The sequence below is a fragment of the Mirounga leonina genome, unplaced genomic scaffold (assembly GCF_011800145.1).
Source record: "Mirounga leonina isolate KUSES-001 unplaced genomic scaffold, KU_Mleo_1.0 Mir_115, whole genome shotgun sequence".
Classification (NCBI taxonomy): Eukaryota; Metazoa; Chordata; class Mammalia; order Carnivora; family Phocidae; genus Mirounga; species Mirounga leonina.
Window position 1 is genome coordinate 102562604 of NW_023270268.1, and position 69479 is coordinate 102632082.

At 38.3% G+C, this 69479-nt stretch overlaps 1 protein-coding gene across 1 annotated transcript; it reads right to left on the bottom strand.

Moving 5' to 3' along the window:
• Positions 1-35056: 35056 nt before the first annotated feature.
• On the bottom strand, positions 35057-40091 carry LOC118001025. The gene is made up of 2 exons (XM_034990964.1): positions 39212-40091; positions 35057-35140 (listed from the first exon to the last, which is right to left on the bottom strand). Exons 1-2 carry the CDS (start codon positions 39785-39787, stop codon positions 35057-35059), a joined length of 660 nt encoding a protein of 219 aa, XP_034846855.1. The 5' UTR covers positions 39788-40091.
• Positions 40092-69479: the final 29388 nt, after the last annotated feature.

Consider the following 69479-nt stretch of genomic DNA (forward strand, 5'->3'; position numbering starts at 1 on the left):
TTTTTCAATGAAAATTTTAACAAATTTGAATTTTGTCAGTCATAAAATATAACTTTAAGAACATTAGAGGCAGGCACCTGGGTGGCTCAGTTGGTTAAGCGACTGCCTTCGGCTCAGGTTATGATCCTGGAGTCACAGGATCGAGTCCCGCATAGGGCTCTCTGCTCGGCAGGGAGTCTGCTTCTCCCTCTGACCCTCCTCCCTCTCATGCTCTCTGTCTCTCATTCTCTCTCTCTCAAATAAATAAATAAAATCTTTAAAAAAAAAAAAAAAGAACATTAGAGGCAATTTTAAATTTAAAAAAATATTACATTGAAAAAAATGCATTATTTGGAAAAGTACCTGTGATGTGATATTGGAAAGCAAAGAAACTGATTAAAGCACTTGATTTGTGAGGGGAAAAGAAACTGCCTTGGACTGGGTGAGCCATAGTACTTCTCCTATTCCATTGGAGAGAAGGTCACACGAACCACCAGGATGCATGGCTGCTGGGAAATGTAGTTTCACTGTTGGCCCAGAAATAGGAAATGGGTTTGAGAAACATTTAATCTGTGTCTGTCACACTATCTTAGAACGAATGAAGAGAAGACATGTAAGATATATGCAGTACAAAAACAAGAAAGGTGTTATTTACACTTACAGATAAAGACATGAGGCTCAGAGTAACTAAGAAAATTATTTATGGCTACACAGTCAAAAAGGGGCAGAATTAAGCATTGAATCTGAGTCCATTTGACTTCAAGTTCTGACATGTGGTATTATATCCCAAAGCTTTCTCTGTAGTTCCCAGAAATCACACTTTATAGCACCATTTGTATTTTTATGGTTAACAGAAGTTAGGATTTAAGTGATTTAGGTTATTATTTCTAATTTTACTTGAATTATATTACTTGCATACATTTTTTGGAAGCCATGACTAAATATAAATATCAAAATGATTTAGGGGCACCTGGGTGGCTCAGTCAGTTTCAGCTTGATTGAAACCACCTGGGTGGCTCTGATTTCAGCTCAGGTCATGATCTCTGAGTTGTGAGATTGAGCCCTGCATCAGGCTCCACACTGGGTGTGGAGCCTGCTTAAGAGTCTCTCCCTCTTCCCCCTGCTGTTCCCCCACACCCCCCCCAAAAAAACAACAACAAAAAAGATTTATATATTCTTGTCCATCAATAATTTAGATTTGATTTAAACTTTCTTGTGAAAGTCCTTTTAATACCTTAATTATGCACAGACAGAAGATAGCTTTTCCTTTTTTCTATGTATTTATCTATTTTATTTTTTTCTGACTTGAGATCATGAAGTTAGAAACAAAATCTCATAAGAGATTTTATCATTTTTTCTAGGTTGAGCTTAAACACATAACCTAGTTCTTGCTCAGAGCTTTTCATTAGTTTTGGGGGTGAGTATAATATAAACCTGGAAGGTGTCTCTCTTTATATGTATCTTTCTCTCTTACATAAATAGTCTTGAGACTCATAAAAGCAAACTAAGATTCTGCAATTCAATTCCCCATTGCTTTCGTTGGTTCATTTTATCAGCTGTTTGTTGACTGGTTGGTTTACTAGAATAACTCCCTAAAAACATATAACAAGTTGAACAATCCACTTTGCTATTTTTCCACATTTTTTCGGAAGTCAGGACATATAACACTTTTTTTTTTCGTAAACAGATGCTGAACATAATTATGTGAATCTTGGACTTAAAAAAAATACAATAAGGGCGCCTGGGTGGCTCAGTTGTTAAGTGTCTGCCTTCGGCTCAGGTCATGATCCCAGGGTCTTGGGATTGAGCCCCACGTCGGGCTCCTTGCTCTGCGGGAAGCCTGCTTCTCCCTCTCCCACTCCCCCTGCTTGTGTTCCCTCTCTCACTGTCAAATAAATAAATAAAATCTTAAAAAAAAATACCATAAGACACATACTATATAGCGTGAGTTGTAGTGGTCTTTCCTACATTTAGAGTTAGTTTCTGCCAAGGAAGATCTTACCTGACACCAGTTAACAAGCAAAAAACAAAACAAAACAAAACAAAATTTAAAGATTGTTGGTGACCTTTAACTGCTCCCCTTACATTTCTGTCTGCATCCTTTGCAATTCAGAGTCCACATTTGGGCTGTCTGTGTGTTTAGAGCAAACTAGATGGGAAAAGGCGAAGAGAGAGGACACAACCATTCCGTCCTATAATGCTAACTCTATCTTCCTTTGATTTTGCTATTCTCTACTCTCTACTCAGAAAACAAAGCCTCATTTTTTTTTTTTTTTTTTTTTTTTGCTTGATTCTGGGCCTGCAGACTTTCTTGCAAAAACAACATTGTTTCTCTACCTATCCTTTGTAGAAATGTGTTTGGCTAATTGTTACTTTGCCCTTACCCTTTCCAAGCACAAAAACCCTGTGGCTTGTCCTTTGAGGAGGCACATGAACTAGGGAAGCATAAATCTCTGTTTATCTCAAACTACAAATCATACATTTAGCCACTCAGCAAGAAACATACCTTCTGTTCCACAGCAGCTCCGTGTGCTGGGTGGTCTGACTCACTGAAAGCTCAGAGATCCCATATCAATAGTGGGTAAATGTAGCAAAAAACAGACTGTAGACTCAACTAGGATTCAGACATGTCTAGACAAGCCTGGTATATTGTAAGGCCATCTCCAAAAGATTTGTTTTTCCCGGTGGGCCAAGATTTCTGAGAAAGTGTTTGTCTTAAGAGAGTATGACCCTGTAACGAAATCTGTTGTCTGGGAAGATGGGAGATTTTGAACACAGTGCCAAATGTTCACTTTCATTTTGACTTATAGCCAAGACCCTACTGGATTCAGGTTTAAATCTTGTGGAGAGCATTAGGTCTGTACTTAAATCCCCAAAGACCCGATTTTCTAAAAACTCTCAACTATAGATGCACAAACAATGCTTTTTTTGGAGCTCTCTAAAGCAGATGCAGAGGTGGGAGCTCTTCCCCACAAGGTAACTGGGGATTCTAAAGATGCTTTCCCTTCACCCTCACTAAGATTTTTATCTCATGGTTACTCATTCAATCAGTAATCCAGGCACATCTTTGAAGAGATTCTGTAGATTGAAGTCCCAAGTTAGATGACCTTAAAGAATGGAGATTATCCTGGTAGGCCTGATCCTATCAGATGAGCCCTTTTAAGGAGGTTTTCTGTAGGTCAGAGCAGAAAAGGAAGTTAGAAATTCAAAGCACAAGGTGGGATTTGAGGTACTGTTGCTGGATTGAATATGAAGGGGGCCTCGTGCCACGGAATACAGGTGGGCTTCCGTAGTTTAAGAGTCGCCCCTTTTTGACAGCTAGCAAAGAAACATGGACCTCATTCCATATTTGGTCAAAAACCTGAATGAGATTCTTTCCTACAGCCTCCAGCTATAAGCCCAGCCCAGAGACACCTTGATTTCAGCCTTGTAAGACCCTAAGCAGAGAACCCACTTAAGCCTTGGTGGACTTCTGACCTAGGGAAGTGTGAGATAATTCCTTTGTGTTAGGTCACTGTGTTTATGGTAATTTGCTAGGCAGCAATAGAAGACCAACGCAGTGACTGAATATCTTGAGACTTTGTATCTTGTGGGACCCAGGCCTCAGCTGGTGGTAGACAGTGGATGCTGGTGGGTAGATGGTGAAGCATGGGGAGAAAAGACTTGGTGAGGGCTTATAAAACCTGCCCTGGGAACTCCTGGAAATTCTCCTGGATGGAAGAAACAACCAGTAAAATTGGAATTGTTACAGTTAATATGAGCCACTAGAAGTACAGGCTGATGAAGTCTGGGAAATTAATTATACACATTTCCATAAAGTCCAGGTTATTTCAACCTCCTAACATGCACTTCATTCAACAAAAGGGACACAGTTTTTGTTGTTGTTGTTTTGGTTTTATTTGTTTGTTTCTGATTTACTTCTCCCCACTCCTAAATTCCCTTGCCTTTTTCTTGGGCCCTGATGTCTTTTGGTAGCTGCCCAGAGACCTGTTTAGCAAGTTTATCGTTGAATAATGAAAACAGATAAATAAATATATATTTTTATATATTATTAAATCTTTGTGACTGAGATAAAATCAAGAGACAGATCATCGTTTTCAGTATACTTAGATGACTTTATCACAAACTTCCTACTAAAAAAAATAGTGAGCAAACATTTTGTATTGGGTTCTTTTAAGTTTTTATTTTAATTCCAGTTAGTTAACATATAGTGTTATATTAGTTTCAAATGTACAATATAATTTAACACTTCCATACATCACCCAGTGTTTATGACAAGTGCCCTCCTTAATCCTCATCACCTATCTCACCCATCCTCTCACCCCCTCCCCTCTGGTAACCATCAGTTTGTTCTCTATAGTTCAGAGTCTGTTTCTTGGTTTGCCTCTCCCTCTCTCTTTTTCCCCCTATGCTCATTTGTTTTGTTTTTTAAATTCCACATATGAATGAAATCATATGGCATTTGTCTTTCTCTGACTTATTTCACTTAGCATAATACACTCCTAGTTCCATCCACATCATTGCAAATGGCAAGATTTCATTCTTTTTGATAACTGAGTAATATTTCATTGTGTGTGTGTGTATATATAGATATATATATGTACATATATATATGTGTGTATATATATATGCCACATCTCCTTTATCCATTCATCCATTGATGGACACTTGGGTCATTTCCATAGTTTGGCTATTGTGGACATTGCTGCTATAAACCTCGGGGTGCATGTATCCCTTTGAATTAGTATTTTTGTATTCTTTGGGTAGATAACCTAGTAGTGCAATGCTGAAGTATAGGATAGTTCTATTTTTAACTTTTTTAAGGAACCTTCATACTGTTTTCCAGAGTGGCTGCACCAGTTTGCATTCCTACCAACAGTGTAAGAGGGTTCCCCTTTCTCCACATCCTCACCAGCACTTGTTTCTTGTGTTGTTGATTTTAGCCATTCTGACAGGTGTGAGGTGATACCTCGTTGTAGTTTTGATTTGTATTTCCCCGATGATGAGTGATGTTGAGCATCTTTTCATGTGTCTGTAGGCCATCTGGATGTCTTCTTTGGAAAAATGTCTATTCATGTCTCTTCCCATATTTTAATGGGATTATTTGTTTTTTGTGTGTTGATTTTTATAAGTTCTTTATATATTTTGGATACTAACCCTTTATCAGATAAGTCATTTGCAAATATGTTTTCCCCCTTCTGCAGATTGCCTTTTAGTTTTATTGACAGTTTCCTTCACTGTGCAGAAGCTTTTTATTTTGGTGAAGTCCCAATAGTTTATTTTTGTTTTTGTTTCCCTTGCCTCAGTAGACATATCTAGAAGGAAGTTGCTATGGCCAATGTCAAAGAGGTTCCTGCCTGTGTTCTCCTCTGGGACTTTAATGTCTTCTTGTCTCACATTTAGGTCTTTCATCCATTTTGAATTTATTTTTGTGTATGGTGTAAGAAAGTGGTCCAGTTTCATTCTTCTGCATGTTGCCATCTGATTTTCCCAACACCATTTGTTGGAGAGACTATCTTTTTTCCATTGGATATTCTTTCCTGCTTTGTCAAAGATTAATTGATCAGATAGTTGTAGTTTGTACTGAGTTCTTAAAAAAGGAAATTTGATCAAAATATGGGAGACTTTTCATTTTCACAGCCAAGATACAGATTAGTACACAGATTATAGTATAACTGTACTGTAATTTTATAAGAATTTTACTGGGAGACAATCCCCCATGGATCTTTTGCATTTCTGTGTGTCTCTTAAGCAGATACATTGACAGTTCTGGTTCTGGAATATCTTTTCAAGTATGTTTGTATGGCAAACAGCTTTGGAAGATAAAGATAGTGTCTCTCTCTGAGGCAAAGGGCAGATTTGTTTGCTGTCCAGGATAATAAAGATAATGTCTTTTTCTAGAGCAAAGGTTGGACAAATTTGTCGGCAGTCTTCTTTAAAAGTGTGGTGTTTCCTAAGCTCAGGGCATCACAGCTGTGATACAAAATCCTATGTGACCAATACAGGTGACCAATTTGTCTTAGTTTGCCTGAGATTTTTCTGATTATTGCAGAGAGTCCTGAATACCAGAAACCCTTCAGTTTTGGGCCCACCAGTGAATTGGTCACTCTTGTGAGCTGTATGCACCTGAGATGCTCCACATCACCCCCATGGGATTTGGGAAACAGGGAACCAGTATAAACTTGAAGTGCTATAAGTAATAAAGTCTTTTGGCTCTGGTCCAGGAGTCTGGTGTCTTGGTCTAGCACCCGAAAAACTGTAGTAGTCTAGCTTATTAGGTAGTAAGTACAGTAAAATATCAGACCCTTAGCAGCTATTTACAAATATAAGTCTGGCAATTGCTGGAACTACAGTTGGAAAAAAAAAGTTTATTTTATATTAGAGGAATGGAATAAACCCATAAGCTTCCTCTAAGGTTTTCAAAAGTTTTTTATGAAATGAGTAATTCAAAAGCAAATCAACCTATGAAAGTGGCTTTGTAAGAACTTATTTCTATTTCCTTTGCAATTTTTTCTCTTCCTCGTAGGTATTTAGAAGTGTATTGTTTAATTTCCAAACATCTAGGAATTTTTCTAGTTACCTTTTTGTAATTATCTATTAGTTTAATTTCACTTTGGTCAGAGAACATACTCTATGATTTCAGTTCTTTGAAATTTGTTAAGATTTGCTTTGGTCTATTTTGGCAAATGTATAAGTGCACTGTAAAAAATTTTGTTTTTTGCATGTATTGGCTGCAGTGTCGTCTGGAGGTCAATTAGGTTAAGGTGGTTTATTGTGTTGTTCAAATCTTCTCTATTCTTACCGATTTTCCTCTGTTTATTCTATCAATTATTGTAACGTTTCTAAGAATGATGGTAGATTTATCTCTTTTGCTTTATACATTAGATGACACAAATTTAGGAATATTTTATTTTCTTATGTAATGGACTATTTTTATCATTTTTAAATATCACTCTATTTCCAGTAATACTTGAAGTCTACCTTAGTTGGTATTAATAAAGCTATACTAGCTTTCTTTTGCTTAATTTTTGCATGGTATATATTTTTGCATTCTGTTTTATTTTTAAGTTTTCTGTGTCCCTATATTTCACATACCTTATAAACAGCATTTTCTTTCTTCTTTCTTTCTTTCTTTTTTTTTTTTTTTTACACTCTGACAGTGTTTGTCTTTTAATTGAAGTCTTTTGCTCCATTCACATCTCATATAACTACTAGTTGGTGCAATGGACTGAATGTTCTGGTAATTAGGATTAGATGAGGTCATAATAGTGGATCCCTCATGAATGGGATTAGTAGTCTAGGAAGGAGAGCTTGCTTCACTCTCTGCCCTCTGCCCTATGAGGATACAATCAGAAATCAGCAGTCTGCAACTTGGAAGAGGACTCTCACCAGAGTTCAATTGTGCTGCCACCCTGATCTTGAACTTCCAGCCTCCAGAACTGTAAGAAATAAATTCCTGTTTATAAGCTATCCAGCCTTTGATATTTTGTTGTAGCCCTTCCCCCAAATTGACTAAAACAATTGGGTTTATGTCTACCAATGTATTATTTGTTTTCTATATATCCCATCTGTTCTTTGATCCTTTATTTTTCCCTTCTTGAATTATTTTGGATTAATTGGGTGGTGTTTATTATACCATTTTCCTTCTACAGGATTTTTATACATTTTAAAGATTATTCTTTTGGTGTTTTCCATAGAATTACAATATACACCCATATCTTACGGTGGTCTGCCTTAAATTAGTAGCTTTACTAGTTGCTGACCAATGTAAGAATTCGGCAGTTTAATTTCATTTACCCACCTGCCACCATTTGGGCTAGTGGTGCCATGTACATTAACACCATGAGGCTTTAACATGAGTCGAGGGGAATTGGAAGGCAGATTTTTGGATCCTTCTCTCAATTCCTTTCCTGTCTGGGTTTTTGAAGCTCAATTCCAAGCCGCTTTGGCAGTCCTGAATTCAGACCTCTTTTTCCTCAGTCCAGTAAGACTGTCACTTTCTGTTTGAGCTATATTCCCTGTATCACGATTTGAAAAATGCCCTCATAAAAAAGCCATAGCATGAATGTAGAGCTCAGCATATGTGCTTCCCTTCTCTCAGGGACTGAGGGAGTCCTGCCTGTCCTGGTTTCTTGCCAATGCCTTCAAACAGTTGATTTATGTATGTCATCCAGTTTTTATAGTTGTTTTTGGCAGAAGAGTTAGTTTAATACCAGCTACTTTATCATGCATGGCTGAGACTGGAAATCCCTTAGAACATTTTTTATGAACAGAAATTTCTCCTCATCTAACATTTGGTACACCAGTGGTATAGTTCATGTAAATGCGTGATCATTTTCCTTTTATCCGTTTTCAAAATAATGAGCTAATTCTCTAGTATCTTTTAATGTTGACCAATTATTATTATGTTTAGTATAATTTATGAACTCATGGATTTAAGCATATTTATTCTTCTTTTTTTTTTTTTAAAGATTTTATTTATTTATTTGACAGAGAGAGAGAGAGAATGAGCACAAGCAGGGGGAGTGGCAGGCAGAGGCAGAGAGAGAAGCAGGCTCCCCACAGAGAAGGGGGAGCCCGATGTGGGGCTGGATCCCAGGACTCCGGTATCATGACCTGAGCCGAAGGCAGTCGCTTAACCAACTGAGCCACCCAGGCACCCGCATATTTATTATTCTTTAATCTATGGTAGGTATTATTCTTAGTGATGCCCAAATTTCCCCTTCTTTGATCATTGGAAGCCTCTTTAAGTTAGCTCTGAGTCCATTTGACAGGATCCTGGTGGTCGTTGATACATTCCTTGTTATAGGTTTGACAAGATAGTCCAGGATCATCTTGTGTATGCAACCCCCGGGCCTAGAATTACCCATTTATCTAAAGAATCCAAGATAGAGTATGAGAGGAAGATCAAGGGTAAGTTGTGTTCCTAGGGCACTGCCAACTTTCAGTTAAAGCAAGAAGGTAAAGAAACTAACCAGAGGAAAAGCTGAATATATAAGTGATTTTGCTGATGATGTCAGCAAGCCTCTTGCTCAACTATAGACCCCAACAGTTATTTCTTATCACACTTTCTTACGGCATCGATGAAGATGTTTTGCAAAGCCTGGAACATTCCAACCGCCAGACCAGAAAAGCCCTGATAGCAATGGAATGCCTAGAAGACTACACCCTGCACGTCCCATTCCCTGCCCATGATCGGGGCTGAACACATCCCAGCAGCCAGCTATGATAACTGCTTTCTTGCACAGACCTCACCGAATCTCTCCTGTAAAACTCTAGGTGCCCAGCTTGCTGGGGGAGAGGTCAGCGGTTGAGGTTTGAGCCTGCCATTTCCCCCGGATGCTGGCACCCAAAATAAATTTCTCCCTTTTCCAAACCCTCGTCCCTTGAATTACTGGCTTCTCTTGTGATGAGTTTGTTGGGCAACAGTGTTGGCAAACCCAGCCAGGGGCTATGCTCTTGATTTGTCCAGCCCCCTCAGGATTCCCTGGGAGGGAACAGTTGGTGGCAGCACCAGGGCTCACCCCTTCATTTCCTGAGTTAGTGGCTGTGATTGATAGTTTGGTAACAATGACAATTCATGATATCTAGAGGGCAGAGAGAAAGGTTCTTGGAGTTAGAAAAAGGATGAAACATTGGGTCAAACTAATGAGTAGAAGGAGAAAAGGAGGTGGGGAATGAAAGCCTGGTGAATACTAACATATGTTATATGTTAAACCACTTAGTATATGTGTGCTTATTTTTTGCCCTAAAAATTTTCAGATACTAAAAAACACCATCACAATTCTCATGTCACTGATAGTTGCACAGACTCAAGTATTTGTTGGCCCTGCCTTTGTTCTGATCAAAGATTTATCTGGAAAGTATTTCTGTGCCGAGCTCAGAAAATATGAATATTTCCTTCTTTTCAATATGCTAGTAAAGTCAGAGGAATTGCCAGACACTGCAGAGAAATAATTAGTAGAATGGACTGTAATTAATTTGTATATTTTATTTGGTAATAATTCTTCTCCATTCACTATTTTATTACTATTATTATAATTGCAATACATTTAAAGATATTTATTTCATCTACATTTAAGAATTTTTTTTTTACTTTAGATTTATTTATTTATTTGAGAGAGAGAGCGCAAGCAGGGAGAGGGGCCGAGAGAGGGAGAGAGAATCTGAAGCACAGAGTTGGACGTGGGGCTCGATCCCACAACCACAAGATCCTGACCTGAGCCAAAACTAAGAGCCGGACACTTAACTGACTGAGCCACCCAGGTGCCCCTATTAAAGACTTAATGTGTGACCTGTTGTTTGATATTTTCTGCTGACTTGATGGATTTTAGAGAAATTCCTGGGATGGACAGTATAATTATTTGCAATGTTATCTTCCTGGGAAAGAGTCTCCTAGAATAGTAAAGTTTTGCTAACGAAGACAGTTGAGTAGTAAAATTCTTAATGTTGACGGTGACTGTGTTTGTGCGCACAAGGCACGTGGTTTTGATTCTCACTGTGATGGATGACACAACATCTCTGATTTCAAGAATTTCATTAAGTCTAGTGGTGGAGACAGGTAAATTATAGAAAATGTTGAGGATAAGTAACAGTGTTTTAAGAAAGCATGCCTGGGCAGTAGGGAACACCATCAGCGTCACCAAGGAAGTGATCTTTGAGCCTTCTTGTTGGAGTTCATCCACAGTGGAAGGAACCATTCCAAGCAGAGAGAACAGCAGGTGCAAGTGTGCAAAAGGGAGAATAGGAGAAAAGACTATAATATGGCTAAACCTAACGGGTCTTTATGCCACAGTGAGTTTGAGCTTTATCCTGTGCCAGAAGAGGGGAGAAACCACATTGGTTGAAGTAGGGTCATGAGGAACTTAGTAGACTATAATCTGAACATTTTAAATAATTAAGTGTAGGAGATTAGGGGAAAGGACAGGTTAAGTGAACTTCCCAGGTCTCTAATCTTATAACTAGATGAATAGTAGAGCAGAGTAGGGTGAGGAGAGGTGAAAATAAGCAGACACTGAGGGGATGTGAATATGGCGAATTTGATTTTTATATCTCTGTATTCATATGTTTATCTATAGTTATGTGTGAACATATTTCTCACGGCATTTTTTAACCTTGTATATCTCTTCAGATAACCTCTCTACTTTTCCCAGATAACAAAATGTATTCCCATGTTTTTATTAGGAAACATGTATCTTGTCTTGCTGCTCTTTCAGCTGCTTGCTTGTTCTGCAAGCTTTCATGTTTTCTTGAATAATGTTATGTACCCAGTGGATATTTTTATAATGAAAAGTCACACATAGGGCTTTTTCTCATAGAGATAATATGGATATGCCTTGCTGGTTGCAGCCACGAAAGGGGCTCAGTATTGTCAACCGATTTCGACTTTAAGGGAGGAGTTGACTGAACATCTTTGAGGAAGACACAAGTTAAGATGGAGGCAGACAGACGGGGCAATGTCGGAATGAAAAATAATAGGTAGTTTGGGAAGCTGCTGTCTTATATAGTATGGGCTTGCATTAGAGTCTGCCACATTAGCTGAGTTTTCAATCACCTGCTATTTATTTCATGTGTAATTTTAAAATGGAAATGTTTACATCCCTGTAAGTACAAATGTTGAGAGAGACATGGACTTGAGTTTTTTTTGTTTGTTTGTTTTTTAATTTAACCAATTTCCTTGTCTTGGGAGGAGGGAAAATGGAGTTATGAAGAAGCATGAAGCACCATAATGGTGTCTCATTTGTCTCTTTCGGCTAACCTAAACGACTCCGTTTAGGTCCTCATTACTTCATTCCTGACCTACTGAAATTGCCTCCTATCCATTGTGTTCCTATCTCCAGACTTCCTTCCTTCTGATACATTTCAAACACTGCTAGAAAGAACTTTAGACACCGTTCCCATTTCCCCCAATCTTAATATGCATGTTGTTAAATTAATTAAACAAGGAGGTCATTAGCTTGACGTAGCTCTAATGCTGCGGTAGCCCAGTAAGCAAACCAGGATCTAAGCCTGTTAATGCCTCAAGGTTACAAAACCAAAATACTAAAGGGAACCAATCACAAACTGTCAACTAGGCTTTAAGCTACAGCCAATCAATAACTTCCTGTCTTTGCTTCTGCATTCTTTCTGTGTAAGCCTTTCCTCTGGCTCCTGTAGGCAGAGAGCTCCTGACCACTTCCTATTTGGGCCTGCCCGATTCAAATAGATTTTTGCTCACATGAACTCTTACAATTTTTAATATGCCTCAGTTTATCTTTTAGCAATGTTCTCTGAGTCTGTTTGTCCTTTCAGCCAGACTTCTAACTTTTGTTTTTAACTTCAATAGGGGGTTGATGTTTTTGAAATTTCTTTCCAAAAGGCTTGAATAAAGTCTAAATATTTCACCTCAATATTTAATACCTTCCATGATCTGGTTGCAAATTTATTATCGGCCACTCTTCCCTTTGGCCGTCATAAACCACTCCATGTTTCTTGCTCATGTCTCTTCAATTTCTTGTGGCCTTGCTCTTCATCACCAGAGTGTAGGCACCATGAGGCCTGATCTCCAGAGAGTAGAGCCATGGGAAGATTTTGGAATGAATGAATCATTCATGAATCGTCCATTCATTTATCTCCTTCCTCCTCAATCTCTGCATATCTAAATTCTGTGCTTACTTTTAGGTGCTGATCAAATACCACCTCTTCCATGATTTTTTCCCAGATTCCTTCATGCAGAAGAACCATGTACTCTGAATGCTCATAGTATTTTGTTTATGCCTCTCTTGTGATGCTTATTTTCTTCCTGAAATTACTCTTTACATATTTGCTTAGAATGGGGTCTGTAGTGTATTTATTTTTGTGTCTACTCTAGATCCTAGACTCCTGGTACTTAGTACATAGTTGGCATTTAGTGTTCCTCGTGTCTATTAATAAATAAAATTGAAAGAGAACTGGGGCATGATTGTCACATAAATGCCTAAATCTTTAGAATAGGTGCTATGTAAACACACTTAAGGATTTCTTTTTTTATACAAACAAAAAACAACAACAACAAAAAACCCCAAACGTGGTGAAAATAAAGTTATAGCCAATTTTGGGATCACCATTCCAATGACTAACAACTTTGATAGTAATCACAGCCATGCTTTATTGAAAACTGACTTTGCCAGGCAATCTGACCCCTTAAAGTATATTATCATAGGTCTTTAAAACTACCTTGTGAAGGGCTGTATCTACTTAAATGAGCATAGTGAGGCTGAAGTTGACTCTTCTATTTGCTAAGTATGTGAACTGATATTCAGATATTGATCTAACAGACTCCAAAGCTCTACCCACAAGGCCATACCTTTGTGCTTTTTGGGTTAAGAAATACTTTTGGTTAACTAAGTGAAGTGTCTTGTGTGATGTCCACAGTGGAGACACAAACATGACCAAAAAATCTGGGTATCTGCAGTGACAGGCCTTAGTCTCCCTAAGGGGGATCTGATGACTACTAACAAAGGAAAGAAAGTACCCTTAGTAAACTTTTAAGTGAAATCCCAGAATTTAAGTTGAACCTGGTCACCATTTTCTATAATAATTGAATACTACAACCTGGAATCTAGTGGTGAAAAAGAAATTTTGGGCGTATTCCTAACTGTGCTACCTGATTACAGTTTAAAGACCTGTATATTCTGAGGACCAGGAGGTCACTGAATTGCCTTCCTCTATGGTGCCTCATTACCCTAATTTCCCCTGCTTACTCTATCTCCAGTCATCCCTGGGATATGCTAATGGTAATGTCTCTGGAGTCAATGGAAGGTAAAATCACCCAGGTACAAAACAAATTAACTGCAGAATTACCAGGTTTTCTTTCACAGCATTGGCAGACTTTTGTCCTTATGATTGTCTTTTCTTTTTCTTTTTGAATGTAGTATGACTAAGTCAATGATCTTTTCATTCTTTTAATTGTGTAATGAGTGTTCATTATCTTTTACATGGGAACGAGAGAACATTAGTTCTCTTTTCTTCTATTTGCCTAACTGACAGGTAAGCGAGGGATGTTCTAACTCTTTCTTGATTGTCTTCTTGTTCCTCCACTCTGTCCCTGTCAGTAGGGAGATTTTTCTGCCTGTCCACTTCTTTTAGTACCTCTTAGTATTAATAATTAATGAATGGAAATTATCCATGTTTTTTGTATAGCAACTTATATTTTGCATATTTATTATTTTACCCTAAAAATAACAATCTATGAAAGATCGACTAATAGTATTTTCATCTTCATTTTACAAATAAGGAAACAGGTCATTTTCTTTTTTAAAAAAGAATTTATTTATTTACTTTAGAGAGAGAGCAAGTGAGCAGGGGGTGGGGGGAGGAGCAGAGTGGGAATGAGAATCCCAACATGGGGCTCGATCCCACCACTGCAAGATCATGCAAGTCACTTTCCTTTTGAATGTGAGAAAAAGAGCATTTGTAGTCCTACTATCATCAGAACCATCAACTTCAAAACTGTATCCTTGTAGCAAGGGACCAGGAGATATGTAAGCTGAACTAGGGTTCCTATTCCTCATTTTCTCCTGTACTCATCAATAAGTACAGCAGTGAATTAAGACCACGGCCTTTGGACCATGACAGCGATAGTACAAGTCTCAGCTCTGACACAGATTCTGCATGTTATTGGGCAGCTTGACCTATTGAAACTTCAATTTCCTGTTCTAAAAAGATGAGGATTATGATCTTTATACCTACCTCAATGAAATCATGTTAGGAACTATTTAATTTCCAGGTCACCATCATCATGCTTACACTCATTTATTCAAACTAGGTATGTTGTTCCAGTATTCATGCATTTCTTTAACAAATATTTGAATGTCCACTATGTACTAGACATTGTGCAGTAAACCAGACACACACAGCCCTTGCCCTGATTAGAGTGTACATAGCAAAATGTCTGAGTTCATTCAGATATGAGAAAGTACACAGCAGAATATCTAAGAATATTCAGGTGTCCAAAAAGGTCAGGATTTTGATGAGGAGCTAAACAGGAAATGGACAGTGAATTGCAGTAAGGGAAGAGGAAAACCAGGCAAGTGCACTGCTATCCTAGAAACCAAGCCAAGAAAGTGTTCAAGATGGTGGTAGTGATCAGTTGCATTAAATGCCCCTGACAGTCAAAGTAAGCAAGAGCCACAGAATGAAACTTTGATTTTGGTAAGAAGATATCATAGATGTCTTTGATAAAGGCCATTTTAGTAAAAGGTGGGAGAAGAGAAAACAATCATTTGGTACATACAAATTTTCAGGAATGAATTTCTAGCATTCCTAGTCATTCTCATGACTGCTAGAATTCTTCTCTTCTAAAGGAGAATATTCATCTTTTGGTAATGTGGCCAATTTACTTGAATTGAGGATCCGTAATATTGCTATCAGTATTTCTATTCACCTTCAAGTTTTTAATCATTGTATCCAGATACCTAGACATATGTCCTTTGAACTAACCTATTCACTGCTGGCTTTCTTTTATACCTACCATTGTGTAGGATCTAATATCCAGAGACAAACATTCATCATTCGATCTTATTTTCCTAATATATAGCATTTTATAATGCTTGATTAAAAACATAACTTTCATTGTCTAATGAGTTGTTGAATATTTTAAGAATTCTAGCCATTTTAAGGAACTCATGTGCCACCATTTTTAGACATCTTTTAACACATGATACTTATTTTCTCATGGCACTTGTTTTCCCAGACAAGATACAGACATCTTATCTTCTAACACTGATATAAATTATTTCTCATAAAGTAACAAAGAGACAAGCAAATCTAAGTAAACCTTTCATTGATTTGCACTTTTTGGCTTCAAATATTAAAGTCTAGGGGCACCTGTGTGCCTTGGTTGGTTAAGTGGCTGCCTTCAGCTCAGGTCATGATCCCAGGGTCCTGGGATCAAGCCCCACATTGGACTCCCCGCTCAGCGTCTGCTTCTCTCTCTGGCCCCTTCACCCCTGTTCATGCTCACTCTCACTCTCTCTCTCTCAAATAAATAAATAAAATCTTTAAAAAATGTATTAAAGTACATAATGATTTCTGGCATTTGATTTCTTGTTTGGAGATAATTATTGCAAGATTTGAGAGATGTGTATGGGCCTGCTCTTGAGCTTTCTTGCCAGGGCTAGGGTATCTAACTTTGGGAAAGAATCACCCTCATGTTTGATCCAGGACACAGGAACTCTCTTTAGAAGTTATAAATGATATTTCAGCCTGAATTGGATAATCAAATTGTTAAAGCCAAAGAAAATCTATTCAGAGAGATCTTAACGTGTTTTTTAAAAAAAGGTTTAAAATTTTGCTTCCATTAAAAAATTACCATAAAAAGAATATATATTTGTGATTATGACATGTGAAATACCTGACGTTTGACTGTAGTTTTTTTCCTTGTTATGATAAGCACATGACGTAAGAGAAAACTAGTTTCTTAATTTTAGAAAATAAATGTAATAAAGACTTAGAGAACAGGTAGGCTTGTTTTGTTTTAATATAAGTACAAGCATATTAAAAGTGAATGAAACGAGTTTGTTTTTCAGTAAAAGATTTACTTTAAGTCTTCTTTATTAATATATAGTGATGTAGAAATTGGCTTTATTGGTGACAAATAACAGATCCTTTTAACACTTGAAAAGAAAAAATGCTGTTTGCTTAGCATTTTGATTTGTAAAGACAGAATTTTAAAAATGAATCCCTTCCAGATTTTTTACTTATGAGAAAGGTCCTTACATGAGAACAGTTTTCTAAATCTAGTGGCTCTTTCACTCTGCATTCCTAGCCAAGAGTTACAATAACAAGCTTTTCACCCAGGGATGAGTTACCTGACTTAAGTAGATGGACCATGAGCAATTTAGGCCATTGCTTCATTATGTGAGATGGAATATGTTATCACTAGATTCACAGTACCATTTTCATGGAAGCTTTATTTAGAGAATTTCTAAGTGCTTGCCTATCACTGAGTATTTGCCTTGAGTCCATAGGGTCAATGCTATGAAGCTATTTCCTTCAAGTAAAAGCTATTTACCCAATAAAGAAATCATAGCTCTCATGTTTAAAGGTACACGAGTATATAAGAAAGGACTAAGGCCTCTAGTTCACACTGGGACATGCCATTTCTTCATGTGGATTGCCTTGGGGGGTAATATTTTTTAAAATATACGTAGCATCCGTAGAAGATAGGAATAGCAGATCATTTGCTTCTCACTGCTCACATTTGCTAAGACTCTTATGAAGATTTTCCCTGGGCACATGAATCAGTTTAATAATGATTGCTGCCAGTTGGTGGCTAGACACAGACTGCCAGCCTACTCAACAGTGTTGCCATCTGCTATTTGGATTCACAGTGTGCTGCTATGCACCACCTCATTAAGAACGGGACCCTTGTGAGCCATAGACAGTAGCTTATTCAAGTGAGCTGAAGCAAACCCCTCCCCAGCCACATTTGTAGAGGCTGCATGCATCTCATCTTAGCTGGGAATCGCTCTATGCTGATCATGCAGTCTTATAGTTCACTGTCTCTGATCATTTTTTTTTTTTTAAACATTTTATTTATTTATTCATGAGAGACAGAGAGAGAGATAGGCAGAGAGCAGGCTCCCAAGGATCAGGGAGCCCGATGCGGGACTCGATCCCAGGACCCTGGGACCATGACCTGAGCCGAAGGCAGACGCTTAACCATCTGAGCCACCCAGGCGCCCTGTCTCTGATCATTTAGGTGTTAGTCTTTCAAGCCAGCTCCTTGTTCCGAAGTAGTGTTAAAATTAAAAAAGTGATTATTTCAGAGATTTGTAAAAAAATATTCATTTTTTTTTTTTTTGGTAATACAATCAACATCTTGAAACGATATTACCCAGTGGTTTGCCAAACACAAATATTTTAATAAGTTAAGTGTGTTGTAATTCATTGGACTTTTTGGAATAGACTTTCCAGTTCTGAAGATTCTTCAGGTTTGTGGAAATCCTACTGCCCAGTTTTTATTTCTTGAAAACTGATTTTTCAAAGGCTTTCATTGTACTTTTCCTTTTTTTCTCCCACTAAATATCTGAAGACAGCTGTGATTGCAAAATAGTTGTATATGTCAGATGGAAATGAGTGCATTTTATCCAATACCACCAATCACCTTAGAGATTTAAGCATTTTTGTGGAAAAAAAGAAAATTTATTTGCATATGTCATATAATACTTAGACCTTCTCTATCTACCTCAATAGACAATGGATTCTGTAGCACTTAAAAAATTAGACAGTTATATTTCAAAATTGGGCTGGTTTCAAATAGCAAAGGAATTCATGGGCTGGTGTTCAAGTCTCAGGCACCCCTCCCCCAACCTCCACACAGATACCCAGTTCTCACGCCTGTACTTACAGGCATCCAAAATGTGCTTCTTCAACCCTATGCTTTTTAGGTACTTGGAGAAGAAAGGTTTTAGTGGGCAAATAGAATTGGGAAGTGGGGCATCTCAGACTGGGTTTTCCAGGATTCAGACTCTGAGATGTGTTTTACCTGTAGGAGGTTTATTAAGAAGAGCCAACGGGACTAACACTTGTAGAAAAGAGAAAGAAAGGGAGAAGCTGAGTTGTAATGCAGGTCCAACCACAGCTTTGGCCAGTGCCATGGGGGGAGATCTGAAGTTGGAATGACCTTCAGAGTTGTCTTAAGACGGGCAAGAGAACAGCTTTGTACCCTTGCACTGATAGGTCACTGAATATGGGCAACCCCGTGAAAAGGAGCGACCTTAGGTAAATTGGTTCTCTGCAGCAGGGGCAATTCCTAAGGAGGGCTGTCAGCTGTAGGCTGCCTGCTCACATACTCCCAGCAAATGAGGAACAAGTCCTTCCTTGAAGGGGGATCTGGGCCCATATAGCACAATGCTGCCACATGGGCCAAGTCAAATCATGTCTTTTGGAGAGTTGTACTAAACATTCACATAGGAATGGCTTTGAGAATTTGGCACTGAAGAAACCTTCCCACTTTGTCTCCTAACATCAATTCATATCTTATGGAGCTAGTGTTCCACAGAACATAATTTGGTAAGTGTCTCCCTGATCTTACAGTGCCTTGCAGCTGTGTTGAAAAACCTGAATACAGATGGTTTGCTCCAAGCAATCCTGCCCAGCGGTCCTGCTCAAAAACTTTGGTGTTGATATATTAACTATAGGCTTGCAAGTCACATACTCGGGGGTAAGGGAAAAGTGACTTTATTTTTCCATAACTGAACTTAATTTATTTCTTAATCTCTCATTCTGCCTGATGGCAAACATACACACATTCACCAAATCCTTCACTTTAATAATTTTCCAGGTATATAGACATTATATTTGAAAATAATTTACTACAATGTCTTTTCCTCTTCTACCCAGGACTGCAGCTAAGCTCCAGAGGACTTAGGTCATGTCATGCTTTAGGGGATATATCTGATTCTGGATTGGCATCTGTTCATACTGATATGACCCTCCACGCTGACATCTTTTGAGATGTCTTCATTTCCATCTAAAACCTCTTCAGAGAGTTCATACCATATCCAAGAGGTCCCTTAGGTCTGTCAGTTCTTGGGGTCATTTCTCAAGGGTTTTCAATCACATCAAGAACAACATTGGCTTGATCCTGTGACCCCATAATGTCTGTGAAATAGTTCAGGATCCATCTGCCTAATGGCTCAATGCAGATATTTCTACTCCAGTTTCCAATGCCACAATGTCATAACTATGGAACTTGCTCAAGATAACCAGACAGGAGGTAGAGCACTGATCTCTTCATTCTTAGATCAGGTAAATTTTTTCTGGGGATTCTTTTATGCTCTAGTTTAGAATATTGAAGCTCTCTTCAGAAACCCTCACCAGCCGTTAACTCATTTGCTTTCTCTCCAACTGTGATTTATTTTCTTCTCACTTAGTGCTTTTTTTTTTTTTTTCCTTCCTTTGAGTGAGTTTGGAGAGGGTAGGGCATGGAAGAGATTAGCTAGACAAATATCCCTCTAACCCTAAATTTTATGACATGATTTTGGTCTTTGGAAACTCAAAAACCAATAACTAACCTTTCTTTTGCATGTTTGTTTTATGGCCTCTCTTCCTCAAGGTGTGAAACTTACTGTCTAGTTTGAGTGGGGAGATGAGCTTGGGTGGGATAGGTGCTGCTGTAGGAACAAAGTGTTTGCTCTAGAGAAAAATACCCATAGTTTTATCCTCTATTCTATTAGTCTATTAGTGTATATTTGTGCAAACACTATCTGTCTTAATTTCTATAGCTGTGTGATGGGTATTGATATCTGGTAGTGTTAAGACTTCCAGCTTGTTCTTTCTTTAATACTATTGGCTGTTCTTGGTCCTTTCTATTTCCATATACATGTCAGTTCATTAATTCTCTCAAAAAAAAAAAACCCACTAGGATTTTTATTGGTATTACATTGAAGCTATAGATAAATTTGGAGCAAATTAAAAATATTGATTTTTAAAATACTGAATCTTCCTTCTATTAGCATTATTTATACTTCAATTTATTTAAATCTTCTTTAATTTCTCTCAGCAATATTTTTTTTAAGTAAGCTGTATGCCCAATGTGGGGCTGGAACTCACGACCCTAAGATCGAGTCACATGCTTAACCAACTGAGCCAGCCAGGTGCCCCTCTCTTGCAGTATTTTATAATTTACCCTGCAGAAATCGTAAATATTACAATTTGTTTACTTCTAGGTATTTGATGTCTTCAATACTATTGTAAATTTTGAATATTTTAATTTCTCCAATTGATCCACTACCAGGATGTGTAATGCAGTTTATTTTATAGTGACCCAGTATTATGATATTCTGACCTTGCTAAATTCAGTTATTTGAATAGCTTATTTATAGATGATTTCAGATTTCTACCTACACAATCACATGGTTAACTATTTTATTTATTTTGCAATATATGTTCCTGCTTACTTTCTCTCCCTCTTTCTCCTTCATTGTCCTGGCTAGGACATCAAGTGCAATGTTGAATAGAGGTGATGCAAGTGAACATCCTTGCCTTAATTCCACTATTAAGGGGAAAGATTCCATGTTTTACCATTAAGCTATTATGTTAGCAGTAAGTTTTTAGTAGATATCCTTATCAGGTTAGGAAAATACTCTTCTATTTCTAGTTTGCTGATAATTTATAGTGCTAATGAGTGGTGATTTGTCAATTGCTTATTCTGCATCTATTGAGATTATCATGTTTTTTTTCTTTTATTCTGTTACACGAATTACATTAATTTTCAAACGTTAAACCAATGTCATGATGTATTAGCCTCTTTACATATTTCAGATTCTATTTGATAACATTTTATTTAGTATTTTAGCATCTATGTTTGTTAGATTTATTGGCTTTTGAGTAGGAGAGAGTTAAGTAGCTAACCTCCAATTAATTTACCACCTGGAAACATATTGGGGGGTGTTTCCTGGAAAGAAAGAAGGAAGATAACCCAGATAACCCAGGCTAATCTGCTTGTAAACATATTGATAACAGAGTTCATGTAAATAAAGTAGTATTAATTATTAGGAGGTGAGTCCTTATATGAAGTGTTTCAGCAGGAAGCCCTTGATTCAGGATTGAGTATGGTAAACAAAACCAAAATCTACAAATTTATGGGGTGTGACCCCCAGGAAAATGTCATGTAAGTTACATAATTATCTGGGTGTAAAATAGAGAAGTTTCATGACCTCAAATGCTCCATGTTGTGTGAAATGAATTCACTTAGAGAACGTATCTTTCCAGTTTAGCCAAATAGCTCATCCAATGCCAGAAGGAAGGATCTGGAAAACTGTAGACACTGTTTAAGACTTCTTTCTGCTTTCCCTGTCCTCTTGATTGCTTATATTGAGATTATTAGCAAAACTTTTTAATGGATAAAATCTCATTCCTGTGAGCCTTTGAGTCTGATTTGATAATCCTGTCTTTTATGTTGTCTCAATCTATAATATCCCTTTTTTGTAATGTCACGTTTTGGAATCAAAGTTATGCGTGTCTCTCTCATAAAACAAGTTAGGAAGGATTTGTGTTTTCCTATTTAGTAGAAAAATTGCATAAGGTTGGTATTTTTTTCTTCTGAAATATTTGGAAGAATTTACCGATGCAGTCATATGGGCCTGCATGGTACTCTTTGAAGAGCTAGGGGGCGCCTGGGTGGCTCAGTCATTAAGTGTCTGCCTTCAGCTCAGGTTATGATCCTGGGGACCTGGGATCGAGCCACATATCTGCCTCCCTGTTCGACAGGAAGCCTGATTCTCCCTCTCCCACTCCCCGTACTTGTGTTCCTGCTCTCGCTATCTCTCTCTGTCAAATAAATAAATAAAATCTTAAAAAAAAAAAAAAGAGGTATGGACTTCCCCTGTGGTGGAAGAGGGCACAAAAGCCCCTCTTTGACAAGACAATAGGTAGGTGCCCCTTCATGAGCTGCCTCCGTCTTCTTTCCTCTTTGTTAGGCAACTGACTTTCTTGGGAGTTGTGTTGCAGTCTGAGACTCTTACTACTCAACCCTCCTTCCTTCCCCCTTTCCTCTGCCTTCTCTGCCTTCCTTTCTATTTTATGGTCACAGCCATTTCCCCAAATAAATCTCTTGTGAATCTAATCCTGTCTTTGCATGTGCTTCCTAGAGAACCTGAACTAACACATTTGGACTTTGTTTTGGCAGGTAGATACTTATGAATCAGCTCCATACTACTAAGGCTTGTTTATAAGCCATTTTAGGGGGGCAAGTCTAGGGTAGATTTTACTTTCAGGCTAGTTTAGGCCTACTTACATAAGGTATAACCTTCTTGGGATCCTAGTGAATGTCTGGAGTTCCCAGGGAGGACTAGGCTGGATGGAAATTAAATGTTTCCCAATCTCATGCTGGTTTTGGGAATTAAGCTTAGTGTTTATAAATGAACACAAAGGGATCTGTGTGCGGATTTCTGAAGTTTCTTTCTCTGCAAAACTTCCTCCTCGCTGGTACTGTGCCCTGAAAATTCAAGACCTCTCAGTTTCACTCAAGTCCAGTCTTTGCTTCCTTAACTCAGCAAGACTGCAACATGATCCAGAGTGCTGAAACTCAAAAAGCAGGGCAACTGTAGGGTTACCTTACTCCTCCTCTACAGTGATCCGTCCTTTCCTGCCAGTTGTCCAATGTCTGAAAAGCTATTTCACAGTTTTGTTTTGTTTTTTTTCCTGGCTTCTTGAAACACTGACAGCCAATCATTTTGTAAAATTTCTAATACATGTATTTAGAGCTATAAACTTCCTATAAGCATTTGTTTTCACGGCATCCTACAAGTTCTGATATATTGTACTTCCATTATCACTCATTTAAAAATATTTTCTAAATTCCACTGTGATTTATAGTTTGACTTGTGGGTCATGAGGAGTATATTCCTTGAATTATAAGCACTTGGAATTTTTTTATTTTTACATAAGTGATTTCTGGTTTAATTCATACGCTATATGATTTCAACCTTCGGAAATTGGTTGAGATTTGATTTGCAATCCATCATATGGTCAGTTTTGGTGAATGTTCTGGGTAAACCTTAAAAGAATATGTATTCTGAAATTTTTGGATGTAATATTTTATGTCTTATTGATATGTATGGTGCCAATACACAGGAAATAGTAGAAGCTCAACATATATTGAATTGAATAACTCAAAAGTTTTATCCTATTTGTGGCCATTCCAGACCAAATAAGAGAGGATGATAATAATGCCACAAGGTGTAGGCAGAGAGAAAACCATTTCTGGTAAGACAGAGCGTCATAGAGGAACCATAAGTTAAAGCATGAAGTTTCCCCCCCAATTCCAACCAATATTAATGACAACTCTCTATGTGATGGAACTCATCCCAATATTTTTCCTTCCTGTATTTCTACCAATTCTCCTTTAATTGGTTATAAGCTCTGTATCACTGGTGCTATGTGACAGTAGAAAACAATATTTCAGGAAAAGTTAATGATGTTCATTTATAAAGCTCATAGAGACACAATAAATTGTTAATTTTATTTCTCCATTTCCCCCCAAACAATTCATGATTATTTTTGAAATTACATGAGTTTAGACAATGTCTAATATCTCTATCCAATGGTCCAATTTTTCAAGTAGAATCATTTTTGAATCTTCCAAGTTCTAATGTCAATTTCTATTCAACATCACTCCAGGTTAGGACTATTATTAACATACATCTTCTAATACATTTAACCTTCCTAATTTAACCCTTTTGCCAACCTTGTTCTGGACATTGAAACTTTTTTTTTAAAGATTTTATTTATTTGGGAGAGAGAGTGCACGCACACGCGAGCCAGGGGAGGAGAGGGAGAGGGACAAGCAGATTCCATGCTGAGCGCGGAGCTCGATGGGGGGCTTGATCCCAGGACCCTGGGATCATGACCAGAGCTGAAGGCAGATGCTTAACTGACTGAGCCACCCAGGTGCTGGACACTGAAATTTGATTATAGAAAGAAGGATGCAGATTTAGGTGAGGCTAAGAGCACCTTCTATAGGCTCATAAGATGCCTCTTGTGCACTCCCCCACATTTCTATAACCTCCAGTTCCAGCCACAGCTCTGGTGAACAGCTGGAGCAGGTTTCGCCCTGTTCTGTACTGCCAGTGTCTCACTTCAGGTATGCACCAAGAACCCAGCTTCCTGTCCCCAGACTTCTCTGGTGCGGCAACTGTGTGATGCTCTGGTACCCGGAAGGCTCTTCGGTCTTTGCAACTGATAGCGATGGAAAAGTTAACACCCATGGGAGCAGCCCTCAGCAAGGAGGAGATGGCTGCTGAGAGATAAATTCTTCTCCCTTTCATCCCCCAGGGGTGGTGGGCGGTTCTGAACCAAAGTTGAATAAGAATCCCAAGAAGGATCTGCCTGCACTAAGTTCCCATTAACAGTGGTGGACTACCGCATAACACTACGTGTTTTGCTTGGATTTTCTTTCCATTTTACCCCTGTTCACCCCTCTCTCTTTCATTCCTGTTCCCTGGGATCACATTCCCAAATAGAATGTGTGTACCTTTGTCTCAGGCTCGGAGACAAAGAATCAAGAATCACCTGGATTAAGACAATAGGTTAGCAGGCTGTTGGGGGATTGTATAATGCAGGAATAAAATTGTCCTTTACTCTGCATATGCTACAAGAAACACGCATTCAGTTGGCAGCACAGTTTATAGTAATTTTGATGATTTTACATCTCTTTCCTATTTGAAATTTCATCATCCATCCTGAAGCCTGAATGCGTAAAGAAAAAAAGTTGGGTTCAAATCAGCTTATAATTGAATAGGCAATTTTTTTTTTTTTTTTTTTTTTGTGACGATAGCTCTAAGCAGTTTTTCTTTGTGAGGGGGCCCTCAGCAATTTGGTTGGATACTTCAATCTAGTAAGGAGGAATCCTCAGTCTACTTAATCAGGTAAAGCTTTTTGTTGCTTTAGAAACAGTCATATCATATTTCTTATTTCTTACTCTCCTTAGTTAAAAAGCTGGAGCTTTGACTGCTGTAATTCTTTTTGCTAAGAAACTCAAACATACCTTAAAAATGTAAATTACTGGAGTACTACCAGGCCTACTTATTCATGAAAACTGAAGGAATTGACCCTGAAAGATATAGGGAGTTATTAGGAATAAGTTAAGGTTGCCTACATGTCAGCCCTGAGAAAAATGTTAACAATGATAATGTTAGAGAGAGAACAAGCAAGGGGAACAGCAGGGAGAGGGAGAAGCAGGCTCTCTGCTGAGCAAGGAGCCCGATGCGGGACTCTGATCCCAGTGAGATCATGACCTGAGCCAAAGGCAGACGCTTGACCAAATGAGCCACCCAGGCGCCCTGACAATAAGCAGATTAAATAATTGAAATACACAGCATTTCAAATAAAGGCTATAGAGAAAAATAAACTAGGAAGGAAAGAATGTGGAAGGTTTTTGTTTCGTCTTGTTCAATCTACAGGTCTTGTTGAGGAAATACGAGGAGAAAAGAATCAGTCATATGGATATCTGGGGGAGGAGCATTTGGGGAAAGCTGTGAGATGGAAAGGGGCCAGTGTGGTTAGACGGATGTGAGCATTAGAAGATAAGGTTCAAAAGGGTGTGGACAAAGGAGACAGTGGAAGGTCACCTGAGACAGGGGTCCTCACTGTATGTAGGCTATGTTATGCACCAAAGGATGTTTTGAAAAACTGAGGACATTTTGATGTTACTATGATTGGGGTGGTGCTACTGGCCTTTAGTAAGTAGGCAACATTTATAGAAGTACAGTAATGCTCAGGAAAGTTCCAATCAGTAAGGTATTTTTCCATGTTTTGTGTGACTTTAAAATGTCCTGCTTATTCATGTAGATTTATGTTAACTTCTAAATTCCATTCATAGCAAGCTAGGATATTGGGATTAACGCTCCACTGAAAACAAGTAAACATCCTAGGATAAATAGGTTTGAATAAATTCAGAAATCTTTTGCTAATATTTTTTCAAATATTCTTCTGCCCCATACTCTCTTTCCTTGCTTTTAGGAGTTCAATTTCATGTATGTTAGATCACTTGCTACTATTCCATCAGTCACTGATGCTTGTTTATTTTAAAACTTTTTTTTTCTCAGTATGTTTAAATTTGGATGATTTCTAGTGACCTGTTTCCAGCTGAATGATCCTTTCATTGTTGTGTCCAATGCACTGATAAACCTATCAAATAACTTCAGATATTGTATTTTTTAGTTCTAGGATTTCCATTTTTTAAAAAAAATATTATCTGTATCTCTCTTGAAATTTCCTATCTCTTCATCTATTTTATCTTCTCTTTTTAAGATTCTTTGATGCATTTGTCATGGTTATTTTAAAGTCCTTGCCTACTAATTCCAACATCTTCACTGATTTGTCTTTCTACTGATTTATGACAAGGACAGTGCTGCAGAGCAGTGGGAAAAGGAAGGTCCTTTGGACCTTGGTCAGTAGTGTAACTATATTAAAAAATTGAAAAAATAAATAAATAAAATTAACCCTTACTTCATACCATACTTCGAAATCAATTCTACATGGTTAGATCTAACTGTTCAATGAAAAACCAGTATGTTTTTAGATGTAACTTGTAACACAGATGTAAATTCCTATATGTAACATAGGAGTTTTCAGATGTCCTTGTAGGCAATGATTTCTTAAGCAGGATAGCAAAGACATGAACCATAAAGGAAGACTGATAAATTAGACTTATATAAAGATAAAAAATTTACATTTATTAACATTTAACAATGAGATAATTAAAATGCAAGCCACAGATTAGGGAAAGGTGTTTTTGGGCAGCATTGATAAATGAAAATGGACTCACATTAGAATAAACAAGTCAAATAGAAAAAGACAAAAACCCAATAGAAAAGAAGACTCGTAAGGTGCTTTACTAAAAGAGGATATTCAAATGACTAATAATCACATGGAAAGATGTTCTTTTTCATTAGTCATCAGAGAAGTATAAGCTGAAACCACACAACCACCAAATGTTGGCGAGGTGTGGAGCCATGAAAACTCTTTAAACACTGCCGGTTGGAGTGTAAACTTAAAAAAGAGTTTGGCACTATCAACTATAACTAACCATAAGCATAAACCTATGTCTGAGCTATTCCACTCTTAGGTATATATCCCAACAGAAATATGTATCTGTGTGATAACAAATCTATCTATAGATACGTATAACATACAGATATGTATAAAAATGTTCCCAGTAGTATTATTTGTAATAGCCCCAAACCTGGAAATAACATGAAAATCCAGGACCAGTCACAAAAGACTCCACAGTATACAATCTCATTTTCATGAAATGTCCACAATAGGCAAACCTATAAAGACAGAAAGTAGATTCGTGGTTACTTCGGGCTGGAGAGGATGGTGGGGCATGGCTACAAGGTGATAGCTGAAGAGTACGAAATTGTTTTGAGGTGATGAAAATGTTCTAAAATTGTGATGATGATCAATCTGTGATTGTACTAAAAAAACTATTTAATTGCATACTTTAAATAGATGAATTTTTTAAGAATTATATCTCAATAAATCTGTTACTTAAAAAATAATAGTATAAACAATAAAATGTATTATATTCATATAATGGAAGGCCAAACCGCATAAAATAAAGTAAGAAAAAAAAGAGACCTGTTAAAAGCAATAATGACATGGATGAATCTCAATTATAATATAAAGGGAAAGAACCAAATATTATAGAAAACTTAATGGATAATTCATTTCACTGAAATTCAAGAACTTACAAAACTAATCTGTGTATTTGAGGATAAGGCAGTGATTTTATTTGGGGGAGAAGTTGCCCCTGACAGGGCAGGGGGATGAAGGGGCCTAGGAATGGTCTAGTTCTTGATTTGGATGGTGGTTGCAAGGGCATATCTGCTTTAGTCTTCGAAAGTTTACTGAATTGTATATTTAGAGTTTGCACACTTTTCTGTATTTTGGACTTTAACAAAAGTTTCTTAAGAAATATTTTTAAAAATCCAGTTGTTCAGTAATTCGTCCTATGGATACGTATTGGAAAAAGGGCCTAAAGAATACATAAACATTTAGTATTTGTTTTTTCTCCTTTTTTTGTCGGTTGGGATGTGGAGGATTTTTATTTTCTTCTATATATTTTTTTCAGTATTTTCCCAATTACCATAGTGGACATATATTACATTTATCACCAGAAAAAATGCTATAAAAACACAATTGCCTGACATACTCCTGTATTACCTTTATTCTAATTTATTCACGATGTAGGAACTTTGGCTTTTGCTCCTAGAGAGGAATCAATTGACATTTTAGAGTAGAGAAGGGCTTGGCTCCTGGTCTGGGGTTTTCTTGGTAGTCTTGCTGACTGCCAGGAACTCACCAGAGGCCATCTGGCAGGGAGGAGGAGCAGATGCAGGTGGAGGCACCCAAAGGATGGAGAACAAAGGATGGCAGGTGAAGTCAAGTAAACTCGGTGGGTTACAGCCCTTGTGGAACCTAAGTCCTTACTGCAAAACTGGTGGGATCTGGGACAGGGTGCAGGCCAGAAAGAAGCTCTAGCCTCGTGCTGGGTAAAGTGAGTGATCAATCTAATCATTATAATGTGCATGTTTTTGTCAAGCCAGCAGCTAGGTTTTTGGTTTGTTTTTTGTTTTTACATTTTTAAGAGGTTGTTGAAACAGAGACAAACACAAGACAGAGACCGTTCCTGGTCTGCAAATCCTAAAATATCTGCTCTCTGGCTCTTCACAGGAAAAGTGTGCCAACTCCTTGATTAAGGGACTCAAGGCTAAAGAATTTTAAGGTATTTTAAACGTCACCTAGATTAGCGCTTGCTGGTGAGGCGCTGGGTGTGGAATGCGCCTGCCCGGGGCACTTTCAGTCAGTGCTGTCACGAGATGTAGTACTGCCCAGGCTCGTCAGATACGGGAAGGGGAATGCACTAAAGAGAGTATAAAAAACTCACCTCTGCAGATCCAGCCTGGAAGGGGATGGCCAGGCAGCGCGGGCCCAAACACAAGTGGCTCTTCCTAGCAGGGGGCTTCAAAAGAATGAGTCGTGCTCATTGCAGCCCTTATCCGATTGCAAAGCAGGAGGCTTCCGGGCTTCTAGTGGGAAAGCATCTTTGTCACTCCCAGAGAAGCCAACGGAGCCCCCGGGGAGTTTTCTTTTCCCTTCTCTGCTGCGTGCAGCTGCGCTGGACGGTGGTCCACCCGAGGGACTGTAACTTTTGGAGAAACACAGCGGGAGTCCGGCGAGCTGCCCGGCGCCTGCGCAGTGGCCGCGGGCAGGCTCCTCTCACCGCGCAGGCTCCGCCAGTCAGCTCCACGCTAGCAGTGGGGGGCGACCCTCCCGGGTCCCCGAGGGAGGCAGGAAGTCGGGGCGGAAGGACACGTACCGTGGTTGCTGCTGAACAGAAATTTGAGCGTTAGCTGTAGACATCATAACCCGTCACCCTTAGATGTGACCAGTGTTTTCACCTGCTCAAAGGACAATTTCATGTATTTTAGCCTAGTATCTAGCCATCCCCTAAGAATAAGGGATTCTCCCGCACCAAGGTTTCTCAACCTCAGCGCTATTGACATTTTAGGCAAGATGATTTTTGTGTGTGTTGGAGTTGGGGGGAGGAGCAGTCTTGCTCTTCGTACAGTGTTCAGTGGCATCCTTGGCCTCTGCACGCTAGATGCCCGCAGCAGCCCTCCCTTCCCCCAGCTATGACAACCAGAAATGTTTCTAAACCCTGCCAAATGAGTGTAGGGGAGAGAGCAGCAAAATCACTCCCACTGAGGACTACTGTCCTATGAGATTACAATACAGTGTCTCCAGACAATGTATCATGAACTCTTAAGGCATAGAGTCCAAATCGCTAAACGTTATTACATTATTGTAATTGACTATGTAGTTCATATTCTTATTTCCTCGATTGCCCCCCCGCTAAAACCTTGCTTACTCTATTGTTGTTTGTAAAACATAAATCCAGGATTTAACAAGGATCACAGATCGCAATTAGTTACCAAGTCTCTTGAGAGCCCTTAAATTGAGAACACGACCCCAGCCTTTTTTGTTTACTTATTTATTTTTTTTAGCATTGACATTTTTGAAAAGTTCAGGCCAGTGGTTTACCAGAATCTCCTTCAATTTGGATATGCAGATTGGTTCTTCATTGTACGATCCGAGTTGAAACAATTTTTTTTTTTTAATTTTTTGCTGGAATTCCACCTAGGTGATATTATATCCAATTTTATTTATTTTCAAAGTAGCATTTAGCTTTTTAAACAAGATTTAATTTTAGAAAGTACACTTTCCTCCCAGTGATTTGAGGTACCACACACATAAATTTCCACATTGTACTTGAGTCTGTATCTATATTTTCTATTTTTTCCATTGATCTGATTGTCTACTCCTGTGCTAATATACAGTTTTAATTGCAGAAACTGTATAATATATTCCAATATCTGGTAGGGCCAGGCCTGTTTTTTTTCCCCCTCTTTTTTGGATATTCTCATTTATTTATTTTTCCATATTAAATATAGAATCTACATCCATGAAAGTACTTTTAAAAATTGGTATTAGTTTATGATTTTGCATGATTCTATTGAAGAGTGCGGTTCTACTTTTTCTTTTATTCACATCCCAGCTTTGTGTGTTTTAGGAAGGCTCTAAGTTTTCCTCATAGAGGGTTTGCCCATTTCTTGTTAAATTTATTCCTATAGTATTTTTCTTTTTTTTGATGTTGCTAATGTATATGGGGTCAGCTCTTCTATTTTTCCCTATAACTGCTTATTGCTGAAGTATATGAGGATATTGATTTTTATGTATCATTTTACATCTTGCTACCATTTTGAAAGTTCTGTTGCTTCTAGGAGTTTTCCATTGATTCTACTGGAAACTCTATTTTCATTTTTATGTAATTGCTGTGATTATCATTTTAAAGCTCAAATTGCCCATCTTTGGCTCCTATGTTCATTTGACAACCACAAATGTCTTTTTTTTTTTTTTAAGATTTTATTTATGTATATATTTGAGAGAGAGAGAGCACAAGCAGAGGGAGAGGGAAAAGCAGGCTCCTTGCTGAGCAGGAAGCCCGATGTGGGGCTTGATCCCAGGAGCCTGGGATCATGACCTGAGCCGAAGGCAGATGCTTAACCGACTGAGCCACCCAGGCGTCCTGACAACCACAAATGTCTTGATAGCTTCCTTGCATTCTGATTCTGTAAGAGTCCCAATGTCATATTGGAACATTTACTGCTCTAGACCAAAATCAGCCGTTTCTCAAAGGCGTTCTCACTGCTTTCAGTGCAAAATGTATTTGGTGACCACAATCCATGCACTTAAGGATGTTCATGGCTAAACAGCTTGCTGTTACTTTTCACACTTTACAATGCAAGATCTAGAAAATATAAGGTTTTTCTTTTTTTTTTTTTTTTTTAAAGATTTTATTTATTTATTTGACAGAGAGAGACACAGCGAAGAGAGGTAACACAAGCAGGGGGAGTGGGAGAGGGAGAAGCAGGCTTCCTGCGGAGCAGGGAGCCCAATGTGGGGCTCGATTCCAGGACCCTGGGATCATGACCTGAGCCAAAGGCAGATGCTTAACAACTGAACCACCCACGCGCCCCAAATTTAAGGTTTTTCAAAGAAAGATAAAAATAAATCATAAATTTGTGCCGATATTCCAGTTCTAATGAAACATTATAGAATTTTTTACTTAACGTATTTGATTTTATATTGCATCACTTTTCTGCTGAAACACATGGTACCTAATAATATTAACAAAATTACTTACTTTTTCTTATAATATATAGTTTCAAAATAACAGTATCAGTATTATAGCTAATTAAAAGTGCTACATGTAGTTTAATGCAATTAGGTTTAGTTTTTTCAGGTTGTTTTCTAATCTAATCTAGGTTGTTTAATTAAAAAGAAAATTAAATCTAAATTGGAAAAAAAAACCAAAGACAAAAACAAGACTTAAATATTTCTAACTTTTCGAGTGTGGTGTCTCACTCATTTATTTGTCTCATTTTTATTGATATAAATATTTAGATCTATGAATTTTATTATAAACAGCATTATCTTGTAGACTCTGATGCTATGTTTTCACTATTTTTTTAAAAGATTTTATTTATTTATTTGAGAGAGAGATAAAAAGAGGAGAGAGAGCACAAGCAGGTGGAGGGGCAGAAGGAGAGGGAGAAGCAGACTCCCTGCTGAGCAGGGAGCAGGACTTGGGGCTCGATCCCAGGACCCTGAGATCACGACCTGAGCCAAAGGTAGACGTCCAACCGGCTGAGCCACCCAGGCGCCCCTTCATAATTTTTTTTCTAGAAATTCTCAGTATCAGTTGGTATTTCCCTTTGAGCCAGGCTAAGTTTAATAGAAAAATTTAAAATTTCAAGGTGGGAAGTCTTTCTTAATGTTTTGATAGTGATGGATTTTTTTTTTAATTTAAATTTTAGTTAGTGAACATACAGTGCAATTGGTTTCTGGAGTAGGATTCAGTGATTCATCACTTACATACAACACCCAGTGCTCATCACAAGTGCCCTCTTTAATACCCATTACCCATCTAGCCCAACCCCCACCCACCTCCCTCCATCAACTCTCAGTTTGTTCTCTATTGTTATGGTATCTTTTTTTTTCTTTTTACCCTTCCCATATGTTCATCTGCTTTCTTAAATTCCACATATGAGTGAGGTCATATGGTGTTTGTCTTTTTCTTACTGACTTATTTCACTTTAGCACAATACACTTTAGCTCTTGGGGTGCCTGAGTGGCTCAGTGGGTTGGATGTCTGCCTTCGGCTCAGGTCATGATCCCAGGATCCTGGGACTGAGCCCCTCATCCAGCTCCCTGCTCAACAAGGGAGTCTGCTTCTCGCTCTCCCTCTGCTGCTCCCCCTGCTTGTGCTCTCTCACTCTCTTTGTCAAATAAATAAAAAAAGATCTTAAACTTTTTTGATGGCTGAGTAATATTTCACTATATATATACATACACATGCCACATCTTCTTCATCTATTCATCAGTCAATGGATGTCTGGGTTTTCTCCACAGTTTGGCTATTGTTGATAATGCTGCTATAAACACTGGGGGGCATGTACCCCTTTGAATCTGTATTTTTGTATCCTTTGGGTAAATTGAATTTTTACTTATATTGTTGATGCAGAATATTATTTGTATTTTTCTTTATGTAATTATTTTAGGTATACATGTGTCTATATGTAAAGAGTCAATTATTGTAAATGATTTTTTTCTTGTCTTGGACTAAGAGAAGTATACTAAAGTTTGCAATTATTTATATATTTCTATTCTCTTTGAATCTCTTGTAGTTTCTACTATATGAAAGAAGCTACTGTATTATTTGCTGCCTATCTTTCAAAAATATTTTATTTTGACTGTGAATTGTAGCCTTTAGCATTATCAGGTGCTCTTTGTTTCAGTCATGGTTTTTGGACTGAACTCTAGTTATTTGGATTTCAAAATTGCAATTCTTTCTTTTATTTGCATTTTCTTGGTATACCTTTGCCCGTCCTTTCTTCATTAGCATTTCTTGAATTATTTTGTTTTAGGCATGTCTTTGTCTTTTACGTGAAGTGTAGAGTTGGGTTTTGCTTTGGAATCAACCAACTTTCTTTGTCCTTGTGATAGCAGGGGCAAGCCCTCTACTGGTTGATGTGTTTGGTCTCAGATATCTCATCTCATATTCTATTTATATATGTGATATATAGCATATTTGATGATGCTAAGTGCTCTTGAGGAAAATAAAGGAGGAGGGGTGAGGGCAATATTCCATTTTAAATAGGTGTTCAGGGAAGGCCTCACTGAGAAGGTGACTTTCGCACAAACTCTTGAGTCGGTGAAGGAATGAGTCACTTGGATAAGGGAGGTAAGATTTATCCTGATGAGAGAGAACAGGTGGAGCAAAGACTCCCAGGCACAGGACTACCTGGTATGTTTTCGAAGAACAACAAAGAGGCTGGTGAGGCTAGAGTGGGGTATGCAGGAGGACAGTAGGAGATAGGCCAGAGGGGACAAATCAAAGAGGATCAGATAGGGCCCTGTCAGTCAGGGAGGTAACAAGACAACCCCTTCAAGAGGAATTTTGGTGCTAGATGTTAAAACAATATTACTGCTGCCACTCCACAGTTAGAACTCAATACCTCTATAGGAATACATTAATAACTCTGGGTATTCCAGCCTAGGTAGAAGAGGAAGCCAGGCTTGTGGGAATTATATTTTGGGGTACAACTCAATTTATGCATGAAAAGAGTTTCATCCCTGCTGACTTTGAGGACTGGATTACTAAACACCTGCCCAGTGCAATGGGAATGATCCTTGAATATAATTTTAATATCTCTAATATTTTATGGGGTGCCCGGGTGGCTCAGTTGGATAAATGTCTGCCTTTGGCTTAGGTCATGATCCTGGGTTCCTGGGATCAAGCCCCACGTAGGGCTCTTTTCTTCAGTGGGGAGTCTGCTTCTCCCTCTGCCTCTCCTTCTCCCCCTCCCCCTGCTCCTGCGCTCTCTCTTTCAAATAAATAAATAAAATCTTAAAAAAGTCTCTAATATTTTAGTTTCCGTTTTTCATTCCACCCCAAAACACATCAGATATCGCTTCACAACTATAGCTTTTTACTATTTATCTGAAGGTGTGAGTTTACAGGGGAAGAATTTTTATCAAAACGTATCAATGAAGTGTATCTTGACTAAAAATGTTCAGAAAGCATAAAAACATTAAAATTCTATACTGGGAAGCTTGACTAAAGGCCAGAACATGACATAGAAGTTTTTTGAATTCTTTTCAAAAGTCAAGTATTTGGCTTAAAACAGTTTTTTTTTTTTTTTCTTTTTATAAAGACCTCTGTTGTTTTAACAGAAAATTGTATGGCAGAGGTGGTAGAACGAAACTGGGTGTGTGGTATGGAGTGAGGGAAGTGGGGAATTAGAGTGGTCTGCAATCCAGAAAAACAGTGTTCAGGCTTTAAGTGGATGGGAACGGAGAAGGGACAAACTTGAAGTATAGGCAAGATCACTTCTTCCTTGTCTATGTGTTTCAGTTGGCCGCATTTTAATTTTCTCCTTCCTCTTTCCTTTTTTTCTTTCTCTTTCACCTTTCTTTCTCTTAAGTTAAACTGTCACAATGAAATGCTGTCTGAATAAGTCACAACTCATATAGAAGACTGAACAGTGCATTGTAAAGACACAAAACAAAAGACTTCATCTGAGAGCTGAGATCATCGTGGGGTTGTACACAGACCCAGGGCAGCAATTCAGCAGTGTTTCCGAGAGCCTGGGACCGGTTCCACAATTCTTGGTATGCTACTGACCCCTGCTGTTCATGTGGGGGCACTGACTTACAGAAATGAGTTTCCGTAACTTTCTATGTTTTGTGCAATGTTAGCGTGCCATCGGAAAAAGTTAAGACACATAGTTCAAAGATTTAAAACAATAATTTAAGCAATAGCTTTCTGAAAAGCTGAGTATCAAAGACATCACAAAGCAGCTTCTTTTTCCCTGCTCCCTGATTTGTTGAAAATAAATTTTTGACTAAGTTCTTTTTTTTTATATTATGTTAGTCACCACACAGTACATCATTAGTTTTTGATGCAGTGTTTCATGATTCATTGTTTGCGTATAACACCCAGTGCTCCATGCAATAGGTGCCGTCCTTAATACCCATCACCGGCCTAACCCATCCCCCCACTCCCCTCCCCTCTGAAACCCTCAGATTGTTTCCCGGGAGTCCATAGTCTCTCATGGTCCGTCTTGACTCAGTTTTTTAGCTAATAAATCTGGTATCCTATTTAAGTTTCTGAGGGGAGCAGAGCCCAAGGCAATTGAGGTAGCTTAGATAAGAACTGGAAAAATGAAAGCAGGGCGATCACAGAGAAAATGGAGGACAAAATGTGCAAAAGGAGGGGGTAATGAATAATTTACGTACAAGGAAGATAAAGCAGTTCAATCCTGAACGTACCGTTTGCATTCCTCAGAGCGGCGTTAAGAACTGGCCTGTGTCCACAGAGTAGCCAGCATGGGTCACTTGGGTGCCTTCAGGTCTCTGCCTCTTGTTCTTAGGTTTGGTCATGGAAACTTCTCAGAACCATTGGGATGTAAACTGGGGCCCCTGAAGCAAAGCAGAGCACATAATCCTTGGAGTTGATTTCTTGGCTTACTCTACAATTTCTAAAGAGATCAGGGCTATCTCCTGGGTGGAAGTCAGATGTGCATGTTTGAGCATGGGGCTTTATGTAACAGGTTCCAGGTTTCAGACTTCTGGCGCCCTGTTCCAGGTTTCAAACCTGTTCCAGGTTTCAGACCTGTTCCAGGTTTCAGATCTGTAGCTCCCATGGGCTGCTAATTCCTGCAGGCCAGAGTTTCCAGCAGGATTGGGTAATAAGGTGTCAGGGTCTCCTCTCACTCAGTAAAAACAGTTTAGAAGCTTGGGGCCGTGCTTCAGCGTTTGGTTTTTGTTCAGACAATTTCTCCATGAGGAATATGATTAAAAAGAATATTTTAATATTTAGAAAACTACATGCATACTTACATACAAAATTACATCCTGTTAGGATAAACTGAGAAATCCAGCCTGAACTACTCTTGAAAGATTTAGTTTTTACTGTAAAGATCAATAAGAATGTCACTTCTAAAACTTCAGTCCCCACTTCAAAGGCATAAATGATGGATTTCAAAAAATAAGAATCTGAGAAAACATTTACATGATTTATTTCAGTAACAATTAATAAGGTGATTCTTTAGTGCTTGAGGTAGTTATATTCACAATGTTGGTTTTAGTGCTCATAGCATTTTCTGTTTCTCTTGTGTAACATCTTACTATTTATTTATTTACTCACTTAAATTTATATTCTCCACTATGGCAGGTGTTAAAGATACTGCAAAAAATAGGATAGATTATGTCCTTAAGCTTTTTATAGTAATATAGGTATGATAATTATGTAAGGAGGAGCTAAGAATAGAAAAATAATTTTCCTATTCCTTTTCATTTTAGCATTTTATTCCATTCCATTCCATTCCATTCCTTCTCTTTATTGTTCAATTTTATTTGTTTTTGTATTCATTTTATTTGTTTAAATTACAAATCAGGAATGCTGGCTATTTTTTATGTATTTTTGTACTCCCTTGTACTCCAGCACTTAATACAATGTTGACATATATTTACAATAAATATCTGTTGAATGAAAGTGAGTACTTACTTACTAGTTGCCTAGCACTATGCTGCGTCTGCGTAAACCAGATGTACATTTGATTTCAGTAGAGGAGAAGAGTGAAGTTGGGGGAAATTTATATAGGCCTGGAAGGAAGTATTAGGAATATTTATTTGTATCCAAACTTGTAGGGGTAATGGGAAACTTTTTTAATGAAAAAAGCTAGAAGAGCACAAAAATTCGACCCTGTAAGTACCTGAGGAAACCTCTCTTTTAGTGATTTATAAAAAAAAAATTTTATGGTGCTTTTTTCTTTTTAAAAAAATTTATTTATTTATTTTAGATAGAGAGAGACTGCAAGCCAGAGCACAGTGGGAGGGGCAGAGGGAGAGGGAGAGAAAAACTTCAGCGGACTCCATGCTGAACGCAGAGCCCTGTGTGGGGCTGTATCCCACCACCCAGAGATCGTGACCTGCGCCGAAACCAAGAGACGAAGGCTTAATCGACTGGGCCATCTAGGTGCCCTAAAATGTGCTTTTATTACAGCCGGGGAGAGGACCCAGGGGCAGAAAGATCTGCACCTCTTTTTATGATTTTCTTATGTTGCTAATATATACGGATTTTTAACATTTTTGCCTGTGCAGTACCTTATCAAATCTGCATACACACACCTACTAAAGATAGGCTAGAAACCTGTATTTATTCATCAGTCCCAGAGAGCAAACATAATGTCTATTTTTCAAAAAGAAATCAAAACTTACTTATTTCTCTTTTTGAATCAAGAACTAACTTATCAGTCTTTCGGTATACAAAATTTATAGTATTTTGGAATCTGCTTTTTGGCACCTTAATTGTGCAATTCAAATTGTCTGCTCCTATTTAATTGTTCTCCATAAACTGTATTGAATACCAATATAAAACAAAACTGTAGGCATAAATGGTTCCAAAATTTCATTGAGTTACTAAGAAATGGATTTTCTTTGCAAGTGTGCTATGGGGTAGTTACATATATTTCCCAATCGTAATACAGTATTTTATTTATTCTGTCTGTTAATGACTAATATTTGAGAACGTTTATAATATGAATGGGACTTAATCTAAGAGAAGTTATATACATACACACGCACACATTTCAATACCGGGTATTAAGGGACATGGTCAAAATAATTAGTTAAAATTATTATGTCAAAAACTTACAATACATGCTTGGTGTTAGGCTATGTACTATTCATTTTGGTGCATAATTTTTCCACTACACAAATGACTAATAGGACTGTCTCTTGATGCTGGGGTGGCCTCTCTCTGGTATCTCTTTATTTATTTATTTATTTTTAAAGATTTTATTTATTTATTTGAGAGAGAGCACATGAGAGGGGGGAGGGTCAGAGGGAGAAGCAGGCTCCCTGCCGAGCAGGGAGCCCGATGCGGGACTCGATCCCGGGACTCCAGGATCATGACCCGAGCCGAAGGCAGTCGCTTAACCAACTGAGCCACCCAGGCGCCCTGGTATCTCTTTAATTGTTGATTTTTAGCATAGTTATCTGTGATTGTATGAACGGAACTGAGTGAATTAGTACTCATGTTTATTCTAATTAAAAGTACATAACCGATTACTATAGCTACAAGGAGGTAGACAGGCAATGGAACTGCCCAATATTTTTGAGGCCAGTAGGTTAAGCCTGAGGAGTTGGGCCAAAATTCAGGAATAAAAGTCCACACGGGCTTTATGAAGCCTACTTGGGAGCTTAAGAAAAGATCAAAGCCCAAACACAAACGGCTCTTTCCAGCAACGGCGACGGTGAAGTGTCCATTATTTTCCCGGGGCCTTAGACAACTGGGGTCCTGCAGGTGTCCACTCAGGCCCTGGGCCGGGTCCTCTGCGCAAGCGCCGACCAGGGTGCCGCGGGGGCGGGCGAGAGAGGACCGGAAGCGGCAAAGGCCAGGGGCGCAGGCGCGCCGCGACCCTGTGGGCGGCGCGTGAGTCTGAGCCCTGGTTACAGCCTCCTTTCTTCCTCTTCTAAAGTCCCATAGATTCCTTGTAGAAACTTTGGAACTGTTTTCTGGTAAGTGGTGGTGGGAATTAGGGAGGAAGAAGCTCACAGACTTAAAAAAGAAATTGTTGACAATAACCGTAAACAGTGTAAAGGCCTCTTTGAATTCTAGAGTTTTGAGATTCTTCTCGTCAGACATCGCCTACGAGTATGTTTAAAAACGTGCCAACTTCTGAGCTTCCTGTGTGAGATGGCTCACTGTCTAGTGCAGTCACCACAGGGCATTTTGGAATTGCTTGATGGCGTAAGGTGCCGGGCAGGCGCTCACGAGACGGACCGGCACCGACCGCCTTCGATCCGCGGGTCCTGTGTAGTAGAACGTGAGATGAAGTTAAAAAAAAAAAAAGTTTAAAGCACAGAATTAGAGGAAAAAGTGAGTACCGTACGTAGCGTTTTGTTTCTCTCTCGGGAAAATCTCTCTGGAGAGGCTTGGTTAGTAAACGGTGGTTGAAATTGTCGAAGCTACAAACCTTGATCTCACATTATCCGCCTCAAGTTGGAATTCGTGAAAATAGATTCCCTCTGGACGCCGAGAGAGCCTCTGCCTCTCTTTCGCATTTAAACCCAGATACTTTCTGGATGGCTGAAAACAGTGGAAATTATTAGAGCTCCTCATAATTGATTACTCTTGCCAAAGCCAGATTGATAGATCTGGTTGGGATTTAGGGAAAAAAAAAAGCCCACATGACTTTGCAAATAAAAATAAATGTGCTACTGAGGTGCTGAAAATAATAATTTAAATAGCCCTAAGAGACATCACAAATAATTTATGTATGTTTTAAGCTGGTCAGTATGAGGTTTGTATTTAAATGGCCTCTCTTCTCAATTCAAGTTGCCTTAGGCTTCTGGCTATTTAAAAATATTTTGTGTTCATGAACACTTTTATAATTGATGTGGATGTTTGCTTATTGCCTACTCTAATTTGTAAGCTGGAAAGTCCATTTATTTATGCATTCCACATCTATTACATATTTACTGTTTGCCAGGTATGATGGTAGTGATTAGTGTTTTTAAGTGAATGTTAACGCTTACTTATATTTTTGTAAGCTTTATTTACCTAAATTCTAAGAAATCATGTATGGAGAACAGAACAAGTGGGCCTATCACAGTTTTTCTAGATTTCTATGGTAGCACATATCACACTCCTTTTTTTACATTAATTTTGTCTGCTGGACTGAGGGCAGAACATGGTCTGAATTTGATCATCACTGTGTTCTCAGTATGTAGCACAAAACCTAATAGAGACCCAAAAAGGGTGGTTTGGATAAATAAAACACCACATAAACACACACTGCTTTTTCTGAGGAATTTTTATTTTCATTGGGTGTTCAGGCCATTTCACACTGTGAGATATCTTCCCCTAGGAAAAGACAAAATCTTTTCATAAGAACTTTTGTTATCGAAATATCTTCATTCCAGAACTTGCCTGAATATTGGTCTGAGGCACTTTGACATCTTAGTGAAATCTGATTCAAGTTGTTTTTGTAATAATTAAGACCTGCAGGTTTGGACTGAGTGTGTGTTGACGTGAGAGCAGTTATTTTATACTAATTTTTTAAAATATATATTTTTAGAAGGTTTTATTTATTTGTCAGAGAGAGAGAGAGCGAGTGAGCACAAGCAGGGGGAGCAGCAGGCCGAGGGAGAAGCAGGCTCCCTACTGAGCAAGGAGCCCAGTGCCGGACTCATCCCAGGACCCTGGGATCATGACCTGAGCCGAAAGCAGACGCTTAACTGACTGAACCCAGGCATCTCTATTTTATACTGATCTCAGTAATATTTTCCAGTTTGCCTTTTAGGTAAAAACAGGCTTTGGAGAAGCAGTTCATATCTGGAAGATGCTGATGGTGGGCTCTCTGAGAAATTCTTCTTATCCATTCAGCATTAGTTGCTTTCTATGTATTCAAGTGGGTTTACATCCACATAAATATATCTTATGAGTGCTTTGAGTATGAAGCAATGCTGAAAGGAGACAGCAGTCCTATGCAGCTAGAGGGTCATTTAATTCATGTCAGTTCTTGATCATTTTCATTTAGGTTGAGAGTTAATGGGAGTACTTTGGAGTAATATTCCTGGTGCTTCATTATCAGAGCTCATACAGAATTGTCATTTACTATTGAGTAGATTGTGCACTGCACAAAGAAACCTATCTAAAGTGTGTACTATTTATATAATAGATATTATCAATTTGAATATTGTGGCAGTTTTATGGCAGGGGACAGTAAAGTTTCTTGCTCTAGTAAAATTCATATGTTATGACACAGTTTCTAACAAATGGAAGTAAAATGTCTTGAGAAAGAGGTACCTTGTTTTTTAAAAAATTTGCTCAAATGCTCTATATGGGCTAGCAGCAGCATGAACTTGGACAACTTACATAACTCCCTTGGCCTTCAAGTGAAGATATTAATACTTACCTCGCTAAATTGTTTGAAAGTACTAGACATGCCCGGCACACAATTAATATTCAATAAATGTTTTTGAATACCTTTGAAAGCACTGATGGTAATGTCTGTGCTAATGATTTGATAAATTGCAGTGCACTTTTGTTTTGAATAAGAGGGTAAGTGTATATGTAAATAATTGTATTTGAATCTTTGAATTTGTTAAGTGTTTCACATTTTATGCTTAATTGCTGCATGATACTACCTAAAATGTTCCTAACAGGTGTTTGGGATCCTTCTTTACTTTCCTGAGGGATTCATATCCCACATAAGGAAATTTATGACTATGTGACCCACTAGTCACTGACTCATGGTTGAGCTTCTTTAGAATCCTAAAATATTGGAATCCTAGGTTTAGATGGGACCATTTAAATTTCTCTTCATTTATCAAATGTGTGTTAGTCACTTAATACATGGGAGTAATTGTGGTATGCTCTAGGGCTGTGAAGATAAGTAAGATACTGTTGTGGAGAAGTTACATATCTTTGCACGAACATTTCCAGGGACTATTCACAATTACTAAATTGATTTTTAGGAATTGGTCTTTTGACAATTCAAAATTTGTCCTCTTAATAACTTTCATTTATTGACATTAGCTTTACACTTCGGGGCACAAAAATTAAATTTGATTTTTTACTACACACACACACACACACACTCTCTCTCTCTCTCTCTCTCTCTCTCTCTCTCTCTTCAAGCTAGGCCTCACTGTATTCTGCTGCTTTTCCTCAAGCCTTTTTTCTATCTTGCTCACTCACCTGAATACCTTCCAGGTTGTCTACTTCCCTCAAAGGTGTGGTACCCACCAGGGGTATTCAGGGCTCCAGGTGTAACTGACTAACCAGGATACAGCAGGGCGATCACTTTCTCCATTCCAGGTACTGTCCCTCCAATCTCTGGCATGATTTATATTCGTAACTGAGCAATCAGTGTGTGCCATAAGATGTCCTGTCCCTACCGTATTAAAAAGAATTGTATTTATTTTACTTGTATTATCATATAAGATCATTTTTGAAAAAGGATAAATGACCTCCCTATTCCTTGAGGAGCTTTTAATACACTGTTTCCAACAATTGAAATGGGAACAATAATGAGGGCAACCTTGCTTAAGTTCCAGATTATTGAATTACCACTTGTAAGTCATTTTTGGTCCAGGTGATTAAAATCACTGTAATTCATGCGTTTTCTGACAGCTAAGAGGTAAGTAGCCAAGGAAGGACTTCTATAGCTTTGCATGATCTCTTTTATAAATTAGTCTCTCACTTAAACATGTTTTTTTCTTTTTGATGAACAGAAAACATGACAGGGATGGAATTGTTTTACTTCTAACTTTAAGCATTTATGAAAAAAAATTAATATCCTCTCAACATTTTTTTTAAGTTAACCCATGTGTGCAACTGTCTTTATACCAGGTGTGCTCTGACTCAGGATTTGGGACCAGTAGCCCTGCCTGGCAGAGTACCAGAAGATGCCAATTCTACAATTTATATACAATTTATAGGTGTGTGCACTGCTTTGCTTTGTCCTTTTAATCGAGGTTAAGGACAAAGACATAGGTAATTAATTGGTAGATAGGGACAGGGAATAGACCTCTGCCTAAATAAAGGGGGCACGTTAGGAAGCAATGGGGGTAGAATTGAATGGGTTGTATGTTAATTTCCTAGGGCTACCATAACAAGTTAACACAAACTTTGTAGCTTAAAACAGCAGAAATTTTTTGTGTCATAGTCAAGGGACCAGAAGTCTGAAATCAAGTTTTGGCAGGGCCATGTTCTCTCTGAAGGCTCCAGGGAAGAATCCTTCCTGGCTTCCTAGCTTTGGTGGCTCATGGCAGTCTTTGGCATTCTTTGGCTTGTAGATGCATCACTCAGTCTCTTTCTGTATCTTCATATGGCCTTCTTTCTTGTGTCTCCTCTGTGTCTCTTTGTCCAGATCTCTCTTCCCTTTTTCGTATAAAGACAGCAGTCATTGGATTAAAGTAACCTAATCCAGACCTCATCTTAACTTTACTACATCTGTAATGGCCCTACTTCCAAATAAGGTCACATTTACAGGTATGAGGGGTAGGATTTGAACGTGTCTTTTTGGGGGATACAATTCAACCAACAGCAAGTGAGATGGCACCAAATCATGAAACACTTTAATGATAGGTAGAAGAGTATGGGTTTTATTTATAAGCCAGTGGGACCATTGGAAACTTTAAGCAAGAGTACTAATAAAATAGTTATTGCAGGGAGGTCTGCTAGCGAGCGATATGCTTCAGTATACTGAACTGAAGATGGAGTTTAGAAGCTGTGATATTAATTAGAAGATGTTTTGGTGTTCCAGGAATAATGTGAAGAAAAGTTTATAAAGTTTGCACTTTGGGAGCTTTCCTTTTAGGGAGGTATTCACTCCTGGTGTTGAACAAGTACAGAGGCTGCACTTGGGAATGAGTGCCTCTTTAAATGCTGTGGCCAAGGAACCTTTCCTTGCCTTACCCTAGCTGTCACCCTTCCTGGAGGATGATACACCATATGGTGAGAGAGAGCTAGAGAGAGAGAGAGGGAGACAGCACTCAGGTGCATGCACTTGGGCACACTAGTGAGCATGAAGAACCACAGCTTTACAAGGCATTTAAGTGAGAAAACCATCTTGAATATTGATCCTCTGGCCTCAGCTAAGCTGGCACCAGCTGGGTGACATGAACCACCAAGCTGAGCCCTCCTAAATTTCTGATCTACAGAATCGTGAGTGAAACAAAATGGTTGTTTTAAGCCACAAAGTATCGTTCTGCAGCAGTATATTACTCCAACTACCCCCAGGGCTTGCCAGTATTAACGTGGTGTTAATAGTTGAGTGAGAAATATCAGATAGCTCTATATTTACTCAGTTCTGATAGAGTAGAATATGTTTGATTGCTACTCAGGGAGAAGGGATGAAGAAAGTGAGGAGAGATTATAGTCACTGGCAGCCTAGGAAATAGAATTTAATGCCTCGCTTCTTCAGTTCACTGCTTATGCTACCTGGTCATACAACTTTTAACGTGTGAGGTTGGCCAGAACAAAAAGATATATACACTCACAGTTTGAGTCGTTATAGAAACAAAATCCCTGTCTGTTAGATCTATGTCATGCAGAGGGATGTGAAATTCCCATTTTAAAGCAGATGGTCTGATTTCTGAAGCTAAGTGAATAAAATTGTCCTTGGATCTCATTAGCCCTCATGTGGGAAGGAGGGGAGTCCATATAGCTATTTCTTCTTGGCTTTGAACAAATCAAGCTTTGAATAAAAGGTTTATTTTTATGAAGCCTGATTTTACTAATTTTTCATTGAGTACCACTGTTTCACGGTAATTTACACATTCTTTCAAATGGCGGTTGGCACATTTATTTTCCTTTGAGGCATTTTCTAATTACTTGTAAACAGCCTGAAAAAAAAAAGCAAATTTGGAAAAAAAATTAAGAAAAGGACTGTTTGGTAGAAGAGGTATATTACATATAAAATTAAAATATAATAGAAATTTTAAAAGCCTTCATTCCATTTTATAGGTTTCTCTGCTTGCTTCTACAAGTGGGCAGTGAGTAAAGATTTCTTGACCCATTATTCATTTCTACAGGGTGTTAGACATTTTTATGACCTCCTCGAGTACTTATAATCTGTACTACACAATTTAGCACCTAATTACATTCTGTTTCATAATGTTCATTATTATATCACTGTATGATTCTTGTCCCTTCAAGTAGGTTATATGATCTTAAAAGGCAAGGACCGTATCTTATACTTTTTCTGTATTTGCATTCCATCTGGCATAGTGCTAAAAACAGTATCCATGTGGGAAATTTTATTATTATTATTATTTTTAATTTGATTATTTTTTAAATTTAAATTCTGTTAATTAACATAATGTATTATTGGTTTTAGAGGTACAGGTCTGTGATTCATCAGTCTTACATAATATCCAGTGCTCATTACATCACATGCCCTCCTTAATGTCCCATCACCCAGTTACCCCATCCCTCTACCCCTGTCCCCTCAGCAACCCTCAGTTTGTTTCCTATGATTAAGAGTCTCTTATGGTTTGTCTCCCTCTCTGGTTTTGTCTTGTTTCATTTTTTCCTCTCTTCCCCTATAATCCTCTGCCTTGTTTCTTAAATTCCTCATATCAGTGAGGTCATATGATACTTGTCTTTCTCTGATTGACTTATTTCACTTAGCATAATGCCCTCTAGTTCCATCCACGTCATTGCAAATAGCAAGATTTCATTTTTTTGATAACTGCATAATATTCCATTGTATATATATGCCCCATCTTCTTTATCCATGCATCTGTCGATGGACATCTGGGCTCTTTCCATAGTTTGGCTATTGTGGATGTTGCTGCTATACACATTGGGGTTCAGGTGCCCCTTCAGATCACTACATTTGTATCACTTGGGAAATTTTAATGTAGAAGTATACTAAGTAATTCTAGTCCCTCAAAGCTCAGTGAATTTGTCTGTAGAGCATTTGTCATGGCTGTGGCATTAAGGGCACAGAGACATCTCAGCAAGTTACTCTTCCTTCTTCAAGCTTCCATTCTTTTTTTTTCTTTTTATTATTTTTAAAGATTTTGTTTATTTATTTGACAGAGAGAGACGCAGTGAGAGCAGGAACACAAGCAGGGAGAGTGGGAGAGGGAGAAGCAGGCTTCCCGCCTGAGCAGGGAGCCCGATGTGGGGCTCGATCCCAGGACCCTAGGACCATGACCTGAGCCGAAGGCAGACGCTTAACGACTGAGCCACCCAGGTTCTCCGCTTCCTTTCTTTTAAAGGAACCAAGATGAGGGGTTGCTTTGATAGGTAAAATGACTTCCCCTTTTTTTTTTCCCTTTAGGGTCAGACCAGGGCAGGTGAAAAGCAGAGAGGCATGCACCATTGGGCTACCATTATCATTCTGATGGAGGTGATGGTTGGCATATTTCCTTTTTATTTTTCCAGTTGGACAACCTAGCTAATGGTGTCTGACCTGGGGAGAGGGGTGATTTCTTTTGGTTGGGCAGCTAGGCTAAAGGCCTTAGCAGGCCTTACCTTCATCTTGTTTTGAGTGAAAATGCTGCTTCTCAGGGCATCAGATTCCCACTATTATGTTTTCTTATTTTGGTAAAACACATCAAACCTAAAACTAACCATTTTGACCATTTTAAGTGTACACTTAGGTGGCATTGAGTACATTCACATTGTTGTACATTCATCACCACTGTCTGTCTCTAGAACTTTTTTTTTCATTATCCCAAACTGAAACTCTGTACCCATGAAGCAATAACTCCCCATTCTCCTTTCCCCCAGCCCCTGGTGACCACCATTCTACTTTCTGTCTCTGTGAGTTTGACTACTTGTGGTATGTCATATAAGTGAAATCAGAGTGTATTTGTCCTTTTGTCTCTGGCTTATTTCACTTAGTTTAATGTCTTCAAGGTTCATCCATATTGTAGCATGTGTCAGAATTTCAGTCATTTTTAAGGCTGAATAATAATCCATTGTATGTGGATATCACATTTTATTTACCCAGTCATTGGTGGACATTTGGGTTGTGTCCACCTTTTGGCTGTTGTGAATAGTGCTGCTCGCAGCATGGGTGTGACAAATACAGATCCCGTTACTATGAGCACCCACACTGATTTAATGCTTATAGTGAGCAAGGTACCCTTCTCAGTCATTAAAATACCTGGAAGAATCAATATGTCTCTGGAATTTCACAACTTAAGTTTAGAGACTTAACTACTTCTTAGGAAAATGTGACCTGACAACCTTTTTTAGAGCAGGACCGTGACGAATACACGGCATTCAGTAAATGTCTTTTTTTTTTTTTTTTTTTTACTCCTTCAAAATGCTTCCAGTCTCCAGCTTTCTCCACTGACACCGCTGCAAGGTATGTCCTTATTGCCAAGCAACAGGACTAGCACAGTCCATTCTAAGGGGTTTGTTTACCCGCCCCCCACCCCGCCCACGCCTTTTCACTTTTTCTTAGAAAGCACTGCTTTGGTCATTTTACTTTACTTGACAGAACCTTTTAGTCGCCATCATGTACCGGACAAAACTCAAACTTGTTTGTCCGGCAGTGAAGGCCTCTTGTCATCTGGCACTCGCTTGCCTTTCAGGTCCCCCCTTCTTTCACTTCCTTACACAAGCTGTGCTCAAATTGTTTTCTCATTACCTGCTGGAGAAATTGTCATCATCTTGAGTTTCCCTACTATGGTTTGCTCCATCGTGGATCATCTTTTTTTGTGCTCCCTTTAAGTTGGAGCTCAAATCTCAGTGTTTCTGCTAAATCTTTTTTAAACAACCGCATTTGAAAACGACTGTTTGTTCTTTTGAATATTTGAGCACTCACTGTAAGATTAATCATGTTAATGATGTTTTTGTAATAGCTAATGGTTTCTGAGTTCTGAGGCTTAGACTAAGTGCTTTGGTTGCACTATTTCATTGCACCTTTATTGCAATCATATGAAGTATATACTGTTATCCATTATACGTATGATAAACTTGAGGCTTTGAGATGCTACCCAACTTGTCCCAAATCACGTAATTAGTAAGTGGCAAGTCTAGGGCTTGATCCCAAGTTTTCTGTTGCTGAAGCATCATTTTAAATGTGTATTTATTGCCTTAATTAGATTATAGGTCGTTGGGTGAAGAGGGTATATACTGTTCATGGTATCTCCCATAGGAACTGTCCATGGGGTCAAAGTCAGAAAAAGATTGCTCATTGACTGGAGCATCCCACTGAGCTAATTTTTCCTTTTAGCTCAGTATGGATGAGCTTAGCATGATTTTTCAACTGGTTACCTTATACTGGTGACCAGGAAAACCTGATTAGGTGCACTTCTTCTATCATAACACATGCCATACTGATCTGATTGTGTTTATCTGTTACCTGCTTGTCTCCACAACAACATCTTTGCTTGAATTCCTAGCACCTAGGACAATATCCTGCACATATGCTCAGTAACTGCTTATTAAATGAATTAACTGCATCTGTGGCCATTGTAGGAGTTGGTTTCTAACTGTGTTGCTGTTACAGAGTTGAGCAATGCCTAAGTCCAATGGAGTTGAAGAGGGTATATCCTTAAGGAGGCACAGTGGGAATGTAAATGGAAACTCTAATGTATTTCATTGTACTGCAACTTCCATTACATGGTATAAATGGTATTTGTGTCACTTTTCATGAAGGGTGTTTGAGTGTAAGCAGTTGACATCTTTATTCAAAGAAGAGATCCTGTGACTTGAAGGCATGAGCGTATTTGGTCTGAGGATAGCTTGGGAGCAGGTATGGTTCAAACTTTCATACGATACCCTTTAAAATTAACCAGTTCTCTTTTATTTCTCGATATGTGCTCTCCTCCAAACAAACTTCTTATCAATAATTGAATTTCTTAAATACCTTGATACTTAAAAGACAGTGCCGTAGAAAGCAGATACTAATATTTTGGTCACTGGAAAAAATAGCAGAAGATTCTTTCTATTTAAGTATTTATGAGTATGCTGTGTCTTAAAAAAACTGAAGCAGAAAAGCTTAAGAGTATTAAACAATGGTGATGATCCCCCCAAAATTTCCCTAGAGATTTTGCCTGAGAAGTCAACAAAACCCTTTGGTTCTCTATATAGAGAGATGCAGGAGCATCTGGCACAATGCTTTGCACACAGTAGGCATGCAATAAATACTTTTAATCTTGTCAATACAGTAGAATATAGTAGTCTAAAGCAACAGTTGCCAATCATTTTCCCTTCAGGACAGGCATGATAGATACTGTTTCAACTTTTAGATACATTTTTACATGCCTCCTCAAGGTTGTTTCATGGTATACCAGCTGTAGTTGTGCCTTCTCTCTTCCATTCTGGGATGTGCATGAGAACACATTATTATAGAGGTAATAATGCTAACGATAATAGTAATGATAATGATAATAACAATAATGATACAGTTAGAAGATTTCAAAAATCAGTCTGATCACTGTTTTGTTTTTAACCTTGCAGTAGCTTCTTGTTGCCCAATGTCAGGTCCTAAAATTTATTTGGAACCACAGGTCTCGGTATGGTGGTAGGGCCAGCAGCGCTGGGGGATTTATGCCCCTGCAGGATGGAGATTCACTCTGGCAAAGGCCTTCAGGCCTCCCCACATTCCATGTCACAAAACTATCTGAAAAAACTCAAGAGAAGCAGGAACAAGCAACTTGGTATTAAAGGGGAGCTCAGCTTGTTTCCTAGTCAGCCAGGGGTGTTGGGGTATATATAGATTCCTGGGTGCTCAGGATTATGGACTACTCTAGGGAAATCTCAGAGGCAATTTGATATGAGCCAGCCTCCACCTTGGACCTTCCTGAGGGTTTGTTAAAAATGGAATGACAGAAATAGTTTTGGCCTGCTATGAGGCCAGAGGGACTTAACAAGGATACATTTATTTGACTTTGATGGTTTTATTTTTGAGTACCACACCACTGCTTCCTAGTCCTTTGGCAATTTAATTCTGAGAAAACCCCAGCTTTTTATATGATAGAATTTTAATTTTCTTTGAATTTAAGACATTTTAGAACATTTTCTTTGGTCCCTTAAAAGCCAGTTTATGGTACTTCCTGAAGGACTTCCAAGGCAATTTGGAGCAATTGAGTCACTGGTAGATATTCTAAAGAGCAACTAGTAAATAATTAATTGATTTTTTTTTTTTTTTTTGGTACTCACGTGATGGTATATTGGAAAGAGAGACGAGGTTCAAATCCTGGTTCTACCACTTACATGTTAGACATTGGGAATGCAGTTTGTTTATTCATTCATTTAATAGATTACAGAGTTCTTACTTTGTGCTAGACGTAGTAGTAAAGCTTTGAGGAGAGAAGTCAAATTGAAGTGATCTCGGAACTTTCAGAGATTTTAATCTACAAGGGGAGATTGGCAACTAAATCAGCAATTTCAGTAGTGTACATGGGACTATGTGCAGTGATGATGCCCCATGGAAGTAATACCACGGCGAGGGAGAATCATGAATGGGGGAGGGCATTAGGGAAGGCCTCTCAGGGAAAGTCATGGTTAAGATGAGTCTCAAAGCCAAGTACAATTTAGTTGAATATAGATATGGAAAGAACATTCTAGCAGCATGAACAAAAGCTAATGTAAAAGTAATATATTTACAGATCAGTATTTGCTCTTCAGTATTACTGATATGAAAACTTTATCTTGAGGAGACAGGGGAGATAAATCTAGACAAATGGTTCCATTTCCTTTTCTTAAGATGAAGAGAATTATATCTATCTCATGGATTTGTTGTAAGCATTTCTTAGAACGGTGTATGTAGAGTACCTAGCACATAGATGCTTAAAAGTATTAGCTCCTTTTTCTCCCCACCATCTATCCTTCTCTGCCCTTTCTCAGTTCAGATTTTCTGAAGTAGAAAACACCCTATCCATGGTTAAGGTAACAGTTTGTAAATTATGGCTGTGTTTAGCAAAGTGCAGGAAGAATCAAAAGGTTTAAAACTTTGTTCTTTTTCTGACCTGGATTGTGGCACGTAGAATTGAATGGGGGCAGTAGTTGACAACAGCATTACTTTATTTTGACAATACACAGTTTCCTGTGTCATCACAATTGGTATGTGAGGAGGGCACTGTTTCTCAGAGGGCACTGCATTCTTGGTCTGCCTGTTTGATTTGCTGAGTGAAGCTCTGACCACAGATCATGTGCACTGGAGTGCTTGGAAAAAATCTTGGAATGATGCTGTTGTGTATGTTTTCTTTTCTTTCACCATGTCAAAGTCTCTGAATTTGGAACTGTTTCAGAAAGCACAGTGTTAATGCAGTTTTTCCCCTGGGTAATAGGTTTGTAACTTATGATCCAGTAAATATTAAGGATCACTACTTCTTGGGGATTTTTGGTCTACATTTTGATATTTCTTTCAGGAGCTTTGCCTTACATTGGGTTCTAATAAGAATTACCTAGTCTGGAGAGATTTTCTTCATTCCACTGTTTATTGTTATTTATACTTAAATGCTATTTGTCATTTGCAGATATCTTTCATGATTTCTTTTTTTTTTTTTTCATGATTTTTGTCATACCCAGGTATCTTCTGTTCTATTATTTATTTAATATTTTTCTTTAAATCTCCAGTCTTTTAAAAACTTACATAAAGTTAGCCTCATCTTAAGTTATAATACTTAAGAATGCATGGGCTTCATGGGCTCATTATATTTTTCTAATACATATTCAGGCACATGTTAAAATTAAAAAAATATCTATTCTCCCACCTAATACAGAGATCATTATAATCTGTTCTTTTCATCTGTTCATTTATGAATTGTCTGTGGCTGCTTTTGACATACAAAGTGGTTGAAAGAGAGACAGAATGGCACACAGAGACTAATGTATTTATTATTTGGCTCTTTAAGAAAAAGTTTACCAACCTCTGACCTAAAATTATCTCCATACTGTCAGTAGAACACATAGCCCACTCTGTAAAATGTCACTGTAGTGCACTTGTCAAGAGATAGTGTGTATTTAATCACATTTTCCAGAATCAGTAAATACTTTACTTTTTTATTCTGGAATTGAAATATTTAATTATAAATACTTATTTTATGGGGCACCTGGGTGGCTCAATAGGTTAAGCATCTGCCTTTGGCTCACGTCATGATTTCCAGGGTCCTGGGATTGAGTCCCCATCGGGCACTTCTTCCTCTCCCCTTGCGTCTCCCACATGCTTGTGCTCTCTCTCTCCTAAATAAATAAATGAAATCTTTAAAAAAAAAAATACTTATATTCTGAGAACCTTGATAACAAGCTTTTTTGAGAGCAAAAGAAAAATGTAGACATTGAAGATAATTTATATATTTTTAAATAAAGGGAATATTTGCCTATAAAAATATTTAATGGTGCAAAAATGCATGAAGTAAGAAGTAAAAAATTCCCTGCAAGGAAACTCCAGTCTCACCTTCTAAAAACAACATTCCTTGTATTTCCTTCTAGTTATTTTCTGTGCATACTCAAGATTAAATACATTTTTTGATTCTTTAAATTATAGCTTTTTTAAATGAAAAAAAGAGATCAGTATATGCAATTTGCTTTTTATAACTTAGATATATTTCTGTTGTATAGACATCTAAATAATATGGCTAAAATTATAAATTGTTTAATATTACTTCAAAGTGTTTATTAAGAGCTTTATTGAAATATAATTTACACATCCAGAAATTTACCCATTTTGACTATACCAGTGATTTTTAGTAAATTTAGGGCATTGTACATTGAAATCTACACATGTGCCACCACTTGTGAGTTGTTGCACATTCAATCCAATTTAAGAACATTTTCATCATTCCCGAAAGATTCCTCATGCCCATTTGCAGTCAGTCTGTTCCTATCCCCCAGCCCCAGGCAACCACCAGTCTACTTTCTGTTTCTATAGATATGTTCTGGACATTTCACATAAATGGAATCATGTATTATATGATCTTTTGTGTCTGGCTTCTTTAATTTAGCATTTCAAAGACTTTCAGGTAGAAGATGAGGGAAGGCTTCAGATAACCCTAGTTACCTTCATTCTTTTGCACAGGATGCTCTAGTTACAGTCAGTATTTTGTTCTCTTTCCTTTAGAAAAAATGAGCCTTTGACAACAAACAGTGACACAGGATCCTGGTAACTTCTGCAGTTCCTGAAATTCACAACTTCTCAAACCTGTTCCCCTCAGCACACAAGGAACTACAGATATTGGTGCGACAGTCAGAGTGAATGAAGAGGCTGCTTACTGCTGGAGGCAACCGGTCTGCGCAGCTCTGTGCCTTGCTGGGCCACTTTGCGGGGGGAGGTCAAGGGGGTCCTGGCACAGTAATAGCAAATGTACATCATCCCAGTGTGCTTATGCCATGCAGGCCAGGAAATTCTCCCACAAGTCTTGTGGCTTTGATGTGACAGGACCTTTTCAGTGTTCTTGTGAATGTGCTGCAGAGGCTGAGCCCGCAAACCCCTTTTCTCAGTGCTGCTCCTATGTAATAATGATGGCTAAAAGCCTGTTCAGAGACAGTCAAAATCTTTGAAAAACTGAGTTATTTTTCTCATGTAAATGAATATAGATTTACTTCTTCCTTTTTAATGCTGAGTAGAAGAATTCCAATGCGTTGATACCACAATTTATTTAATTAGTTCATTATTTAGTTTTTCTTATTATTTTCTACAAGCTGGTAAATTTCGTATTTCTGTTTGCCCATTTTTGCCTTCTTGTGCAGGTGTCAGTAGGGTAAATTCCTACAAGGGGACTTGCTGGATCACAGGCTGTGTACATGTCAGATGTTGCTATCTGTTATTGGAGTGGTAGGTTAGAGGCCTCCTGATGACAGCTGATTGTGGGATCCATGGTAGGTAGGCTGTGGCTACAACAGCAATGGTTTTTAATGGGCGTGCGAGTGGGTGAAGAGGAGTACCTTTCGGAGTGTCTTGGAGGTGGGAGTGAGCTTGAGTAATTTGGCCAGCCTCTCCAAGTGATTCTAATATGCGCGCCACTGGATTAGAGTTTGTTTCTGTGTTTTCTACCCAAAAGTATGAATGCTGCTGTGAGAATTATATTTGGTATTGAGCTCATCAAGGCTGTCATAAAAAGCATCATGGTTTGAGAGTTTGCTCTGCTCAGTAACTCAAAAAAAAATGTAGCCAATAGAGCAGAAGAAAGTGACCCTATAAACTGATGCGAAAAGTATCTCCCATCTGTTGAGAAAATCCTTTATAGTCTTTCCTCAAGAAAGAGTTAGCCTTTCTCCCTATCAAATGTTCAGTCCAGACTGCCCTTTGGTGATGGGTGTTCTTCTCTCCCAGTATACACGCACTGCTCATTTTAACCTATGGAAATGAGAGCGGGTTGGGAGTGGGAAATCTACACATGTGCCACCACTTGTGAGTTGTTGCACACGTTAAAGAACAACCAGCAGCCTACTGATCCCTGGAAATCTACTTTTGCACCCATAATAAAGTAATCCCAGGGTACGGTTTCAAGTTATAGGACAGTGATACTCGGTAAGTTTTAAGGAGGAAAAAAAATGAAAGAGGATGTTTCTAAGTGGGTGTAGAACACTTGCAAAGTTAAATATTAATGAATTAAACTCTTTGAATTACTGTGTGCTGTGGAATAAAGAAGCAGTGTGGGTCAACTTCAAAATTCTGGTATTTTCATCTCTGTTGGAATTTTTTGGCAGTGAGTCCCCCTTAAAGGTTTATAGTGAATGTAATATACCATTCTACTGATCAAAGAAACTTACTTGGTGTTAGAAAGCCACTTGGGAGCCAGAGTGTTTACTGGGTAATTTCTTAATGAGTTCTGGCACATGGTTCTCATCTTTTTAAGAGTGAGGAATGTAACTCGGAATGCACAAAGTCAAACCATAAGCATTTTGGCAGATGTGGAGATGCAGAACAGCTGGAGAAAAACTCCCTTCTTTGAAATCTCACATCTCAAACGCTACATCAATTTTTAAGCATGTTCTACTGCCAGTTCAGATTTTAATATGAACAGGAATAGGGAATGTTTATTGATATAGTAAGAAAACAGATCAGAATCTATTCACTGGTTGCCCTTTTTGTCTCCACAAATAATCTTTGAGGACAACAGGTGAGGCACAATAAGAGAGGATAAGAAGGTTCTCTGTTGTTGCTCTCTTGGCAAGAAACCTGGCAAGCAGGACATCTGAGGTAGTAATTTATCCTATGATATTTATCCTTCGCCTGCTGGATCAGTGGTACTCTGGTTCATTGGGGAATACGAAGCACTGATAAGTATACTTTTAAAAATGCTTGTTTTTCATTAAAAGTAATACATGTTTATTATATAATATATAGGACATAAAGGAAAAGTTCTTGAAGCTGTTGCTTTGTGCAGCTCCCAGCTTTTTATCTGTAATGTTTTATTGTCTTTCTGGTCCAATAAAACTTGAATAAAGATCTCAGTTCCCCCAGACCACACAGTTTCATTCTTCACTAGCAGCCAGCAAGCATATATCAAGTTGCACACACTGAGTCAGGAATTGGACCACTGCTGAAAATACAAAGGGAACAGAGATTTGGTTCTACACAGATCCTAATGGGTAGTGTACATGATAAATGATTAAACCAGTGATTAAATTGGAGAAATCACAGTATGTCCGGAGGTTGAATGAATCCATATAAATAAGAGAAAAAGTCATGGGTCACTAACTGCTTGATCTGATTTGTGCTCTGGGCCTTGGTTTCTTTGCCTGCGAAATGGGGGGTTGGGTGAGATGACATGCAGAGTAACCAACTTGTTCCGTCTGCCTGGGACTTTCCCAGGAACCCCTTACTCCCAACTTTAAAACTGAAAGTCCCTTGTCCTAGGAAACCTCAAAGTGCTGGGCAGACTGAGAGTTGGTCAGCCTATTTGTAGGGTTCCTTCTAATCTTCATCTCCTATAATGTGTTAAAAAACAAAATTCAACTGACTACATTTTGAAGATCTTATTGGCTTTATTCAGCAATTTATGAATTAGGTAGCATCCAGTCTAGTAAATAGAAAGGAGCTCTGAGGAGCTGTACAGAGTGAAAGACTTTTATAGGCAGAAAGGGTGGGAACAAGAAAGTTTTATGACGCAAAAGGCAGGTTGGTTATTGTAATATTACTTTCCTTTAGGAGAATGCAGGGGCATATCAGACAGATTCCTTAAGTAGTGCTGATCAGGCAATTTATGATTGTCTGACTTAAGATTCCATTTCTGGGAGCTGAAATTAATTAAGTCTCCGTTTGGTGATGTGGGGCTTACCATAAACGACTCCATTTTGGACCTGTTGTCACGTTTTTATCAGATTGTATATTGAGAAGCAGTATTTCACGAGGTTTATATGACCACATGATAAGACACTTAGATTGAAATAGTTATGTACATTAGCAATACTATTGTTTTCTTCTTTAAAAAAAAAATCCTAGGGGCGCCTGGCTGGCACAGTCGGTTAAGCGTCTGACTCTTGGTTTCGGCTTAGGTTGCAGTCTCAGGGTTGTGAGATTGAGCCCCATGTCTGGCTCGGTACTCAGAGTCTGTTTGAGACTCTCTTCCCCTCTCTTTTTGCCCCTCCCCACTGCGCTTTCTCTCTCTATCTCTCTCTCAAATAAATAAATCTTAAACAAACCAAAAAAAAATCCTAAAGGGTAAGTTATTTAAACACATTTTATGTAAAACAGGCTCTGTAAACTAGCTGGTGACAGAAACATTAATATTATATTTATGGGAAAGATGAGTTTTATTCTAAGAAACTATCTCACAAATAAATATCTGCAAACACTCTGTAGAGTCAGAGAGTTTTGTACAAACAGCTGCCTTGGGTGTGATTCTCAGTTGGGTCCTCTAGGAATCTGGTGTAGTGCAAAGAGCACTGGCTTAGCAATCAGGCCGTTTTTGCTCTTTTGTTTGCTAGCCATAAGAGCTAGAGAAAATAACAGTATCTTCATTTATAAAATATGAATAATAGCTATCTGGCATGGTTGTTAGGAGAGAATCACAGAGGATATTGGTATGTAGTAAGTGATCAACAGATGTTTTTTGTTTCCCTAAGCAATTTGCTTTCCATTGTTTTTATGTTTTGTTTTTTTAAAGTAGGCCCCATGCCCAACATGGGGCTTGAACTCAAAACCCTGAGACCAAGAGTCACACACTCCACTGAATAAGCCAGCCAGGCGCTCCTATATTGTTTTTAAATTAAAAGGAATTGGATCTGATTGGGACACAAGCAAGAAAGACACTCTTTATACGAGCTTATCTAAAAAATATTGAACATAAATATTGATGTGTGTATACATATAAAAGTATACATATTTATATATGAATATATATTTACAGTTAATGTTGCCCAAGAGAGCCAAAGCATGTCCTAAATGTTACTCTTCAAAATTAGGATCCAACCTAAGTCATAGAGTCTTCCAAACCCCTTTTAACTGTTGAAAGTAACTATTATAATTTGGTAAAAACTGATCTAACTTGTTTAATATCCACTAAGGCTAATGATTTATTTGTATTTTATTTTTTTAAAGATTTTATTTATTTATTTGACAGAGCGAGAGAGCACGAGCAGGGGAAACAGCAGACGGAGAGGGAGAAGCAGGCTCCCTGCTGAGCAGGGAGCCCGATGCAGAGCTTGATCCCAGGACCCTGGGATCATGACCTGAGCTGAAAGCAGACACTTAACCATCCGAGCCACCCAGGTGCCCGATTCATTTGTATTTTAATGGCAATAAAAAAGAAGCTACAGTTTTGCAGGCAAAACTATATTCAATGCTGATGCATGGGTTGCTCTAACAAGGATAAAATTATATGAAATAAATACTGAAACTAAAAAAGTTTAAATGTACACCAAAAATGATAGCTAATAAGCGATAACAGCTTTTAACTTATTCTAGCGTGCATATATTACAAACACTACTGTGGGAAGTAATGGCCTAAAGTAAAAATAAGATACACCTAAAGAAACATCTGATGCCATAATGCATCTGAAAAAAAAAATGAAAACGCAAGGTTTTTTGGTACACATTCACTGGTGATTTCAAGGGCAAGAATACCGAGCTCCTTGAGATGTATAACTATTCACTGACAAGCCAGAGATACTAGCCTGTGTTCTAGATAGCAAATGATATAATTCCTTCCCCAGCTCTACATTTTTACATTTCTTAGCTAGGAGACAAGTGTCAGTTTGTATTGCAAAGCTCAAGCTATTTTAACATCTCCATATTCATTTGTCTGTAGAGACAGAAATGTTGGCCCCTGAAAACAGCATTAAATATTGAATTACCTAATTCAGCACTCATTACCACAATGCCATTGTACCCCCACTGTGTGCATGGGAGTTGTGGTAGGCACTGGGAGGAGTGATTATAAAGATAAACTGAACAAACAAATGGCAGGCATATTTCTTGCCTTCTAAGAGTTTATAGTTTTGCGGGGGAGGTACAATTTCACAAAATAAAATAAGCAATTTAGTTAGGATTATTTAAATAATGAGTTTTTGAAACAGTTTCCCCCAGAATGAAAAAAATGGGATCAGTGCCAAAGTGACCAGTTCCAAAGTGATGCTCTAAAACTTTAGAAGTTTCCTTGGAGTAGCAAAAACTTTCCAGGAAGTGAAGCAGTTTATAAATAGTTTCAGATCTTTGTGGAAATATGCTGAAGCTGGCAGAAAATGAATCCATGGAGCATTTGACAAGACCCACCTAATCAAGATCTTAAAAAAAAAAAAAAATCAAGGGGAGTTGTCCATGGATTATATATCTATTACCAGAGACCTTCAGGCAAAAGTACAGATTAGGTGGTTGGTGATGGGATTGCAACCACAGAAAAGTGAGATATAGGTAGTGAAATTCTGAAGTGATCTGTTAGGCTAATCAGCGGTAAGACAGAACACCCCTGTTTTTGATAACAGATGAAGAAAGGCTATGGAAGAGACAGATTCTGGTAAGGCAGAGTGTTTCATAACAAACACTAAAGATGACATTTCTAATTAGTGGGCATGGGCTTTATTTTGCAGTGTTAACAACTGTTTTTGAATCAAATGGATTGGTGAGGATCTGTGACATGGTAGGCATCAGTGGAGAAGGTTTTGGGATTTTAGAGAACTGTACCTTTAATATATCTCAACAGCATGGTTTGAAGGGTTTCAGGGAAGGCTTCTTGTCTCCTATTAACTCTTACACTCAGGAATAAAAGTCCTGTTATTGGCAACTTCTGTGCGGTGAACATTATTCTTTCCCTTTGTCTCTTTTTGAAGGTGGAAGAATGGCTGAGAATGACAGCACTGTTTCTCCTTCACACCTTAGATCAATGCTTATTAGATCACTTTCCTGTTTGATGAGAGAGATGGGAAAACTTGAGAACACTAGGGAGTATGGAAGGGGGTGGGGGTGGCAGAAGCTGCAGAGATGGAGTCCATCCTGGAATATGATGGTGCTGGCTTACGAGTTTTTTTTTTATTTGTATACAAGGATATGAGAGTTAAGAAATTTTTATTTTGTGTAGGAAATATCTTATGTCCTAACTCACTGGGGTATTGTTAGGATGGAAGTAATAATGAAATAATAAGCATTATTAAGCATTGATGAAGAATATGATTTTAACATTGTGATACTGATAAGTTATCAATATCAACCACCACATAAATCTAGGTCAAAGAAAATTTAACCGCAGGGGGAAGAAAATAAATCCACGAGACTGCCTTTAGCAAGGTCACAGAGCAAAATAGTTTCCAGCCCTGAGAACTTGTGATTTCCTTCCTGTTTCTTTTCATCTTTATCCATTCTGTATTCCACTGTTTTCTCTCTAATGTTCCTTCCCCTACCCTTGCTTTTCTCAGGAAGCGTATTTTCTATTCGAGACCTGAGGATATTGCCACGGTTTTGGTTATTGCTTTTGCACTTGTGTAGCAGCTTTTAAATTCCCATCTTTTTTAGCAGCTGCAGCCAGACAAACATATGAGTCAGTGGGAGGGGTTTAGAGGAACTGGCTCAGTTCTCCAGGGAGCAGTAACCTTTTGGCAGTCCAACAAACAGAACATTTAAAGTCCAATGACTGCAAAAGCTCTCTTTGTACATGTGATAGCAACTGCAGTTTTCCCAAGGTCTACTAAGAGTTTTTCAGAGGGAATCAGGTTTCTGCCTATAGAGAGACACATTCCTGAAGGCTTAACTCTGACCTCATAGCTGAAGTGGATACAAAATAAAATCTGGAGACAGCTGGGAAGTGATAAGGGGTGGGGGGAGGAAGAAGCTTGGGGATATGAAAGTGATGAAAAGGTCTTATTAAATGTTCTCTCTGGGTCTTGTTGCCTCTGTACCCTACACTCCAAATAGGGAAGCAAAACTAATCTCTCTCACTCTCTCTTTTTTTCCCCCCAGTAGTTCATGGTACCAGGATCTTTCTCTTTATACCAAGACCAACTTGGTGGTCGTTGGGGACCTCCCAGAGGGGTGGGCATTTTCAAATCAACATTTTTCATCTCTTCATTTCCAGTGGCGGCGGCAGTCCACAGGCTGAGGTGTGTCTGTGACTGAAGCTTCCACTTTGGGTGCCTAACTGCTGTTTGCCTTTTAAAAAATATGCCAATTTGATCAACCTAATATTAGGAGGAAAATGAAAATAGGAGTGGGTTGTTGACTCCTACGAGAAACCAATAAATGATTTCTTATTTCTTCATTTGCTTACATTGCTCTTCTGTGTATCTTTTGCTTTCATCTTCATTGCTTATCATAAAATGAAAAGATTAAGAATCTTGTGTGGAGGGATGAGTCATGGAAGAATTTTTTGTGGCAAGTAGGAACAGTTGGTTCTTTTGATAAATGAAAATTCAGACAATACTTTCCTTGATACACGTTTTGCCAAGATAAAGTTCCACGATAATGTCTGTTTAGGCTGCAAAAGGCAACAAAATAATATCTTAGTTAACATAGAAGAAAGTGGTAATTAGCGGCCACTTGGAAAGTCAAAGCCACAGTTCCAATAAGGCTGGAAAGTTTTACTTGATAACCCAAGGTACCAGTTGGGGTTCTTGGTTTCAAGTAACAGAGAACCTCGGTCCAACATAGGCAGAGAAATAATTGTTGAAAGGATATTGGGTTTCTCACAATTGGCCAGAGGTCTGGAGATCTGATTTATGAAGAGACTGGGGACCAAGGGAAGCTAAGCAGCTGAGGACACAGCTGGGATCACTCCACTGGCATAGCCTGCTTAGAATCAGTCTTTATTCGTGTTGCCATTAGCATTGATGCCCCTGGTTACTCACCACCACACCACTGGCCACTGCCCTCTGCTGTGGGGACCAGGAATATTTTCTGGCTATTCAACTTGACCCCTCTCTCTCAAGAATCAAAGGGCCAGTCAGGAAAACCTAATTGGCTAAGCTCATGTCATGTGTGTTTGTCCAAGCAGCTAGGGATGGTGCCTGAATTGGGGGGGATGAGGGGTGTGTATGTGTCAGGAGACTGGGAGGTGGGCATTTTCAACTCAATTTTATCTATCTATTCATTGTCCAACAATGGACAAGCAAGAGGCTTCCCACTCCGTGCCGTTTACTTACCCTGTTGGAGGTGAAGACATCCACCCTTCTTGTATCTTTGCAGTACTTAGTATATCGGTCTTACTGCATTCTGTTTGTAAGTGTGTTTTCTCAGGCTGGTCTGTGAACTTACAGAGATGAGGGATTGGGTCGTGTTTTTAGCCTTATCACCTACGGTGTCTAACAGATATTAGGTGCTTAAAATATATTAGGTGAATAAATTATGTTTAGTGATATACAGGAAAGGCTAAAATAATGATAACGTAGAATAATAACAGCAAACAAGTATTGATGGAATCCTTGTTATATACTGGTCATTTTCTCATTTCATCCTCATAACAATCGTATGAAGTAGGTTCTATTCGTTTCTTCATTTTATGCCTGAGAAACTAAGGCTCAGGATAACTAACTTGTCCTAGTTTGTGTAACTGAAACTGACAGAGCAGGGATTTCAGCCCCGGGGATTCTGACTCCAGAGCCTATCATCGGAACTGTACTGCCCCCTGGAGGTAAATAAGAGAAGAGGAAAATGGATCTAAGAGGGGAGGGATCTCTAGCATGCTGTTCTCTATTAGATGTTCACTTAGAGTGGATGGTATTTATTTGATGATAGACAAGCCAAGAAAGAGGTTTTTGTTTATTGATATAAATGAGATCATCTTTGGAATTTGTTATTATCCTAAAGGAACTGGTATTTTATAATAACTTACCTTGCGGCGTTGTCGTGAGGATGAAATATATTGTAGATGAAAGGTCTGTCATAGTGCTGCCTTGTGGTTGCTATTATTAATATTGTTACTGTTATTTTGATTTCTAATCTAATTCACTGGGGCAGATGACATGCATATGATAAACCACAAGCTGGTAGAAAGATTGAGGTTAAATAATCCTTGGCAATCTTATTTGGAAACGCTGGAGCTGGGTTAGAATTTAATAAGCCCTAAGCCAGAAAACTTTGTCACCAAGATGAGATAGGGAGATAGAATACACGGGTCCACGTTAACAACAGGGCAGTATGTGTGGTTGGTCCTGGGTGCAGCCTGGACGTAAGGCCCAGCGTCAGTGGTGGGAAAGAATTGCATCAGAACTGAGACAAACCATTTATCTGGGCTTCAGTTTCTTCATGTACTGGAAAAATAGACTTCCTTCTTTTTCTGTTTGGTTGTTGTAAAGATTACATGAGATAATATAAGGACAGTCCTTTAACAAATGTGAAGGGTGTGCATATGTTGGGTGTTTATTTATTTATAAATTCAAGTATCATTAACATACATTGTTATATTATTTTCAGGTGTACAATATAATGATTCAACAATTCTATACATTACTTAGTGCTCATCATGGTGAGTGTACTCTTAATCCCCTTCACCTATTTCACCCATCCCCCACCTACCTCCCCTCTGGCAATCACCAGTTCTCTGTATTTAAGAGTCTGTTTTTTGGTTTGTCTCCTTTATTTTGTTTTGTTTCTTAAATTCCACATGAGTGAAATCATGTGGTATTTGTCTTTCTCTGACTTATTTTACTTAGCATTATACCCTTTAGGTCCATCCACGTTGTTGCAAATGGCAAGATTTCATTCTTTTCTATGGCTGAATAATATTGCATTGTAGAATATGTACACCACATTTTCTTTGTCCATTCATCTTTTGATGGACACTTGGACTGCTCCCATAATTTGGCTATTGTAAATAATGCTGTAGTAAACATAGGGGTGCATATATCTTTTCGATTTAGTGTTTTCATATTCTTTGAGTAAATACCCAGTAGTGGAATTACTGAATCATATGGTATTTCTGTTTTTAATTTTATGAGGAACTTCCATACTGTTTTCCATAGTGGCTGCACCAGTTTGCATTCCCACCAACAGTGCACAAGGGTTCTTTTTTCTCCATGTTCTTGCCAACACTTGTTATTTCTTGTGTTTTGATTTTAGCCATTCTGACAGGTGTGAAGTGATATCTCATTTTGGTTTTAATTTGCATTTCCTTGATGATTACTGATGTTGATCATCTTTCCATGTGTCTGTTGGCCATATGTATATCTTCTTTGGAAAAATGGCTATTCAGGACCTCTGCCCACTTTTTGATCAGATTATTTGTTTTTTTTGTGTGTGTTGGTTATAATTCTTCATGTATTTTAGATATTAACCCCCTATTGGATATATAATTTACAAATATTTTCTTCCATTGAGTAGGTGGCCTTTTTGTTTTGCTGAATGGTTTCCTTCACTGTGCAAAAGCTTTTTATTCTGGTGTAGTCTCAATAGTTTAATTTTACTTTTGTTTCCCTTGCCTGAGGAGACATAGCTAGAAAAATTTTTCTCTGGCCAGTGTCAAAGAAGTTACTGCCTATGTTTTCTTCTAGGAATTTTATGGTTTCAGGTCTCACATTTAGGTCTTTAATACATCTTGAGTTTATTTCTGTGTATGGTGTGAGAAAGTAGTCCAGTTTCATTCTTTTGCATGTAGTTGTCCAGTTTTCCCGACACCATTTGTTGAAGAGACTGTCTTTTACCCATTGTATATTCTTGCCTCCTCTTTCATAGATTAATTCACCATAAAAGTGTGGATTTATTTCTGGACTCTGTTCTGTTTTTGCCAGTACCATACTGTTTTGATTACTACAACTTTTGTAGTATATATTGAAGTCTGGGATTATGATACCTTCAACTTTATTCTCATTTTCAGGATTGCTTTGACGATTTGGGGTCTTTGGTGGTATGTAGGGTGTTATGTTCATGAATATTTGTGGGCAGAATTTCCAGTGGCTGCTATTACCATCATGATGACAAGTCATGGAGAAAATATTGTACCACTCTCTATAGGAGATGAAACCCAAGAGAAAAAAAAAAAACTCTCCAATATAATTGAAACATTTATGAATCATAAGATTGGTGAAAAGAGAAAAATTTTGTAGCTTTGAGGAAAGAGCTTGCTTGGTAACTTCTACTGTTATCTTGTCAATATTAGAAAATATTTTGCTTAGTAACCAGTACTGTAATATGATGAAATGTGACATTTTTCTAAGCTGTTCTTGGATCCTTAAAAGGAAAAAAAAAACTTCCATTGTTTATTTGGAACAATATCAGAAGATGAAGATTTCTTGCCTGCAAATAGTTCTATTCAGACTTGTATGGTTCTTCTCTCTAACCAATCAACTATCTCTAGCTCGTTTTTTTCCTCCCGCCTGTCTGTTGTCTGGCTACAATAGGTTCTGTTTGTTGGACTTTGTTGTCTGTTACATTTGGCCTTCAGTGATAGGTTGTATCTAAAATTTTTTGAGATCTAGCCAGTTTAAACTATGGTAATAACATGTAAAAGTAGATAAGTAGAAGGGATTGATTCCCCAGAAAATGCTGCCTATTTAAGAACAAATGAAAGCGATAAATATTCATAATAATATGATTCATAATAATTCATAATAATAATAGTGCATAATAAGTGGTAAATGCATCTGTTTAAAACTCTCACAACAACATGATGAGCTTTTGTTATTACTACCCTATTTTAAAGGTGAGGGGATGTAGGAGATTGATGTAGGAGAAGTAGAATCACCTGCTCAAGGACTCCACTTAGTCCGAGGCAGAGTTGGGACTGGAAACCAGATAGGATAGCTTTAAGCACTAGGATATACCATCTTTTTGGTATTGAAAGACTTAGAGAAGAAATGTTAAAATGGAAAAATAAATTGATCATAGGTTTAGAAAAGGATGATGTTTAGTTATCAAATTTTAGAATGTGAGGAATAAGAGCACTTTTTGATATTTGAAAGAAGTATATTTAGTAAATAATTGGAAATGTGTTTGATAAATTATGCCATTTAGTAACCCAATAAATGATTTCTACTGTAAACCCCCACTCTTTAAAAAACTCCAGTGAAATAGATGTACATTTGAGTATCTTGGCTCTTGGGGCATTCATCTTCAAATTTGCAGGCTTATTTCAAGGCAAATACTTGAATGCTTTGCCTTTTATTCTTGTGATGCTGTTACAGAGCTGTAGTCCTGGGCTGTAGGAAACTTTTTACGTCCCGACTATGAGAATTTAACTTCTTTCAGTGGGTTTGACTTTATTGTCAAGTTTATATCAACAGGGGGACCTTTCTTCCAGTTTTTCAGAATCTCTCCAACATTTGACTAGGTTTTTAAGATAAATTGTCCTGTTTTTGGCTTTAGAGACTAAATTTTGGGTGGCAGCCTTGCAACAGTGAATGAAAGAATGACCTGGGGGGATGAGGGGGCAAGAGACGCAGGTTTCCAGACGTTTGTATAATAACTGAATTTTCATTATGATACCAACAAGATAGAGTTTGGGATCCTTAAATCTGTCTTTGCAAAACTAATCTATTCTAATTTGTTGAAATGTGGCCCTTGGTCTTTCATTCAGAAATGGGAGTAGTGAGGGTGCCTGGGTGGCTCAGTTGGTTAAGCGACTGCCTTCGGCTCAGGTCATGATCCTGGAGTCCCGGGATCGAGTCCCGCATCGGGCTCCCTGCTCAGCAGGGAATCTGCTTCTCCCTCTGACCCTCCTCCCTCTCATGCTCTCTGTCTCTCATTCTCTCTCTTGCAAATAAATAAAATCTTAAAAAAAAAAAGAAATGGGAGTAGTGACTTGGTGTTGTTTGTAGTCATGAATTTTTTGAAGCATTCATTTAATATCAAATGGTTACATGAAACGATGATTACTTCTATTTTTTTACTTTGTTTTTAAAAGTTATTTCAATTTATTTTTTCTAATCAAGTGTTTTAAAAAAGCTTAAATTTAAAAATATATTTGCAAAGCCAGAGCTATGGTGTATTATTATTTTGTAAAATAGTTAAGCAAAAGAAGGGACCAAATAAGGAAAATGATCATTCTGTGACCTTGAAGAGGCATGGGTAATTGTAAACTCTCAATGCAGCTACTCCAGTGGCTTTCCTGCTCTATGTGACAATAACAGGAATCGATTTAAAAAACATTTTTTTAAAGATTTGTTTATTTATTTTAGGGGAGGGGGCAGAGGGAGAGGGAGAGAGAATCTTAAGCAGACTCCGTGCTGAGCGCAGAGCCTGATGGGCTTAATCTCATGACCCTGAGATCACATCCTGAGCCGAAAACCAAAAGTCAGATGCTTAACCGACTGCACCACCCAGGTGCACCCCAGGAATTGATTTTTTTTGATCATTCAGTTTCGAAATAGCAAATTACCCACTCTAAATACTCTTTATTGAGATACACTATATGAGACAACGGGTGTGGTGGTTTGTTCAGAGACCTGAAAGCCGAGCCGTTTCAGTGACATTTGGGTATTCCGGAGGTCTTGTGGGGAAGTTGGACAGTGTCATGATGAGGTGATGGTCTCTAGTGGCTGCAGGAGTTGCATTGGTGGCCTGGCCTAAGGGAGATATCCTGGCCTCTCGGTGACGGTTCACTCACCCCCTGGGCCCGCATGCTGCATTTTCTCAGGCTTATTTCTTGCTAACACTAGAGGAAAACACCCTTATTGGCACATTAAGGCACTAAGAGGCTTTCACAAATGCCATCTCTGACAGCTTCTGAAGGGGCTTTTCAGCTGTCACCATGACCCCTGCTGGGCTAAACATATGTTTAAAACATGTGGAGGAATGGTCAGGTTTAGAGACTCTGCTGCTACTCAGTATTATTCCTGGCTCTGTTTTCTGCTCTACTTGCCAACATTCTAATTGTGTGGGGCTTGCAGCTGCCACAGTCATACTGGTCTCAATTTGGTGTTTCCGAGCTCCTGAAAATTCCACCACTCCTGCCAGAAGTCCTCCCAGTTGTTACCACCCGGATTGCTTTCAAGTTCAGAGGCAAAACTAGGAGACTGGTTTCTCTGTCTCTCTGTTTCTCTCTCTCTCTCATGCTCAAGCTCATGTTCTCGCTCAGTTTCTTAACTACATACCCTAAGTTCATAGCGGACAGCTCTTTTAGCTTTGCTTGTGTGGTGCTCCCCCATCCCCACCCTGGACTCTGTGCAGAGGAGCTGTTTATGAATGGCTTAAATATTACTCACCGGTGTTTTTCAAGTCCCGTCTGTTGCTTCTTGCTAAAAGGGTGACTGGGTTAACTTAAATGCTGCTGTTGAGCAGGAGGTTTTTCCTCTGTAGCAATGCAGATATAAATTGAGCATGAGTTAATCAGTGGTGATATTTAACTCTGGCAGCTTTTCATAAGGGATGTGCCATGTTTATTCAAATGATCCCTTTAGTTTCCTACTATCTACAGTCCCTAAATGTGGTAGTCCACATTGATCAGGGTAAAGTAATGGATGTGACAAATATTTCAGTTGGTCCGATGAGGTCTTATTAAAGAGTCTGTAATATAGCTGATTCTGTTTTTGAGTAGCAGCACTGAAGGGAAGGGGATAAATAGTGATTGGAAGGCAACTAACATTTATGTGTTCCCTGCAGCCACGTGTGGATCTTTATAAGCATTTTCTCATTTTATCCTGGCAAAAGCCCTATGATCTAGTTATTTTACTTCTATTTTAAAAATAGAGAAACTGAGGTTCAGAGGTTTAAGTATCATATTCTAGGATACATAGATGGCAAGTGGTAGAAAGAGTTTAAAATCCCGGTGGGTCTGTCTCCAAAGTCAGTGTTCTTTCACTTGAAAAGGTTGGTTCACTCTTACTTTGGTAAATGTATAAATGTAAATGTGTTGATTTTGGAAGGCTATTTACCTGTCCTATTATCATCTCCAGGGTTGTTGGCCAAATTATTACCTACTTTATGATATGTAAGTATAAATCAATGAGGCTCATTTAAAAAATACCCTTTTCCTATTTGTACCAACTAAGAACCATTCCCTAATATCACATACCTCGAGAAACTATGGAATTATACCAAAATCTGTCTTTGTTAATGGCATTTTAGCAATCAGTGTTTGGGAATTGCTTTCAGAGCAGATTTACAAACCACAAAAGGCATGGTATTTGTGGTGCATATTCAAGATGAGGTGGTGTTTTCTCAAAGGATACAAGTAAGAAAAGGCACTCCAGATGAAGACCTGGATGAGCATGTTGGGGGCTTCTAAAAAAGTTGTCATGGCCAGAATGGAGAGTACTAGAACAGAGTGGATCTGGAGCAGCGAGGGAGGTAGTATAGCTCTGTATTTAAGAGCATCATCCTGGGAAACAATCAGTAGGGTAACTCTTATCTCTGTCACTTAGTCACTGTGTGACTTCAAGCAATTGATTTCTCTGATTGTTTTAAATTTCATCATCTTTAAAATGAGGATAACAATTGTGTTATGGTTTTCCAGAGATACAGAACCATTAGGATATAAGATAGATAGATAGGTGGATAGACAGACAGATAGATAGATAGATAGATAGATAGATAGATAGATAGATAGATAGA

Bases quoted from the DNA above. Each gene is read 5' to 3' on its own strand.
- LOC118001025 (XM_034990964.1), bottom strand. From the start codon at position 39,787: ATGTCTGACGAGAAGAATCTCAAAACTCTAGAATTCAAAGAGGCCTTT. The intron at 35,141-39,211 runs GTAATCGGTTAT...GAACATTTTTAG, and splicing joins TCTACCTCCTTGTAGCTATA to TCAAGATACACTTCATTGAT.